Here is a 72,089-nt window from a genome sequence, read left to right as displayed (position 1 = left end):
ATAATATAGTGCCTTATGCCCTCGTTGGGCTAGTAGGCGCTAGCCATGGATGACCACGTGTTAGCCCGTGGGTGACCAGGTGCTAGCCTTGGGGGCTCGTTCCCTTCTTTGGGTTCTAGCCTCCTTTGGGTGCTAGTCCTTTTTTTGGCACTTCTTATAAGAACATGCCAAATATAAAATTATATAGTCCCTTAAGCACGAGAACTTAGTAAAGGCCAAAGTGATTCATAAGAATGCTCATATTTTTAAGGCTCTCATTATACAAAACTATCTCAAGTGGGATTTTCTTGATGAGGGCTTACAACGAGTCCCTCAGGCGAGACTTAATCATCGAGTCTCTTTGGGGAGACTTAATAATTGAGTCTCTTAGGCAAGACTTAATAGTCGAGTCTCTTAAGCTAGACTTATTAGTTGAGTTTCTTAGGCGAGATGGAATCGCTGAGTCTCTTAGGCGAGACTTAATAGTTGAGTCTATTGAGTAAGACTTATAACTTGAGTTTCTTAGGAGAGACTTTATACGAGATCACGCCCGAGGAACTCTAAGTCCTTTATACAAGAAGTTGGATAGCCTGGGAATCTTAGTCCCTTAGACGAAGTAATATGAAGCTTGACTGATGAGACAGTAAGCCCCTCAGGCGAGGTATTCACCCTCTCGGGCGGAACTTCTATCAATCCCTTAGACAAGACTAAGTCTCTTAAGCAAGAATTAATCAAGTCCATTAGGGCGAGACTTTAGTTATCCCAGAGTAGTCCAAGTCCCTCGGGCGAGGCATTGAGCCACTCGGGCAGGACTTCTATCAGGCCCTCAAACAAGACTTTAAGTTAAGTCTCTTAGCTAGACTTTAGTCGTGTCTTTTAGGTGAAACTTTTAGGCTAGATCTCACACGAGAAAACTTTAAGTCCCTTAGTCAAGATTATATGTTGAGCCTGACTGATGAGGCTCGAAAGTCTATCAGCCAAGATGTTTAGATGATCATGTTCAGTGGAGACTTCAAGTCCCCCAGACTGTTAGAACAAGATTTGTTCTGATCAATTATCTTAGTTTTGATGATAACAATAATATGAATTTTGCTTAAGATAATATGGTACTCTAATCCAATGCAATTTCCTTTTCAGGAAATATATAAAGAGTATGCATAATTCAGCGCTCAGAAGCTTTGTCTCAAAGGGTTCAGCATGCAACATCAGAACATGGTCTGGCAAGACATCAGAAGATGGTCGAAGCAGAATCAGAACATGGGTCTATGGAAGCATCAGAAGAACAAGAGAACAGAAGCACTGAAGTTCTGATGGTATCACGCTCAGAAGCACTTCAAGGTCAGAAGATCAGAAGATGCTTTGCACCAAGCTGTTTGACTCTGATGATATTCAAACGTAGTATTCACAAACATCAGATCAGAAGGAAGTACAAGTGGCAAGCTACGCTGACTGACAAAAGGAATGTTAAAAGCTACTAAAGGCTACGTCAGTAGACACAGCGTGAACAAGGCTCGAGGTAGTTGACAAAAGCGTATAACATTAAATGCGATGCTGTACGGAACACGCAAAGCATTAAATGCACTCAACGGTCATCTTCTCCAACGCCTATAAATATGAAGTTCTGATGAGAAGCAAGGTTAACATTTCTGACGATTTGCAAAACAATTAACTTGCTGAAACGCTGTTCAAATTCAAAACTCAGAATCTTCATCTTCATCAAAGCTCACTACATTGCTGTTGTAATATATTAGTGAGATTAAGCTTAAACGTTAAGAGAAATATCACAGTTTATGATTATAGCTTTTAAGAAGCAATTGTAATACTCTTAGAATTGATTACATTAAGTTGTAAGGAACTAGAGTGATCGTGTGGATCAGAATACTCTAGGAAGTCTTAGAGGTTATCTAAGCAGGTTGTAACTAGAGTGATCGTGTGGATCAGTATACTCTAGAAAGTCTTAGAGGGTATCTAAGCAGTTGTTCCTGGAGTGATCAGTGTGTGATCAGAAGACTCTGGAAGACTTAGTTGCTGACTAAGTGGAAAACCATTGTAATCCGTGCGATTAGTGGATTAAATCCTCAGTTGAGGTAAATCATCTCTGCGGGGGTGGACTGGAGTAGTTTAGTTAACAACGAACCAGGATAAAAATAACTGTGCAATTTATTTTTATCTGTCAAGTTTTTTAAAGCTACACTTATTCAAACCCCCCCCCTTTCTAAGTGTTTTTCTATCCTTCAATTGGCATCAGAGCGCCGGTTCTAAGGTGCAAGCACTTAACCGTGTTTAGAAAAGATTCAGGAAGAGAAAAACGCTTCAGTAAAAGATGGTTGATGAAAGTGAAAAGTCTACACCTGCATCTACATCTGGCTCTGCTGAGCAACACAACGGTAACAATGGTTATACTAGACCGCCGGTATTTGATGGTGAAAACGTTGAATACTGGAAAGATAAACTGGAAAGTTACTTTCTTGGTCTAGATGGTGACCTATGGGATCTTCTGATGGATGGTTACAAACATCCAGTAAATGCCAGTGGCGTAAAGCTGACAAGGCAAGAAATGAATGATGATCAGAAGAAGCTTTTCAGGAATCATCATAAATGCAGAACTGTTTTGCTGAATGCTATCTCTCATGCTGAGTATGAGAAGATATCTAACAGGGAAACGGCCTATGACATATATGAGTCCTTGAAAATGACTCATGAAGGAAATGCTCAAGTCAAGGAGACTAAAGCTCTAGCTTTAATTCAGAAGTATGAAGCCTTCAAGATGGAGGATGATGAAGACATTGAAAAGATGTTTTCAAGATTTCAAACTCTTACTGCTGGATTGAGAGTTCTTGACAAGGGATACACCAAGGCTGATCACGTAAAGAAGATCATCAGAAGCTTACCCAGAAGATGGGGTCCTATGGTGACTGCATTCAAGATTGCAAAGAATCTGAATGAAGTTTCTCTGGAAGAGCTTATCAGTGCCTTGAGAAGCCATGAAATAGAGCTGGACGCAAATGAGCCTCAAAAGAAAGGTAAGTCTATTGCATTAAAATCCAATATCAAGAAATGCACTAACGCTTTTCAGGCCAGAGAAGAAGATCCTGAAGAATCAGAATCTGAAGAAGAAGATGAACTGTCCTTGATCTCCAGAAGACTGAATCAACTCTGGAAGAGCAAGCAAAGGAAGTTCAGAGGCTTCAGAAGTTCAAAGAAATTTGAACGTGGAGAATCTTCTGATGACAGAAGATTTGACAAGAAGAAGGTCATGTGCTATGAATGCAATGAGCCTGGACACTTCAAGAATGAATGTCCAAAACTTCAGAAGGAAAATCCCAAAAAGAAGTTTCATAAGAAGAAAGGTCTTATGGCAACCTGGGATGAGTCAGAAGATGATTCAGACTCTGAAGATGAGCAGGCTAACTGTGCGCTGATGGCGACAGAAGATGACGAATCAGAATCTACATCAGAATCAGATTCTGAAGAGGTATTTTCTGAACTTACTAGAGATGAGTTAGTTTCCGGTCTAACTGAACTTCTGGAACTCAAGTCTCAGACTAGTCTCAAATACAAAAAGCTGAAAAAGCTATTTGAATTTGAAACAAAGAAGCTTGAGTTGGAGAATTCTGAATTAAAAGAAAAACTTTTAAAATTATCCAATAATGTTGGATCTCCTTCTGATTCAGAAAAATCCACTCCTAGTCTAAACCATATTCTGAAAGAATATGATTTAAGTCTCAGGAAGTTCTTATCTAGAAGTATTGGCAGAAGTCAGCTAGCTTCTATGATATATGCTGTGTCTGGAAACAAAAGAGTCGGCATTGGTTTTGAGGGTGAAACCCCATACAAACTTGAACCTGTTGATGAAATGAAATTCACATACAAGCCATTGTATGATCAGTTCAAGTATGGCCACTCCCATGATATTAGGCACACTTCACATGCTCAAAGTTTTCACATAACACACACCAAAAAGCATGTGACACAAACTAGGAAATATCATGAAACTCACATTAAAAATTATCATGTTGTTCCTCCTATTGCTTACAATGTTAAACCCAAGTTCAATCAGAACTTGAGAAAATCTAACAAGAAAGGACCCAAAAAGATGTGGGTACCTAAGGATAAGATTATTCCTATTGCAGATATCCTTGGCTGCAAAAAGGACAAAGCACAACATGTCGTGGTACCTGGACTCTGGATGCTCACGACACATGACAGGAAGAAGGTCTATGTTCCAAGACCTGGTGCTTAAGTCCGGAGGAGAAGTCAAGTTTGGAGGAGATCAGAAGGGCAAGATAATTGGCTCTGGAACTATAAAGTCTGGTAACTCTCCTTCCATTTCTAATGTACTTCTTGTAGAAGGATTAACACATAACCTCTTATCTATCAGTCAATTGAGTGACAATGGTTATGATATAATCTTTAATCAAGAGTCTTGCAAGGCTGTAAATCAGAAGGATGGCTCAATCCTATTTACAGGCAAGAGGAAGAACAACATTTATAAGACAGATCTGCAAGATCTTATGAGTCAGAAGGTGACTTGTCTTATGTCTGTTTCTGAAGAGCAGTGGGTCTGGCACAGAAGATTAGGTCATGCTAGTTTGAGAAAGATTTCTCAGATTAACAAACTGGATCTTGTCAGAGGACTTCCTAATCTGAAATTCAAATCAGATGCTCTTTGTGAAGCATGTCAGAAGGGCAAGTTCTCCAAACCTGCATTCAAGTCCAAGAATGTTGTTTCTACCTCAAGGCCATTAGAACTCTTGCACATTGATCTGTTTGGCCCAGTCAAAACAGCATCTGTCAGAGGGAAGAAATATGGATTAGTCATCGTAGATGATTATAGCCGCTGGACATGGGTAAAATTCTTGAAACACAAGGATGAGTCTCATTCAGTGTTCTTTGATTTCTGCATTCAGATTCAATCTGAAAAAGAGTGTAAAATCATAAAGGTCAGAAGTGATCATGGTGGTGAATTTGAGAACAGATCCTTTGAAGAATTCTTCAAAGAAAATGGTATTGCCCATGATTTCTCTTGTCCTAGAACTCCACAGCAAAATGGGGTTGTAGAACGAAAGAATAGGACTCTGCAAGAAATGGCCAGAACCATGATCAATGAAACCAATATGGCTAAGCATTTCTGGGCAGAAGCAATAAACACTGCATGCTATATTCAGAATAGAATCTCTATCAGACCTATTCTAAATAAGACTCCTTATGAATTGTGGAAGAATAGAAAGCCCAACATTTCATATTTCCATCCTTTTGGATGTGTATGCTTTATTCTGAATACTAAAGATCATCTTGGTAAGTTTGATTCCAAAGCTCAAAAATGTTTTCTTCTTGGATATTCTGAACGCTCAAAAGGCTACAGAGTATACAATACTGAAACATTGGTTGTAGAAGAATCAATCAATATCAGGTTTGATGATAAGCTTGGTTCTGAAAAACCAAAGCAGTTTGATAATTTTGCAGATTGGGATATTGATATATCAGAAGTTGTTGAGCCAAGAAGCAACGCATCAGAAGCAGAGCTTCTCAGAAGCAAAGAATCTGAAGATCAAGTATCAGCTTCTCTGGAGAATCTAAGCATTTCTGAAGAACCACCTGTCAGAAGATCATCCAAACTCATCTCTGATCATTCAGAAGATGTCATTCTTGGAAAGAAGGATGATCCAATCAGAACAAGAGCATTCCTTAAGAACAATGCAGTCTGTCAATTAGGTCTTGTATCTTTGATCGAGCCAACTTCTGTTGATCATGCTCTAGAAGATCCAGACTGGATAATTGCTATGCAAGAAGAACCGAATCAGTTTACAAGGAATGATGTTTGGGATCTTGTTCCTAGACCAGATGGATTCAATATAATCGGTACAAAATGGGTCTTCAGAAACAAGCTCAGTGAGAAAGGTGAAGTGGTAAGGAACAAAGCCAGACTGGTGGCTCAGGGTTATAGTCAGCAAGAAGGGATTGACTATACAGAAACCTTTGCACCAGTGGCCAGGTTAGAATCTATTCGTCTATTAATTTCATTTGCCACTCAACATAACATCACTCTCTATCAGATGGATGTTAAGAGTGCCTTCTTAAATGGTTATATAGATGAAGAAGTTTATGTCCATCAACCTCCTGGTTTTGAAGACTCTATGTCTCCTAATCATGTTTTTAAACTAAAGAAATCGTTGTATGGATTGAAACAAGCTCCCAGAGCTTGGTATGAACGCTTAAGTTCTTTCCTTCTGGATAATGGTTTCACTAGAGGAAAAGTGGACACTACTCTCTTTTGTAAAACCTTTAAAAGGGATATTTTAATTTGTCAAATATATGTAGATGATATTATTTTTGGAACATCTAATGCTACACTTGGAAAGGAGTTTGCTGAGTCTATGCAGGCTGAGTTTGAAATGAGCATGATGGGAGAACTCAAGTATTTCCTTGGAATACAAATAAATCAAACATCAGAAGGAACGTATGTTCACCAAACCAAGTATGTGAAGGAACTTCTGAAGAAGTTTAATCTTCTAGACTGCAAAGAAGCCAAAACTCCTATGCATCCAACATGCATCCTAGGTAAGGATGAGGTAAGTAAGAAGGTAGATCAGAAGTTATACAGAGGTATGATTGGATCTCTTCTATATTTGACTGCTTCTAGACCTGACATTCTGTTCAGTGTTTGTTTGTGTGCTAGATTCCAATCAGATCCTAGAGAATCTCATTTAACTGCTGTTAAGAGAATTCTAAGGTATCTGAAAGGTACTACTAATGTTGGATTAGTTTACAGAAAATCTAAAGAATACAACTTAGTAGAATTCTGCGATGCTGACTATGCTGGAGACAGAATTGAAAGAAAGAGTACTTCAGGAAGTTGCCAATTTCTTGGAAGTCATTTGATCTCTTGGTATAGCAAGAAGCAAGCAACTATTGCGCTATCAACAACAGAAGCAGAATATGTCGCTGCTGCTGGTTGCAGTACACAGATGCTCTGGATGAAGAGTCAGTTAGAAGATTATCAGATATATGAGAGTAACATTCCTATATTCTGTGATAATACTTCTGCTATATGTTTATCTAAGAATCCTATTCTTCATTCAAAGGCTAAACATATTGAGATTAAACATCATTTCATAAGGGACTATGTTCAGAAGGGTGTTATATCTTTAAACTTTGTTGATACAGACCATCAATGGGCTGATATCTTTACAAAACCCCTGGCTGAAGATAGGTTTAAGTTCATTCTGAAGAACATCAGTATGGATTTATGCCCAGAATGAGAAGATGAGAAGTTCTTATGTATGAGTATCCTCTGAAATGAATGTGGATTTTTTAATCAGAAGTTCTGATTGAAATCTTTTAGAAATTATGATTCGGTTATTACTAACGTTTCATTGTCTAAGTTGATTCAGAACCTCTTTTAAAGCAAAACAGCTGTAACATTTTATCTCGGGATGGTAAACCTGTCGTTACTGTTTATGGATAAGCGCGCGTGCAGTTGAAGGGACGCCGACCATAGGTAACTGTGCCAGTCACCTCATTTGTCTTTATTATCTCTCCTCATGTCACGTAACATTAAATGCTATTCATCATTTGTTTCTTTTTATTTTTCTTTTAAATACTCTTCAAACGCTTCTCCTTCCCTCTTATATTTTCTCTATTACACTTTGTCTTTGTTTTCCTTCTCTATCTTTTTGCATTCATATCAAACCCTAGCTGTTCATTATCTGCAAATCCATCATGAACTCTTCATCAAGCCCAGGAAACCATGAAAATGATCAAAACAAAAAGAGAAAAGCTGTTGAAACATCTCCTTCCAAACCCAAAAAGATAAAGATCACCTATGATCCTCTCAAGGTGAATCCATTCGAAGCAATGTTATCTGGAAACTATTCTAGACGTGTGTTTCAACCCCCTGGTGAAAGCCCTCCATCATCTCCATCCTCTTCCTCATCTTGTTTCCTTCAAGACTCAACTTCCTCCTCATTCAACCTTTCCTCCCCCTCAACCCATTCCAAAGAAATCTCTTCACCTGCTGAGAATGTTGTCTCTGATAAAGATTGTGGAAGATCTGCATCAGAACCAAGTCTCCCTGACCCCTCGCCTGGAAGCCCAAGAAGCAGTCAATGATGCGTTTCACTCCTTCATGGCATGCTGGCACAGATTTTGTCTTAGCTAGGGTCTTAGGCTTTGGTCTTTGTAGTTTTCTTTCCTTGTTGCATCTGTTTTCCTGCATTCCCCTCTTGTAATATCTTTTGATTATCAATGAAAAGTTTCTTTGCTTTTACATTCCAGTGATTTTATTTGTCGTTTTATTCTTTGAATATTTTTTGCTTTTTGATGATATGACAAAAAGGGGGAGAAGATAAATGATAAATGATTTGATTAATCTATCAGTTGCTGGGTAAAGCTCCCACACATTTACTGACAAGAACTGCAAGTTCTATATGGTTTTAAGTGTTTTGCAGGTATAAAGAAGTGAAGAGAATCTTCAAAGCAAACACAGAAGCAAAATCATAAGAAGCTCATGGAAACTGAAGCAAGCTGAGTGCTGTCAAGCTTCAGAAATCAGAAGCAAGAAAGAAGAAGAAATCAGAAGCACTGATAATAGAATTTGATCCATATTTGTCTATTTGCTCTGACAAAATTCTATTTGCTCTGATACATTATTTTAGCCTATATGGCTCTGATACATATAATGTGTTCTAATATACATTTTATGTTCTGACTCGTTCATGCTGACTTTTGTCGTTTAGTTTTTGTTCTGTAACATTTCAGGATGTAGAGATGCTCTGATGATGCTCTGGTACATTCAACAATGTTCTGATACAAATCTAGCATGAAGTGATGTTGGTAGAAATTCAAAGCTCTGAAGCTATCCGAGGGAAGCAGAAATCAGAAGGCTGTGAATGTTCTAAAGATCCAGAAAACTCAAGTTCTGAAGCTGTCCTAAATGGAAGCAGAAATCAGAAGCTGTGAATGTTCTGAAGATCAAAGAAATTCAAGTTCTGAAGCTGTCCTAGATGGAAGCAGAAGTCAGAAGCTGTGAATGTTCAGAAGATCAAAGAAATTCAAGTTCTGAAGCTGTCCTAGATGGAAGCAGGAATCAGAAGCTGTGAGTGTTCTAGGGATCTAAAGAAATTCTAGTTCTGAAGCTGTCCAATGGAAGCAGAAGTCAGAAGCTATGAATTCTCTAAAGAAAGAAGCTTATGTGATCGTCTCTACCGAAATAATCAGGGAAGTCTTTTAATAAAGTTCTTCGAGTATTTATTTCAGGGGGAGATTATTTATCTCAGGGGGAGATTGTTAATCTCAGGGGGAGACATATTCATATGCTTATGCTATAGCTGTGTAATTTGTCTTTTTGCTGTCTGTTCTTTCTGATCGCAAATTCATATCATTTATATATGTTTTTGTCATCATCAAAAAGGGGGAGATTGTTAGAACAAGATTTGTTCTGATCAATTATCTTAGTTTTGATGATAACAATAATATGAATTTTGCTCAAGATAATATGGTACTCTAATCCAATGCAATTTCCTTTTCAGGAAATATATAAAGAGTATGCATAATTCAGCGCTCAGAAGCTTTGTCTCAAAGGGTTCAGCATGCAACATCAGAACATGGTCTGGCAAGACATCAGAAGATGGTCGAAGCAGAATCAGAACATGGGTCTATGGAAGCATCAGAAGAACGAGAGAACAGAAGCACTGAAGTTCTGATGGTATCACGCTCAGAAGCACTTCAAGGTCAGAAGATCAGAAGATGCTTTGCACCAAGCTGTTTGACTCTGATGATATTCAAACGTAGTATTCACAAACATCAGATCAGAAGGAAGTACAAGTGGCAAGCTACGCTGACTGACAAAAGGAACGTTAAAAGCTACTAAAGGCTACGTCAGTAGACACAGCGTGAACAAGGCTCGAGGTAGTTGACAAAAGCGTATAACATTAAATGCGATGCTGTACGGAACACGCAAAGCATTAAATGCACTCAACGGTCATCTTCTCCAACGCCTATAAATATGAAGTTCTGATGAGAAGCAAGGTTAACATTTCTGACGATTTGCAAAACAATTAACTTGCTGAAACGCTGTTCAAATTCAAAACTCAGAATCTTCATCTTCATCAAAGCTCACTACATTGCTGTTGTAATATATTAGTGAGATTAAGCTTAAACGTTAAGAGAAATATCACAGTTTGTGATTATAGCTTTTAAGAAGCAATTGTAATACTCTTAGAATTGATTACATTAAGTTGTAAGGAACTAGAGTGATCGTGTGGATCAGAATACTCTAGGAAGTCTTAGAGGTTATCTAAGCAGGTTGTAACTAGAGTGATCGTGTGGATCAGTATACTCTAGAAAGTCTTAGAGGGTATCTAAGCAGTTGTTCCTGGAGTGATCAGTGTGTGATCAGAAGACTCTGGAAGACTTAGTTGCTGACTAAGTGGAAAACCATTGTAATCCGTGCGATTAGTGGATTAAATCCTCAGTTGAGGTAAATCATCTCTGCGGGGGTGGACTGGAGTAGTTTAGTTAACAACGAACCAGGATAAAAATAACTGTGCAATTTATTTTTATCTGTCAAGTTTTTTAAAGCTACACTTATTCAAACCCCCCCCTTTCTAAGTGTTTTTCTATCCTTCACAGACAAGATTATATGTTTAGCTCGATTGATGACACTTCAAGTTTCTCGTGCAAGGTATTTAGATTGATCATGTTCAATGGGAATCCAAGTCCCTTATATGAGATTATATGTTTAGACCGACTGATGAAACTTCAAGTCTCTCAGGCGAGGAGTTTAGATGAATATATTCGGTGAGACTCTAAGTCCCTCTTACGAGATTATATGTTTAGCCCGACTGATGAAACTTTAAGTATCCCATGCGAGGTATTGGGCCACTTAGGAAGGGCTTTTATCATACCCTTAAACAAGACTTTAAGTTAAAACCCTTAAGCCAGACTTTAGTTGCGTCCTTTAGGCGAGACTTTAGGTGAAGTTCTTTTTGAAGTGATTACCTCAAACATTGTCTAGGTGATTTAAATTATTTCTATCATTAGGGCTGATCATGGTATAGTTCATTAGGAAAACCAAATTGTACCAAACTGAACCATAATAGAAGATTGTAAGAACCGAACCAAACCATTTAAATTTGTTAAGAACTGAACTGAACCAAATAATTTGGTTCAGTATATCGGTTCTTAATTCTGAACCGTACCAAACTATTAGTAACCATATTTTAAGAGAACCACTTGTATGGTGAATAAAACCTATTATGTTTTTATTGAATTTTTTAATTAAAAATCATTTAAAACTTTTTAAAACTATTTTTGTAAGTAATTTTTTACCACTAATATATAACCTATAATATTTAAATTCAAATCTATTGAAATTAAAATCATAAATTTATTTAAAAAATTAAAAATCATATAAAATAAAATATTAATAGACGTAATATTATTTATATAGATTAATTTTCTAGACAAATTAATCAATTTCAATTTCGGTGCATCTACCGAAACTGAACTGCTATTGCTATTGGATACAATATCTCTGCTTCCTTGTAAATTTCATTGGAAGCTTTAACAAATGCAAGAGAAGGACCAGTAAAATTTACATGAAAAATAATTTATCTTTAGGTTCAGTTTATTTTTTTACCATACTTATCAACAACATATAAGAAATTTAATACTATTACTATTAAAAATAATTTTTAAAAAAATTAACTTTTAATATTTAAAAAGTTAATTTGGAGAAAATATCATGAACCAAAGTTCTAACATAACCAATAACCAACTAATACCATTAGGGGTGTTCATTGGTTCGGGTAAATCCGAACCAAACCAGAATCCGAACCAAACCATAGTGTTTGGGTTGGATATTTTTTCAGTTCGGGCAAGAACCGAACCAAACCAATGAAATTCAATGACAATCGGTTCGGGCATCGGATTTTCAGTTTTCTACCCGCAAGCCCAACCCAAACCAACCATAATCAATTATCATGAAAATTACTACCAAGCATTCAACTTCAATAAGAAAAAAATAAAATGTTGTGTGTGGACAAGTTATGCTATTTTAATTCGTTATTAGAAAATTGATAGTGTAATATGATAAATGAACATAAAATTATGAAACACATTCATTATCATATTAATTCAAATAACTAGTTATAGATTCATAAGTCTTAATCTTAGATATTTTTCTTGTTAGGTATTTTTGAATCTATTAGAGAAAAATTTCTAGTATAATTAAATTTGAACACTATTAATATTATATTTTTTATAATATTATGAAAAATTAATTTTTGTAAATAAGTTATTTTTTAAAAATATTTTTGCATTTATTTTATCTACCCGATCAATCCAACCCAAACCAATCTGTTGTTTCTCGGATCGGTTTGGTTTGGGCTTTATCGCAATAATTTGTAAATTCAATCCAAACCAATCCATTTAATTTTAATTGGTTTGGGTATCGGATTCTCTCAAAACCGAACCAAACCGGCCCGCGAACACCCCTAAATACCATATCATAAATATGGTTAGTTAATAGTGGTTCCGTTCAGTAAACTTTGATTCGGTTAACGGTTCAGTTTGGTTATCGAACTGTTTGACAAACATTGGTTCGGTTCATAAACCAAAGAGAATGGTTCAGTTTTTTAACAACGGTTCGGTTTGGTTCTGTGGTTCAGTACAGTTCTATGGATTTTTTTGACCAGCCCTATCTATCATGTACATTATTCATTGTGTGTGGAATTGAGTAATCAATTAAGGCGTCAAGGATCCTCTTACGATAGTTTAATGATGTATTCGCCTCTTAGAGCGGCAAGGATCATTAAGAAAAAGTCCAATGATTAGGGATGGCAAGTAGACTCGCACCCGCGGGGCCCAACCGCACTCGAACCCGAGTCAACGTGTGAAATCTCAAGTTGACTGGGTTTGGGTTTGGGTTCGGGTGCAGGTGCGGGTTTGGGTAGTGTGAAACCCGCACCCGAAACCCGAAATTACACCCGCTTATATATATATATATATTGAAAAGTTGTAGGAAAAATGTATTTTATGTTTTTTGTTGCGGGTTCGGATTTGGGTGAAAAAAACCCGAACCCAATGGGTGTGGGCGTGGGTGTTATTTTGCAACCCAAACAACATTTGGGTTTGGGTTCGGGTTCAGGTGCGGGTTTAGGTAGTGTGAAAACCGCACCCGCACCCGACTCGTTGCCATCCCTACCATTGTTTGATCGCCTTATTGGGCGACAAAGATCCCACTTTAGGATTCGACAAACTTGATCGCCTCGATGGACAACAAGGAACCCATTTAAGGATCCAATGATTGATCCCCTCATTGGGCAACAAGGATCCTCACTTAAGGATCCAACAATTGATCACCTCATTACACAACAAGAACCATACTTAAGGAATTATCGATTGATCGCCTCATTGGACGGAAAGGATCTCACTTAAAGATCCATCAATTAATCGCCTCATTAGACGACAAGAATCCTACCTAAGGATCCAACGATTGATCGCCTCATTGGGATGAAAAGATCCCACATAAAGATGCAGTGATTGATCGCCTTATTGGGCGACAAGGATCCCACTTAAGGATCCAATGAAGAGGAATTGAGAGGGAAAATAATTTTTTTTTTAAAAAGGGAAAAAGTATAGAATCGAAGGTAAGAAGAAAGAAAGTGAGAGGAGAGAAAAACCCTTGAGGTGAAAAAATAATGAGAAATTGAGAAATGAACATGATACATGAAATAGAAACGAAAAATGCAGAGAGAGAAAAAGACTGCGGAAGTTGGGCACGGAATCCAAATACTACTTCTTGCTGTCTCTCTAAAGTCGAAGTGGGTCAAACAAACCTAAGTAGAGAGAAATCTACATGTCACCCCCATACTATGCATTCTACCCCCCCCAAGGGGTACATTTTTACCATATAACCCCTGTAAAATACCGATTTTTGTAAATTTTCGGTTCCGTACCGAAATTTTCAAATAGATACCAGAAATTTTGTTGAAATTACCTAGTTACCGCGCCAGATGATACATACCGGATATTTTAAATATCCGGTGTGTTTCATCACTTAGAAACATACCAGAAATTTAAAATATCCGGTATCAGAAATTTTACCAGAAACTTGAAATTTCCGGTGTGACTTCAGTTTATAAAATTACCTGAAATTTCAAATTTTCAGTAATACTGGGACTTAATTTTTTTAAAAAACTTGAATAAAATACATGTAGAAATAACTAACCGTCTTAATATATAAATAGAATAAATGTCATACATAGATGCATTACAACAAAACTACAGTTTTTGCATCATTAGAACAATTCTTCCCAATGTCTGACTTCCTAGGCAATTTTTCCCTGTGTCTGAACCGACCCGCATATGCTGATTCTCATGCTTTTGCATTATTAGAATAATTCTTCCTCATACGATCAGTGACGGGAGGCAGTGGACTATCAGATCTCAACTTCACCTGAACCCAATGATTACGGTTGGCAAAACCAACAACAATGATTGTATGTCGACTCGTGTATGGGGGTAGAGCTATGAGAAGCGGGAAAATGTCATGTTCATTAACATGGAAAGAGAAACAAATACAACATTGTATTTAGAAGCAATAGGGTAACCCATATCGGGAATCGTCATCCATTTCTCCTTACCCTGAACACCCAATTGTTTTACGAGTAATGAATTACTAACATCAGAGACAGTTTCATAGAACAACTTGAAAAACAAATCTGTGTGTTGCTGGATTTGAGTATGCAATTGTCTTCGAACATCATAACATGCATCTTCCCTAATCCTAATGCAGATGAAATACAACGGAAACCACAATTTCCATGTGGTTCAACATCAACAATGTCATCGATGTATGGATGATAGAAAACAAGAAACTGTGATAAGTACTTGGCTTTTGCAGAATTGGTAGAAGGTTGCTTACCAATCGACATGGTTGACGATTGACTCCCACTTGGTTGTGTGCATGATCTCTTTGTAGTCTGACTCCCCAACAAAGCATCATCATATTCCCACTAACTTGGATCACGATGCACATTACTTTCCTCACCTTTTCTAATCTTCTTAACTCCTCTCTTTGGTTTGTATTTCACCGACGGTGAACACATTGAAGATGTGGCTGGATAGGCAAGATCACAAACTTTTTTCTTCAACGCCCTTTAACCCACAATATCCATAGTACTAAATTGTCGCTTCAACTCTTCGCACTCCTCTTCTAAATCCCACTTGCTCTCGTAAGGACTCACCTCATATTCTGAAATTTGCAATTTCGTCCAAAACACATGAATAGATTCCAAAGGTATATATATGTATGCCTAGAATCTGGTAACCGGCGAGCTGACATGCACATGTGTCGAAAATGTGTCTTTTAAGATAGTCGAACTCATATTTCTGGGTTTTGCTTTTAAAGAAAATGTCCTAATCTATGACTTGATGTAAAATAATGTGAAATACAATGCAACAAAAGAAATTGCAGAAAGTAATTCGAAATGATTAGATTGTAAATATAAATAATTCGACGAAGAAATGTAAAAGAATTTAAATGACTTTGTTCTTATAAAACGAAAGATAAATTTTGAAAGTATAACGGTGTTACACGTACATTTCTCAGCGAAAACTCTTTCTCTTACGCTTGATACTTGAGTGATTTGTACAAAATGAACACACTTGGATCCTACCATTAAGACCCTTATTTATACTAATTCGACCCTAATGGTCATACTCTAATAAAATGCCACGTCTTTCTTTTGCATGCACTTTGAATTCCTAGCGTTCCACGTGTCTCTTTTGATTTCAAACGAAGGCGTTTTAAAATTCAAAACCTCCCGCTCGAAGCGCTTCAACGCGAAGCAGTGTAATTGTAATATGTCAGAATATTCTAAGTCTTTTACCCCTTATACTTCGAAGAGGAGTTATTCAGATTTGCTTCGACTCAAAAACTTCCTGACTCATAATAACTTAGAGATATCCTTTTAAAGGCCATCCTTTCTTCGAATCAAATGACTTCGAAGGTGGTGTCGAAATCTTCAGCTAACACCCATGTGGTAGCAACTGGCATTCATTAATGCAAGTTCCCGGTCCGTCACCAGGACATCTGGTAGCAACTTCTCAGAATAGAACAACTCCTTAAGCCTCTTTAGTGCCCATGTGAAGTTCTCCTCTCTTTCATGTTCCAAATATGCAAAAGCAACTGAAAACGTCAATTTTATTGATATAACACCAACAATCTCAAGCAGTAGTAGTCGGTACCTACACGATTTAAAAATGCATTCAGCAACCAAATCACTCGACATATTTTTAAGATGGGAGAAATTAAAATTAAAATTCTTACCTATTTGTCTTGTACGTGCAATCAAAAATCAACACTAGAGGAAACATATTCAACAACTTGATAGAGTCAGGGTGTGTCCATAAGATATCAGCCACAATATCTGAATTCTCCTTATTTCTAGACCAACACATGTATTTCTCTTGGTGAATAAGGCTCAATAACATTTGCATTTCAGTTACTGCACCTCTTTTGCCCAGTCTGTATGTTGCTCTAGCTCGGTATATATGGGTAATACTCGTGAGATTTTCTGGGTCTTTGTCTTTCAAAGCAGACACGATGTACCTTGGTGCCATATTGTACTTCGTCATGTCATTCACAAACTTTCTTTCATCATCTTTTAGACGGCCCAATATGTCATGACCTAACATATCCTTATCTAGTATATGATTATGCATCCCACATTTAACCACCACCTTCCAACCAATACCACTCGGAACAGATCTCAGCCTAAATGGACATCTAAGCCTCATAGTAGAATTATCATTAGAAGGGGTTGCATCTTCATGTTTCTTTTTGTAATTTCCTCCTCTATCACAGCCCATAATCAATTTATCATTCCTCTCTCGCATTCCATTAGCAGAATCAGATCGGATTGTAACAACAACAATACCATGATTTTTTTCCAATAGCACGTGCCCATTCTAGAACCTTATCTCGAGATTCAATAATCTGATATTCACAAAAACGTACTATTACTATTAGATAACTGCATCAATTTATAAAAACAGACTGTATGAAGTAAAGTAAACATATTGTATCTGTCACAAAGTACTGCGTAAGATCACTGCATGAATCCGTAGAAGAAGCTGAAGCTGCCAATTCAGGACCGCAAAGATATAAAACTTCATCTGCCATAACGAAAATTTTCAAGTTTTAATTAAATTTCCGGTACACACTGAAAATTTGGAATTTTCAGTACAGGGAGAAATTTCCGGTATGGGGTAATGAGTTTTGTAAATGTACCGTAATTTTTAAAATCTCCGATAAATCGCACCGGAAATTTAAAATTTCTGGTATATGAATACCATAAATTTGTTAAAATCAAGTAATTTCCGATATCGGCCTAAAAAGGTACCAAAAAATTTGCTAAAGGTTACCGAAAATTTACTTTTTGCCTGATTTTCTTCAATAGTAATTTTTTTCAAACATGATAAAAGTTTTGAGTTAATAATCTCAAGAATATTGGGATAGCATGTGAATTTCTAAGTAGAATGTGCTTAAGAGTTTTATACACCTTTTTATTAACAAAAAAAAATGTTTGGCGGATTACATAATGGTTACTAAGTATGAAGAGATGTAAAATATTTTACCATAATAATATTATAACTAGGGTGGAAATGTGGAATGTTGGTATATTTTACCATAATAATATAACTAGGGTGGAAATGTGGAATGTTGGTTCAAGCGTAAAATTTTGACATTATGACATAAATAAACAAAATTTAAATTAATTAAAAAAATTGTTAATGGTATTTTATTCTATGGTAATTTTTCACCTTTCCTATTTCAAATAATAAATAAATAATGAAACAATATAGGAAAATCCAATGAAATTTCACATTTATATTTTTAAAATTTTATTTCTAAAATTTGATTTTTATTCATTGAATCGATATTACTTAGGGGTGGCAAAACGGGCCGGGGCCCGCCGGGCCGCCCGCGCACCCGCCAAAAAATGGCGGGTTGGGTTGGGATTTTAGGCTCGCCGCTCGCCAAAGCCTGCCCCGCAAAAACCCGCCGCCCGCCATACCCGCCCCACCAAAGCTCGCCGCTCGCCAAAGCCCGCTCCTCCTCCAAAAATCACTCTTTTTTTAGTTAATTCTAGTAATTGCAATTCTTGATGGTTTATTTTATACATTTATTTATAAATATATGTAATATTTTTTTGAGTAAATTTGTTAAAAAATTACTTTTATAAAAAATTGTTTTAAAAAATAAGTGAAAAATTTAATTAAAAGATAAAAAAAGCCTATTAATCTATTAAAAAAAATATAAACAAAAATAGGCGGGTAAGCCCGCCGCCCGCCAACCCGCCATCTTGGCGGGGCGAGCATGATTTTTATGCCCATTTTACTTGGCGGGCATGCCCGCCCTGCTCGTTTTTTGGCGGGCATAAGGCGGGGCGGGCGGCGGGCGGAGCGGGCAGTCCGTTTTGCCATTATTAGTAATACATATGACATTTAGTTTATATACATTAATCGTTTTAAGTAAAATATTTTTAATTTAATCAATTTTAATTATTATATGCTTCCTAAAATATTTCTTCTTTTAAAGTCCAAAATATTACTATTAAAATTTATATTATTTATTTTATTAATAGTATATTTAAATTAATAATATGATTTTATTTTATATTTTTCTACTAAAATTATATGAGGTATTAACTACTCTTTCCATCCCAAAATAATTATCATACATGACATTTTCACACGTATTAGAAAAAAAGAATAAATGAATAAGAGATAATGACAATTTTAATAATTTATCTTTGTTGTCTCTTCTAGTATTTTAAATATTATTAAAATAGGATGAGAGCAATGGTAAATTAAAAATATTAATAGGAGCATACAATTTAAAGATGAAAATTAAAATTACATTAAAATAATAATTAAAGAATAAAATAAATTATATATATATATATATATATATATATATATATATATATATATATATATATATATATATATATATATATATATATATATATATATATATATAAGCCCGGCCCTGTGCCTGTGCAACATGAGCCACAACACAGGGCTTCACATTGCTAGGGGCCTCAAATGCTTACACATGTTAAATAAAATATATATTAACTTTACAAATTATAACAAATAAAAACAAGTGACTTAGCAGTGGGAGAGACAATTTGCAGCTAGAAGGTCACCTATTCAATCCTCCCAATTCTTTATTTTTAAACTAGATTATTTTAATAACAAAAAGTGAAGCTATTGAGGTCCATAGACATGCATCACATCATTACCATGCATACTGTATACAATTGAAACGCAAACAGTTTATTAATATTTTAGTTATTGAATTTTATAAATATTTTATGATTATATATATATATATATATATATATATATATATATATATATATATATATATATTATGGTTTGTTAATTGTTTTATTATTTATAAAAATTAATTGTTTAATTTTATTTTATAATAATATATTTAAAAATTAATCTTTTTATTATTATTTTAAATTAAGTTAATATAATTAAATAGATAATTAATTATTAAATTTAAAATATTTTTGAATAATTTAACTTAATGTTGTAGTATTTATAAGATTTATATTTTTATTAGTTTAGCATGTTACATATCACCTCCTAATAAAAAATTTATGTATTTTTTAAAAATAACATGTAATTTTTTGTATTAAAAATATATATAGTAGATCAGAAAATTAAAGTTTGCCATGTAAATTGTAATCAATTGGTTTCATGGTTGCATGACTTAGTAACAATTCTAAATAGGAAAACACGTATTAGTAAAATAAACATAAAAACAAAAAATGCAAGTATAAGTCACAATCATTCATTATTATCACAAATTTCTATTAAAAAGAAAATTAAATTTAGAATCAATTTAAAATTCATCTTTAAAATAGTGACATGTGTGTATTCTTATCTTTCTTCTTCAAATTATTTGGTACTAAATAACTCTACTCTTTTAAATAATAGAGAAAATTTACAAAAGATACAAAAGTTATAGTTGCATTTGTTAAAATATTTTTAAATAATTTTTAAAATTTGTATGCTATTAATAATTTAAATAACTTTTTATACTTTAATTTATTATGGGCCTCATTATAAAAATAAAACAGGGCCTCTTAACGATTTGGGCCGGCCCTATATATATATATATATATATATATATATATATATATATATATATATATATATATATATATATATATATATATATATATATATATATATATATATATATATATATATATATATATATGAGAGAACAAATTTCAATTGTTTGTCGTGGAGCCATTAAATTTTCAAATGAAATTCTTATGTAAGTAATTGAAATTTCAAAATATAAACACAAATAAGTAATACTTGAAATAATTGAAAGATAAGTAAATATCTATTAATAATTTATTCTAAAAATGTATTTGAATATTTTAAAATTTTCCTTGTCAAAATAAAACTCAACAGAAAATTATGTTTCAAAATAAAATATTATTTATTTATTCATTATTTACATATTATGAAATGATAATCAAAATATAAAATAAATTTCAAATATAATAAATTTTATATTAAAATAAATATGTACATAATAACTTAATATTATTAAATATAAAACATAAAAATAATTAAAATAAAAATACAAATGAGAGAGAAAGAGAGATAATTAAAATAAAAGTATAATTAAATTTTTTGAAATATATATATTTTTTAAATTTAGTAAACTAATGTATTAAATATATTTCGTAGAAAATTTTATCATATCAAATTACTTAGTTCAGTGGTAATGATGTATGTACCATTGAGGAAGAAAATATAGCTTCAAACAGATGAATCTTTATAAATTAGTGAGAAAATTCAAACTTTTTTTTTACAGAATTTTTTTAAACTTTGCCTAAATAATACAGAAAAATAGGTATTAATCCTGTAAAATAAAATATTTTTTATATAGTAAAATGACATTATATATTATTAAATCTAAATTCTTATGAAATTATTAAATAATATCAATTTTATTTTGAATTTAATATCTTTTGAATTATAAATATAATATATACATATCTATATGAAGTGCATGGTACACTAAATGAGTAAATGAAAGGAACTAAAGTATCGTTTGGCCGAACTTTTTTCGGTGGTAAAAATTACTTTAAGTTGAAGTTGAAAATAAGAGTTTTATAAATAAAGTTAAAGTTGTTTGGTAATATTTATAATTTTTCAACTTTAAAAATAAAACTAAATCGTTTGGTATATATCTATGAAAATATTTTATTTAATATATAGATGAAATAATCTAAAAAAGTGAGAAAATAATAAAATATGATTTTTCATCCAAATTTAATACAGTGTTTAATGTAAAATATTTGTGAGTGAAAGTACTTATTTTTGTTTATTTTTTAAAAATAATAAAATATTAGATATATAGGTGATGGACATAAATGTTAAGGCTAATTTTTCCTTAATGTTTAAAGCTATTTTGAAACAAAGAGAGACGGTTAGAACTGGGCAGACTCTATGGAACCAAATATTGCAGGAAGGTAAGTTTAAGGTTAAGAAGTTATATAATGGCCTGTCAGGTGATACTCCCACTGTTCCTTGGTACAATATGATGCTCCATAACAAAGCTCGACCTAGGGCTGTAACGTTGTTATGGTTGGTCGGTCATGGCAAACTAGTATCTAAGGCTAGATTACATAGATTTGAAATGGTGGCAAACATTCAATGTATGTTATGTACCAAAATGAAATTATTAACCACTTGTTCTTTGGTTGCTTGGAATTGAAGGATGTTTGAGCTAAAGTGTTGAATTGGATAAGGATATAACATGATCCGGTGGAATAAGAAGATGAATTCAATTGGATCTTGCAGCATAATAAAGGTAAAGGTTGGAGGGAAAGCCTGGTGAAGCTTGTATTTACAAAGACCATATACAAAATTTGGAAATATCGTAATGATATTTGTTTTGGGCATAGTGTGAATAATAGGAATATAGATGAAAAAAAATCATTGAATTGATTATTTACGAGGGTTGACAAGTCATTTGCTTAGACCATATATAGTTATTTTAATGTTGTCTTAAGCAATAGATTTTATCTTTTGGTGTATTTGAGGGTTGGATCCTAGCGATCGTCTTGTATTACTTGATATTTGAATTAATATAATCCCTTGATTTAAAAAAATGGATGCATAATACTTAAAGATATGAAATATGTTAAGAAAATTAAATGAATTTTTTTTTATAAATTTAAAAATATGTGAAGATAATGTTTGCATGTGAATGAATAATATATATTTTTTGAATTAGATAAAATAAAATAATATGGGAAGAATTGTGAAAATGTACGTTGGAATAAAGAATTAAAAAATAATTTATAATAATGTGATAGTATAAATTGTATTCATTGAGATTCGAAAATATATAATTATGTACGTATAAATGTTTCGAAAAGTTATTATAAAGTTACTTTCAAATACTTTAATATAAACTCCTTAAATTGTATTTTTATTCATAAAATAAAAGTTATTTTTTTATAAAGAGTTTTTTCTAAATTTTAGTCCTACTTCTTATTTAAAGTAGAAGATCAAAAAGTTAGGCCAAATGATATTTTAGTTTATTATTTTGTGGAAGTATAATTTCTTTCATCAAATCCACTGTGTTGGTTGGACTTGTTTAAGTATAATCCAAAATCTAATAAATCTTTAAATTTGTATTTGTATTATATTTGAGTTGTATTTTAGTTTCGTAGTACAAATAATAATCTTTAAGAGTATGTTTGGTAAGACAAAAATAAAAGAGCTTTTAGCTTTTAGCTTTTCAGCTCGTATTAATAAAAAAGCTCTGTTTGGTAACTCTATTTTAGCTTTTAGCTTGTAGCTTTTTTACTAGCTTTTAGTTTTTTTTTCAAAAGTTATTTGAAGTAGCTTTTGAGCTTGTAGCTTTTAGCTTGTGAGTTTTTCTTCCATTAATACCCTTATTATTTTAACTAAAATATATTATTACTCTCATTAATTAAAATGTCATTAATGACATTTTGTATCTATCAGCTAATGAAACAACTAATTTACCAAACACTCACATTAGCTTATCAACTATCAGCTACCAGCTAAAAGCTACCAGCTACCAGCTAAAAGCTACCAGCTATCAGCTAGTTTTACCAAACAGAGCCTAAGTATCAGTTTAATTGAGAATTTCTTTTTGAGAGAGTATAATATATAATAATTAATTTTTTTTAAGGTTAATTACTCAATTTTCTTTTTTCTCTCTTTTATTTCATCTTCATATTCAACCTTATGCACTAATAAAATTAGAATATTTTAAAGTATACCATTAAGATTGAATTAAAATTAGTAAAAATTATAAATTATAATATAGATAAAACTTTATCTATCACGTACTATTAACATAATAATATAAACGAACAAATTTAAATAAAATATTTATCTTATTTATAAAATATGTGTTTAAAATTAATATTTTTAAAAATAAAATAATATGCATATATATTAAATTTTAAACAATTGTAAATAATCTTATAAATTGAAATATAATTTTATTTAAATAGTTGCAACATATTTTTTAAAGATTAAAATATAATAATATTACTAATATCTGTTAATAAAACTTATTTATTTTATATATTTTTCTAAATTTTTAAAGAGTTTAGTATTAAAGTTAATCTCAAATTATATATATATATATATATATATATATATATATATATATATATATATATATATATATATATATATATATATATATGTATGTATATTTGTTTAAAATATGTGAGTAAAAAACTAAATAAATAATGTAAAACAACGTGATTGACAAGGCACGAGAAGGTTCTCATTTGCAAAATTACCAAGCAAAACCAAAATTTGGAAAACACATGTGCATATTTTGATAAATAGTAAGTCCATAAACTATGGTACATATGTTGTAACAAAAAAACCATTGTACATTTACTCTTGCATTACGATAAACGAAAATAAATCTATCATGTATGTTTCCAAACTATAGAACCAAAACTCATTTATGATTTTTATTCTTGTATTAACCTAATTGAGGGATCATGTCTTTCACGTAAATCTTATCTTAATCTTAATATCTATAAATTTAAGGTTGTGATGGCAATCCTAGAAACATATCATCATGATAATAATTCTTGGTAAAATTTTAATTAGACTATTTACTATTTTATCCTTACAATAAAAATAAATAATATATTAATTCAAAAAACAGTTATTATAAAAGCGACCACCAAGAGTCCAACCAACCAAAAGGACTATAACATCAAAAGGGTCAAATGAGACCTAAGCTTCAAATTGCCCCATACCCTATGCACTATCATATCAATAACATTTGATCCTACCTTAGTAGTATCAATAACTTTCCCAAAACTAACAGAGTTTCTATACTGCCATACACCATAAACAGTTTCAGCTAGAGCCAACTTCAGGATGTCTGCCCTGACAGATTTCCCTTTACAATTCTGAACCAACCAACACAGCTCCTCAGTCCACGGTTTTGGATCTTGTTGGACCCCAATCCACATCAAAATCTGCTTCCAGATTCTTTTAGTTTCATTGCACTCAGATAACAGATGGTCCATCGTTTCATCCTGCAGGCAAAAACAACAAGTAGGGTACCGATTAAACCAAAACGATACAATCTGCTCCTTGTAGCCACCTTATCATGACAGGCAAGCCAAAGAGTGATGAGGGTTCTAGGTCTTGCACTGTTGCCACAAAATATTCTATACCAAGGAATCTGTACATCATCAGATCTCAACCGCTTATACACAAGCCTGGTACTGAATTTCTGCATTACATTCCATCCCTATATGCCTACAACTTCTTCTCTCTGTCTTAATATGGCTTTAAATATCCAAGAGTAATGTACTTTTTCCTCCATCTGCAGAATGTCTTGCCCTTTCAAATAGTAGTTGTTTACCCATCTCACCAAGAGGTTATCTTTTTTCCTACTGATATTCCACAACAGTTTCATCTTGGCAATAGTATTCCAAACCTGCAAGTCAATCACATTCAACCCACCAAACTTCCTAGGCTTGCAAACACTCTTCCAGGCTACTGGACTCCTCTTCTTTATGGAAGCACCTCCTGTCCAGACAAAAGACCTACTGTAACACCCTGGATTTCCGATTACCCCGCGTGGCTTCCGGCCTACCAAGCATGTCACCAGCTTAATAAATACTCCCCCTAGGTCCGCTTATCGGCTGCCCAGGAAATATTGTTTTTGCCTCCCGTGGGAATCGAACCATGTACCCTGGGGTTCAAGTACATGTTCAATCCATTCCCACTACCAAGATATTAATTAGTAGTTTTAGATTTTTATATATATATATATATATATATATATATATATATATATATATATATATATATATATATATATATATATATATATATATATATATATATATATTATAATTGAATAATCTAATTAAGTTAGTATATATATGTATGTACATAATTCTAGCAGAATGGTAATAAAATGACAGAGGTATTTTGTACCAGGGTGAGTGGCAGAGCTATAGTAGTATTATTAGTAGTGCAAAAAAATAAATACAGTGTTGAATTAGTAGATTTAGCGGTAAATTTTGTTATGCGGAATTAATTGAAAATTTTAGAGGTAGTTCGTATATGTTAGTAGGTGATCGTGATTGGCTTGTTTTGTGAATTATGATGAGTACATTGTGTTGTTATTTTCTTTGTGATTTCCCAGCGATGTGTATATTATTGTTGTTTTATGCGAAGTTGCAGGATGTTTCAGTGACGATGTATACCTCTATTTATTGGTATAGCGACGATATAGGATTATGCCTTTGTGACGATGATGATGTTGTTGTTATATGTGTTTGTTGCATTCATATACATATGCATTTTGGCGATGGCCTGAATTGGAAAATTAGCGACGAAGGCTTATGCCTTGATGCCTCTGTTTAACTGGCAATTGGCGATGGGGGCTGAAGCCCTGGGTACCACATGCATATGCATCGTTGTGTCTCATTTGAAGTGGCATGAGTTGATTTTTGCGATGTGAAGTAATTAATAATTTTGTGACTGTGGAGTGATAATTTTGTATGACTTAATTCTAATATATTATTTATCATGCGTTTGTTTATATTGGTAGATATCTCACCCTTTCTGAATGATATTTCCCTACCATGGGAAATGGACAGATACTCAAGATAACGGTGGAAGTTTGAAGTGATTCTATGAAGTCTTTAGTGGCGGTTAGTCGAGTGGGTGTCATGCTTTGATACGTAGCACTCGGGGGATAAAACGATTGTTTTAATTATTATTTCTTTTGCTGAATTTTTATATGGCTTTGGTTTAAATTGTAACTAAAAGTTATCGTGCAAAGATATTACGACTTAATTTGAATATTTCTGAAGTTGATGATTCCGCTGCGAGTTAATTATTGAATTTGAATCAAAGTGATTTTTTTATTAGTGATTTGATTTATCGTTTTAAATTCCTGTGCTATGTATCTATATGAAGGCAAGTAAGCCGTAAATGTTTTTGGAATGATGAATATGTGATACCTCAGATGAACTTGTTTGGAATTTATACTCTGATTTTGTTTATAATTATCGGGTAGATTTGGGGTGTTACATAAGTGGTATCAGAGCAGGTCGGGCTGTCCGGTCTGTGTTGTCTAATGTTGATTATTCCTTAGTACTCGGAATGTGTGTGAAACACTGTCGGTACTTGTCTGTTAGTTCTAGTCATTGTCTACAGGTGTTGGTTTGAAATAAGTGGGGGAGAGGCTTGTCTCCCAGACGTGTTGTTAGTATCAAATTTTAACTAAAAGTTACCGTGCAAAGATACTACGACTTAATTTGAATATTTCTGAAGTTGATGATTCCACTGCGAGTTAATTATTGAATTTGAATCAAAGTAATTTTTTTATTAGTGATTTTATTTATCGTTTTAAATTCCTGTGCTATGTATCTGTATGAAGGCAAGTAAGCCGTAAATGTTTTTGGAATGATGAATATGTGATACCTCAAATGAACTTGTTTGGAATTTATACTCTGATTTTGTTTATAATTATCGGGTAGATTTGGGGTGTTACATAAGTGGTATCAGAGCAGGTCGGTCTGTCTGGCCAGTGTTGTCTAATGTTGATTATTCCTTAGTACTCGGAATGTGTGTGAAACACTGTCGGTACTTGTTTGTTAGTTCCTTAGTACTTGTTTGAAATAAGTGGGGGAAAGGCTTGTCTCCCAGACGTGTTGTTAGTATCTAGGAGTCGGTTCAAGGTGATGTTGATTGTGAGAGTGCAAACGCTATTGAAGCGATGTTGTTACGAACTGGTGAGAGTATGGACTCATGAATTCGTATCAGTCTAGTTTGAGATGCGCGTGGATTATGGATGCTGAATTGATTGAGAATGAGGAATTGTTCCAATGAAAATGATAGTTGATGGATTAATTCGGTAGATGGTATGTCTTGAGTATAGTTGGATTAAAGTCGGGAGATTTTCGTAGTTGGATAAAAAGAAAGAATGTTGGTAGATCTTGGAAGCAAGAGAGAGATGGAACTTATGTTCATCAATCTCAAATTCTGACTTTTGCAATTATGGGACAACTGTCAGAAAAAGGGGCATAACGTTTTACTCGTGATTCTGATTGAAGCGATTCTGGACTTTTTGGAAAGCTTACGAAATTACCTATAGTTTGCATATAAGTTTTGTCTTCAGGAAGTTTGTGAAGAGGGAGAAAAGTATGTTTTAATATTTGGGTCTGATGCTGACTTTTTGGAAAATTCTGCATACGGAAATTCTGAACCAGTCCCATTACAAGGATGATAACTTTTTACTCGTAACTCGGATTTGGGCGATTCTTGAAGTTCTGGAATCTACACAAAATTCCCTTAAATTTGGAATATAATTTTGTGTTTGAGAGGTCTGTATTAAATGGGATAATTGTATTTGAAGTTGGGTGATTCTTACTGAAAATTTGGAAAAAGTTGTAGAAGTTGTTGAAGTTGTTGGGAAGCTTTGAATTGCGAGTTAGGATCGGAATGCGAGTCGGTGAGTACAATTTGGAAAAGAACACTATTGTAGTTAGTAACGATGGTTTATACTCCATCATGGTTGTCAGATATCTATTGGCAAATTGAGGACTTGATCACCCTTAATCTCTTGTTAATAGTATACAGAATCATGTTGGACGTTATAGATTTATCTTGCTATCTTAATGGTGCTCAAAGTGATGGATACTAAAGAAAATCTGAAACTTGGTTGAAGCTTGTGAACCATATAAGTTGATAGAAACTCTAATAAGGACGGTAAATTAGGATGGATGATCAGAGTTGCACAGCTGAAGCGTGATGTGCCAGAGTATTGTGTTTTCTTACGAAAGTTGCGTTAAGGATGGTTGTGTCGGATAGATTTTCGAGGAAGCAAATATCCTAAGTGGGGGAGAATTGTAACTAAAAGTTACTGTGCAAAGATACTACGACTTAATTTGAATATTTCTGAAGTTGATGATTCCGCTGCGAGTTAATTATTGAATTTGAATCAAAGTGATTTTTTTATTAGTGATTTGATTTATCGTTTTAAATTCCTGTGCTATGTATCTGTATGAAGGCAAGTAAGCCGTAAATGTTTTTGGAAGGATGAATATGTGATACCTCAAATGAACTTGTTTGGAATTTATACTCTGATTTTGTTTATAATTATCGGGTAGATTTGGGGTGTTACATGTTTCATCTAGATCACCATACAAGAACGCGGTCTTCACATCCATCTGTTCAAGTTCAAGGTCAAACTGTGCCACCATGGCAAGCAACATTCGAATGTACCTATGCTTCACAACAGGAGAAAACACATCATTGAACTCGACACCTTCTTTCTGAGTGAAACCCCTTGCAACTAACCTTGCCTTGTATCTTTTCGACGTCACTCCTTCAATTCCTTCCTTAACTTTGAAAATCCATTTACAGCTGACTAACCTTGCCCCAGCAGGTTTCTTGATCAGTTCCCAAGTGTGATTATCATGAAGAGATTTCATCTCATTATCCATGGCCTTCAACCGTTCAGTCTTATTTCGACTCCTCATAACTTCCTTATAGTCTCTAGGTTCTTCGTCTAGAACCTCACTTGGAGAGATTAAGGCATAAGCTATAAGGTCTGCATACCCAAGTCTCTGAGGTGGCTTGATGACTCTTCTCGACCTATCTCTTGATAATAGGTAGTCATTGACAGTTTCCTCAACTTCCTCAGTATCTTTTGCTTCATCTTCGACTTCATCAGGGATATGCAATTCAACATCAACTTGCTCCACCTCAACAGGAATCTCTACCTGTTCCAGCTCTTCTGCACTTTGACCATCATCATCATCTGTTTTCTTGAAATCCATCATAGCTTCATTGAGAACTACATCTCGATTGGTGATACACCTCCTGTGACCTGGCTCTAGGCACCATAGCCTATAAGCTTTGACTCCTTCAGGACATCTCATGAATATGCATTTCAGAGCTCTAGGTTCGACCTTGTCTTGCCTAATATGAGCATAGGCTATGCAGCCAAATACTCTCAGTTTGTCGAGATATGGTGGATGTCCCAACCAAACTTTTTCAGGTGTCTTCATATCTAGCGCTGTCGAAGGACATCTGTTTATCAAATATGTTGCTGTCGAAACAGCCTCAGCCCAGAACACCTTTTTTAATCCAGCACTAGTCAACATGTATCTGACTCTCTCCAAAATAGTTTGATTAAACCTTTCAGCCAAACCATTTTGCTGTGGAGTACCTGCAGTAGTTCTATGCCTTGAAATACCCCTAATATGAGCATAGGCTATGCAACCAAATACTCTCAGTTTGTCGAGATCTGGTGGATGTCCCGACCAAACTTTTTCAGGTGTCTTCATATCTAGCACTGTCGAAGGACATCTGTATATCAAATATGTTGCTGTCGAAACAGCCTCAGCCTAGAACACCTTTTTTAATCCAGCACTAGTCAACATGCATCTGACTCTCTCCAAAATAGTTCGATTAAACCTTTCAGCCAAACCATTTTGCTGTAGAGTACCTGCAGTAGTTCCATGCCTTGAAATACCAGAGGCAGCACAAAAACTGTCGAATGCCTCATTGCAAAATTCAAGGCCATTATCGGTTCTCAACCTCTCGACCTTCTTGCTAGTCTGATTTTTGACCAGAGTCTTCCAACTTTTGAAATTCTCAAAAGTTTCATCCTTAGTCTTCTGGATGAATACCCATAACTTTCTGGAATAATCATCAACTATAGATAGAAAATACCTTGCTCCTGAATGTGATGGACACCTTGCAGGCCCCCAAAGATCAGCATGGATGTAATCAAGGGACCCATGTGTTCTTTGTTTGCCTTTGTTGAACTTCACTCTGCAAGATTTTCCAAGTACACAGGGTTCACAAAACTTAAGCTTTTCGACTTTGTCTCCACCAACCATATTTTGTTTCCCTAATTCGACCAGACCCCTTTCACTGACATGGCCCAATCTCATGTGTCCGATTTCTGTCTTTGACAATGGTTTCGTGGATGCAACATTTGTCGAACCACTTACAACTTCAGCCTCAAGGGTATATAAGCCTTGTTTCTTCACGCCTCTCAAGACTTCCTTCGACCCCTTCATGACTCTTAGGATACTTTTCTCTCCTTGGAAAACATATCATTTCTTGTCGAATTCACCAAGAGAAAGCAGATTTCTCTTCAAATCAGAAACATACCTGACTTCAGTCAACAACCTTATTGACTCATCGTGGAGCTTGAACCTCACAAATCCAACACTTGCAAACTTGCAAGCTTTGTTATTTCCTAGCAATACTGATCCACCATCTTGATCACAAAATTCCTCAAACAAGTCTTTGTTTGGAGTCATGTGCCAAGTGCAACCTGAATCCATAATCCACTCTCTTCTCGAGTCACTGCTTGAAACCACAAGAACATCAGATGATTCAAAATCATCTTGAACAATGGTTGCATTGCCATTATCCTTACCTCCATTATCTTTCAGGCGTTCAGGGCACACCTTTCTTGTGTGACCCTCCTTCTTACAATGATAGCATCGAATGTCAGATGCTCCGCCACTGTAAGACTTCGACTGGCTTTTACCCTTCTTCTTGTCGAACTTACCTTCTTTTCGTAATAATTTTCCCTTAATGGTCAAACCTTCACCAACAGTCGAAGGTTTATGCTCGTTTCTTTCGTTCAAGTCCTTAGAATATAGGGTTGATTGAACTTATTCAAAGGTTATGGACTCCCTTCCATACAGGAGAGTTTCTTTGAAGTGATCATGTGATCGAGGCAAAGCGCACAATAGTAACAGCGCTTGATCTTCATCATCGATCTTCACATCAATATTTTCAAGATCAAGAGTGAATCACAATGAACAATGAACAATCAATCAAACTCTATGCATCAGAAGATACATGAGTGACATAAACAAAAACCATACTCTAAAAAGAATCCCAAAACCCTAAGACTCTTGTAACAATATTAATCCTTATTTTCTTCTTCGTGTATTGCCTTAGGTTTAGTCTTCTTCTTTTATAAACCAACACAATCATTGGGCTTGGATATTCAATCTGGGTATAACCTCTTGCAAATCAAATCAAATCATATCATATCAAATCTAATCAGATCTTCAAATGAAATGCCAAAGGTTTAAACATCAATCAAGCAAATCAAATATGTTGATATCTCTTAAGCTTTGAAACAAATCTTCAGAGAATCCAATCTTCAATGCGTTACTTGATCCACAAGTAACAAAACAAATCTTCTAGAACATTGATAACTGATATTATAGAATTAGAAACATCACAGGATACAATGTTGTAGCAACATGTTTACGACATATTGTCCAACATCTTGCTGAACATCTTGTCTTACCAAAATGCAGCCAACAAACAAAGTCCTAACAAGGTGAACAACACTCGAGTTTCACAACTCTTTGATTGTCTGAGTATTGTATGAAATTCTCCAGTATGGATTTTAGATCTATAAGAGAGGTGTACTATGTGACCCTAAATTCATGGGAGGCCTTCACGCCATTGAAGTAGAGAAATGTGACATGCCAATATATGCTCACTTTGGCGTGATGTGATTTTATCAAAAATATGATATGAGAAACCCATATTTATACAAGTTTTAGATCAATATGGACGTTAGAAACTCAATCCTGTTGTAGAGGATATTTTGGAATTTATGCACTTCCAAATGCACCCTATCCCATTGTGTGAAATTTGTGAAATTAGAGTGCATCTGGAAATGCATTTCCGAATAAACCCATGTTCATATTTTTTTTAAAACATTTAGGGTGTGTCCGGAGATGTATTTTTGGATTCACCTGACCCATTTCACACATAACCTATTTTAGAAACAAAACTTGTCATAGATACATTATTGAATATTAGAGTTTGACCTAACTCATCCTTACAAAACAGGTTGATAAGTTGAGGAGTGTCACTCTATATAAACTATTTCAATACTCTATCTCCAACCAATGTGGGACTTTAGGATCTTCCTAATACACCCCTCACGCCCAACATTCTTTTGGGCTTGGTGTGTGGATATTAACGGTTGGTGGCCCATGGGCCGACCGATAGGCTCTGATACCATATTAGAGTTTGAGCTAATTCATCCTTACAAAACCGGTTGGTAAGGTGAGGAGTGTCACTTTATATAAACTTTTTCAATGCTCTATCTCCATCCAATGTGGGACTTTATAATCTTCCTAATATTGAATAAAAAATTAAATGAATCAAAGCATATTTCACCTTCTAAATCTATATCTATTAAATCTATATCTATTGGTGGTTCATCCTCTGACTTTTGTTTATTTGTTTATTTTTCAATGTCGCTCAACTTGGTGAATTATTGCATCCTATCGAAAAAATGATCTGGTCAAGTTTCAACTTCCCTTGTTGAATGAGTTTTCCATTCCAGTGATGTCAGTGGTATAGGCATCACGGTTTCAAATAAACTTTAATAAAATGCAGCAATTTTGAAATTCTCCAATACACATAATACAATCAATTATATTTTGAGGTGGGGCAGTCCACAATATAATTTTTCCCCAAGATACCGTATCGTGTTAGGTAAATATACACCATATCATACACACTTGCAATAAGATGACCCATTTGATAGAAGCACATCCATTTTTCCTCCGGTGCCAGACTGCGAACACGAGAAATAAGAGATTAACACTACTACAAATAACACATATTACCTCAGGCGCGAAATGTCTTTTACCTCAGTTAAATAGGTGAGGTAACATAGAGTGACATGAAAACTTGCCACTTTACCCCTCGGTTTTGTGAAATCGGGGTTATAAAGCAAATGGTCATTGGTTCGATCCCTACCAACAACATATTTTTATTTTCAAAATTATGTAGCGCGCGTCACATACCTCTCGGTTTGATTTAATAACCAAGGTAATAAGGTATGTTTTTACGTCGGTTTTACGTAATAATCGAGGGGCTTAATCTTATTTATTGCCATATATAATTTGTTTTAAATCTCATTTTCACTAACCTGTATCAGAATCATATAATTTTAAATCTTGCAAACACAAAATACCAAATTTAATTATTTTAAAACTTATTTTCACCGGCCTGTATCACTTTTTACACAAAAATTACAAAATATGTGACAAAATCATAATCATATCATTTTAAATCTTTTATAAATAGAATACCAAATTTACATTGTTTTTAAAACCAAATGTATAAATTTACATTGTTCTCGCCCAGACAGAATACACAATTTAAATATTTGCACATAAAAATGACAAAACTTTTGTATATATACAAATCAAGCTTATATCAAGAAAAACTATTGTTGTGGAAATTCATAATAAGATAAGAAGACACCAGCCAAACGTAATTGGATGTCATCTATATCTTCTTATGAGAATGGTGTTCTCTTGTTAAAATTGTATAATTAAAATAAAATTGAAATTATGATAAACTAACAACAACAACATCAACTTAAGTTTCAAATGAAAATGGAAAGGTTAAAACAAAAATGGGAAAGATGAAAGTTTCAAATGAAAATGAGAAGGAAGATAATGGATGATTTTAGAGAATAGTGAGGGAACCTTAAAAACAGGAAAACTTGGTACAAATTGTTTACGTTTACCGACAAAGAGGATGGAAAGTGAAAGAACATGTTTTATTGACATTTATTGAACTTCAGGCTCTGACCAATAAAAAAACATGGCAATTCACAACTCTGCCTCGAGGTATGAAATGTATAGGCTGTAAATGGGTTTACAAAACCAAATTCCATTCTGATGGCGCATTAGAAAGATACAAGGCAAGGTTAGCTGCTCAAGGTTTTAATCAGGTACAAGGTATTGATTCCTTTGACACTTACTCTCCAGCCATTAAACTAACCACTGTAAGACTCATTCTTGCCCTTGCATCTTCTTTAAACATGCATCTTTACCAACTTGATGTTCATAATGCTTTTTTACATGGGGATTTGAGTGAGGAAGTGTACATGTCTCTTCCTAAAGGCATTATACCATCATATCCTAATCAAGTCTGCAAGCTTTTAAAATCCATATATTGATTAAAACAATCAAGCAGATTATGGTTTGAAAAACTGTCCAAAGTTCTTTTGGCTAATAAATTCCAACAATGTTCCTCAGATCATTATCTATTTATTAATCAATCTAATAGTCATCTTACATTCGTTCTTATATATGTTGATGACCTTCTTATTGCAGGAACCAACATCAATATCATTAACAACACCAAAGAACTTTTTCACAGTCATTTTCATATCAAAGACCTTGGGACTTTGAAATACTTCCTAGGATTGGAGGTAGCTCGCAATAAATCAGACATCCGCCTCAACCAGCGCAAGTACACTCTAGACCTTCTTTCTCAAACTGGTCTCCTTGGCCCGCTTCAACACCAATGACCCGTGACACTAGACTTACCACGACTGATGGCACTCCTTTGACAGATCCTACAAAATACTGCAGACTCATTGGCCAACTGATCTATCTCTTAAACACACACCTTGATATCTCCTACTTTGTAAGCAGCTTAGCCAACATATGTGCAAGCTTACTGATTTGCATTACAACGCCGCTATCCGTGTGTTACGATACCTTAAATCTTCTCCTGCAAAAGGCCTTTTCTTTTCCAGCAATTCATGCCTTCAATTGAAAGCTTTTTCTGATTTTGATTGGGCGACTTGCCTGGAAACACGCAAGTCAATCACAAGATTCTGCATATACTTGGGCAAACTCTCTCATCTCTTGGAAATCTAAGAAACAACCGACCGTATCACGTAATTCCATTGAAGCTGGGTATCGTTCCATGGCTTCTACTGTATGCAAATTACAATGGTTGACATATCTCCTGCGAGAACTCCTCATACCATTCAAACAACCAGCCTTACTTTACAGTGACAACGCCTCCGCCATTCATATTGCCAACAACTCCTCCTTCCATGAACGAACAAAACACATCGAACTCGACTGCCACATTGTCCGCGAAAAACTTCAACAACACCTCTTTCAACTTTTACCCGTCTCCGCAAATCAACAACTTGCAGACATGTTTACAAAACTATTAGATGTTTCTCTTTTCAAATTTAACATTTGTAAGCTTGGGCTACATTCTATATACCCTCAACCTTATGGGGGAAATTTTAATTTATACCCCTATAATTAGCATTATACCCCTACAAATTTTAAAAAATACCAATTTTACCCTTTAATATTTCTAACCATTTTATCATTTCAATTTTACTAATAAAAAAAAAGTAGAAAATTAAACCCCTACGCATGCAAACCGGAACACTTTTTGAAAGTATTCCAGTAAAAAAATTTCATACTGGAACACTTTTTGAAAGTCTTCTGTTATGAAAAAAATAGTTAATTCGTCAGAATTTTCACTTTTCTTGCAAAATTATTTTTCATTCCGGAACTCTTTGGCAAAGTCTTCCGGTATGTAAAATAAAAGTTAAAACTGACTATCAGAACTCTTTTGCAAAGTCTTCCGGTAAACAAAATAAAAAATTGACTACCGGAACTCTTTTGCAAAGTCTTCCGGTATGCAAAATAAAAGTTATAAATGACTACCGGAACTCTTTTACAAAGTCTTCCGGAACACAAAATAAAACTTGAAAAATGTAAAAAAAATGACTACCGGAAGTCTTTTGCAAAGTCTTCCGGTATGTAAAATAAAAGTTAAAAAATAAAATAATAAATTAGTTAAAAATACATGAGGATAAAATTGACATTTTTCATAAAATATAGGGGTACCAGAATAAATATAGGGGTACGAGAATACATATAGGGGTACAAAGTAAAATTTTCTCTTATGGGGGGTATTAGACACTTAACCCACTGGGCTTTATAGTTTCTTTATTTGGGCTTAGGTTTATGTTAGTTTGGCCCATATTAGATTTCATTTATAATGTACTCCTTTGCCTCTTTGGCTTCAATGAGAAAATCCGGGAACTTTTCATTCAAACTTTTCTTTTCCACTTTCATCTTCTCCAAGATGCAAGTTTTACTTGCAATAACATTTGTTAAGTCACTTTGACCAATTATGTGAAATAGACTGCCACATCAATATAAGTTTTTTTAAGCAAGATTATATTGAACAGAGAACTAAGGATTCTCTCAACCTGAATACACATATAACGGGGTAGACCTGCCAACAAAAAAGGAAAATCACAAACCAATTAGAATTACAAAAGGAATAACAAAAGATCTTTGTTAAATTCGTAAAAACTACTAATGGGGTGAGTAATTTCTCCTATAAATGACCATTTCCAAACCAAAGCTTTGAAGCTCCAAACCGTATTATTCACATTCCAACCTTCATTCCAAAAACAACTACCATTCCTAGCTAACCAAAAAATCCAAACGATAGCTAACCACACCACTCCTAATTTTCCCTCTTTCACTTTTTTTTTTACAAAAGGAATAACGATCCATGAAATAAGATAAGCACTCATCTTCCAACCCCCCCAAAGACTTCCCAATCCACATAAACACCTCTCTCCAAACCACTTCCACCATGTTGCGCTTGAAAAAAGAGTGATCTCTACTTTTCGGATCAATATCACAAAAAACACATTTAATTATTATCCGTCGACAAAACAACTCGTCTATACAAAAGTAAATCCTTTGTAGGGAGTCTATTCACAAAGAGTCTCCATCCAAAAGCTCTAATTTTGAAAGACACTTCCAACTTCCAAATTAAAGCTAAAGCTACATCGTTCTTATTAAATGGACCGAACGGAATGAACTTTCCGGCATAATGACCGTAAAAAGAAGCAACGGAAAAACCACCATCCACCGAAATATTCCAATTAATATCATCCTTCACATCCAAAGATATATCACAACCGTTTAAAAAATGCCAGAAAGAATCATATGCCAACCTAAAAGACGTTTCAGTAAGATGATTTAAAGAGATACCGCACGTCCCCCATTTCCAACCACCGTTCTCCCACCCTCCCATATCCGCCACCGACACTTTTTTCAAACAAGACGCCAAATACAATTCCGGAAATTCCTCTTTTAATCAAAACTCCTCCCTCCATCTCGCCTCCCAAAAGGGGGTCGTGTACCCATTTACCCACTATGAAACGGCAATGAGACACCATAGGATCATCGCCCAACCTTATCCCAACCGACAACAAATCGTTCCACCAAAAGGAAGAAGAAGAAGACGTGAAAGGAAACATACCTCCGCAAAAGCTCTTCATGGATAAATTACCATAACGGGCTTTCAACAACTTAAACCAAAGCGAATCTTGCCCTTTAAAATCCTCCATCTCCATTTATTAAGTAGAGCCAAATTAAAATCCGAGATATTTTTGATGCCAAGCCCACCTTTTTCAATCGGAAGACAAACATTCTTCCAACTCATGGAAAATATGATATTTGAATAGGTTTTGAGAATTTAGATTTTTAAATGTTTTTTTTATAAGCTAAATTGTATTTAAAAAGAAGCTCAAGGTACTTCAACCCAAATATACAACCAGAAGCAAAAGTCCACAAAGAAACAAACCAACAAAACTATCCTACTGCTGCTTACAAACGAATCCGCAGCCCCCTAAAGCAACCCCAACTGCCACTATCAACAACCAAAACCCAACAAAATAAAACCAGAAACCAAAGCTACCTCAGCCTATCAAAACAGAATGAGAAAAAAACTTCTAAGAACAAAAAACAGCGAACCAGCAGCAATAAACGACTACCAAAATTTATGCCTCCAAATTATTTTGTTTGTTCTCAGGCTGCCTACAGGATATACCAACGGCAGCATATTGCTCGTTCTCTTCAACAAATCATTTCTCTTGCTCATGTCAAGAAAAATAAATATTCTCTCGCTGCTTTTAGCAAACTGTGTTTATCTTAGTATCAAATTTTCATATACCAAGATGACAGAAAATTTTCTAGTTTTACTCACAACACTGTAAAATAAAATATGAAAACAAGGTACTCCACTTAGTATATAAATAAACTCACAAAACTCATTTCATATTACAAATTGAAACTAACAAGAACATGGCAGCTACTAGCACTTGTTTGACCTTGACAATATTGGTGGTTTTTGGAACATTATTCTATAACACAAACAATGTTTCAGCTCAATGTGGATTTACGGCTCTAATTCATAAGTGTTCTAAGTTTGTTGAGACACCTGGACCAACAATTCCACCATCACCAGAATGTTGTGCAGCCATAAAAAGCTTTGATCTTCCATGTGCTTGTAAGCTTTTCACTAAAGAATCTGAAAAGTTTGTTAGTATTCAAAAGACGATATTTGTTGCAAGGTCTTGTGGATTGAAAGTTCCTCCAGGAATGCAATGTGGATGTAAGAATTTTCTATTCATATTTCGATAGTGCATGCATGCATGCATGTATTTTTTTTTTTATTGCTAGTAATTGATAAGAAATATTTTGAAAGAATTCTCTAATCTCTATTAGATAGATGAAAAAGAAAACTGAATTTGTGATGATGATGATGATGATTTTGTTTCAGCTGTGAAAGTGCCTCCAAAAGCAATGAAGTGATCAACACCTTGGACTGCCTCAGTCAAAATGTCTTCCTGTTGTATTGGCAATAAAGAACCTTATATTTTCTGTAAAGATAAATAAATAATTCTCCATATGATCACATTGCTGTGTGTTCATGGAAGAACACTGTTTAATGGAATGTACTAAACATATCTATATATAATCTAGTATTTTTCTTTTGTTCTTATATGTACAGGTTTTATAGCATGTGTTAATTATTCCCAACTTTTCTTAAAAACAATAATAATGCTAATTAAAAACATAATTCTCTTTTATTGAATAAAATTTCTGACTCTTATCAAATTTATATTTTTATATTTTTTATATTTTAAAAGCAAGAAAAATTGTATTAACATGAACACAAGGTACTCAACCCTAATCTAAGCTCTAAAGTCGAGAAATTAAAGAAAAAGGACAAACAACAAGAGAAAAGGAGCTCACCAACAAAAACTAAGAAATACAAGTCAAAGAAGTGTCAATCCTTCCAATCATAGAGGAGACGCACAAACAACAAACAAGTTATAAGAGAAAGATTTAGCCAAACACACAATTTCCATCACGCTCTTTCGGCCTTCATTAAAAAGAATGTCGTTTCTAGTTAACCAAATGAACCAGATAACTGAGAGGCAAAACAACAGAAGAAGGTTCCTCTTAAGCCTCCCTTTCATGAGATTCAAAAAAGCCTTCAAATGATCTACCACCAAGACAAAGGCAAGTAACGTGAGAAAACCATGCCAATCCAAAACAGCTAGCTTGCCAAACACAAGAAAGAGATGAAGATGAGCTTCTTCAGGATCCAAGCAGAGGGGGTACACTAGATTATGAGTGCCTCTAAGAACTCCTCTCTTAGCTAGCACATCCCTAATTGGGAGCCTATTCACAAAAAGCCTCCAAGCAAAAACATGTATTTTGCTAGGCGCGTTTGTCTTCCATAAAACCTTCGGCACTTGCAACAACTGACAATCCAGGAAAGATAATGTATGAGAGATTTCTTCCATCCAGGAGAATGCATCCTTGACCGAATGTCCTGAAGTGTTGTTTTTAGCGTGCGTTGTAGCATTGTATTAATTTGTGCAATGTATTGAGCGTGTTGCTTGCATTTTCCATGGTTGGCTCATAATCGACAAGACCAGTGAGATGGAATCGTGTCTTTGTACTGCGCTCCGTGTCATAGAGCACAGTTCCCCGATCAAGGGTAGGATCCATGTCCCCCTCCCCCCAAGGTTTGGCTTGGATCGAGGTGGACGTCTCCAGGCTCCACCGCCTAACGCCCTTGGACTGGCTAGATCCGAAGGAGGGTGCACCAGCTATCTCGAAATGTGTTTAGTCTACATCAGATATGCGGTCATGTGAGGAATGTGTTTAAGTTGTATCAGATACACAAAAATGCATTTAGTCTGTATCAAATACGCAGTCATGTGAGGAATACGTTTAAGCCATATCAAATACGCAAAAATGCATTTAGTCTGTATCGGATAAACACAAGGGCGTGTATTCCTTGTCTACACAAGAATGTAACCTTTATCTCCTCACCTTTAAGGTTCAAAAGAGAGGTGGACATGAAAGAATGCAGTAGGAGCAAAATAAAAAGTATTTTCTGTCATGATGAAATAAATTTGTTACAATGAGACAATAGAATAACTAGATAAATAAACCTTCAACTATAACACTGTTTAGCTTGCCTCCAAGGTTATGGTTGGATCTCTCGAGGTAGAGAGTATGGTCAGACAGACGTGAAGTTTCTTGAGAGGCTCCACTCCTGATCCTTACAAAAGTAGTTTGGTCTGCTCGATTCATCTGGTAATCTTTCTAAGGATCGAAGATGTCGGGTGTATAACCAGAGATAATTTTCGACTAAAGGTGCCTTTGGATGAGACTTGGTTTTCTTGCTTCCATGATCCAGGGTTTGTTTCTCTGCTTGTAGTCGGTGACTCCCATCCACTTTTGCTAGCCCTACCATGGGGATTTGGTAGTCGACTACTCTAGGTAGGGTGATGGTGCTTGGAGAATGTTGCTTACGAACCACCTCGTTCAGACTATGGCCTCAGTTGAAACTATTGCACTTATCGGGCGACCGGAGGGTATAGTTCGTTCAACGTTCATGTTCCTCGACTGTATTTGTGCTTGGACGTCTCTATTTCTTTATACAATTCCCTGAGTTGGCTTTTCTAGTAAGAACTGAACCAAGCGATAAGCAAAAGATGTAGCAGAGTTGGCATGCTCGATCATGATCTACTGGATCCATTCTGAGGAGGACCCGTCCATAGGTCATAGATCATTTGGTGCCTATAGGAGGTGCACAAGTACTAGATCCGTTGCGGTCATTAACTAGGAACTCGTCGTATCTTTGACGCCGTCCCAACAAGTATCACATTCGCGGTCGGAGATAAAGACGATGTTCGATTGGAAGATGAATCATGAATCTCCGGCATGATCCTTGAGGAAGTTGCCTTTAGTCCTTGGAAATCCTTTAGTGTACATCTAGATCTGAATCTAGGATTTCCTCTTCTTTTGTTTTGCGGTGTTCTCGGGGTAATTTGATATCAGAAATTGGATGAATTGTGGTTGAAACGACAACTGATTGGATCAAATGCAACAAATATGTGTGTTTGATATTGAAATGCTCTTGATTCAGTGATATAAGGAGGTTACAAGCTGGTAAATCAGAGATTGAATCTAAGATCGTGAAAATCATAGGAATCAGAAGTCGATTCTCACAGACAGTGCCACTTTTCTATTCAGGAACCAGAAATAGATGCAATTGAAGAACTGATGATCTTGAACTGGTGGTGATGATCTTCGTCACACGGCAGTGCGGGGTGGACCTGCATGGTTAGCACTCTAACGTCTAAGTCAGATTAAGATTCAAGTTAAGTATATTGAAAAGTGGATATTAGATAATGTACATTGTTTTTTGAGTGAACTGATTTTTATACCTTGAACTCTATGGAGTGGATTTGAGATGCATGTAAGCGCTTTTAGCCTCTCATGATATATAAACACATCATTTCAAATATTTAAATTCATTCTCACTTACACATTACTCTTAATTTTTCTCACTGGCTTGAACGTAAGAATGCTAATTTTGCAGATCCACATGCTATGTTGCATCGGATGTACTGTTTCGTTGTTATTTACCACCAACTCAAGCATTTATATATTTTGATATATAAACTAGTAAGATACCCGTGCTCCCGCACTAGTAAATTTATTTGATATTTTATAAAATATATTTAGATATTTGTTAATTTTAAATGAGTGACTTAATTATAAATGAATAATAATCATAAAAATCAGTTTTATTAAATAATAATATAAAAAAGATTTGTCAGATGAAATAAAAAAAAAAGAGATTTTAACATTTGAAAAATAAAAATTGTCTCTCAAATAAATATAATTTTTTATTAAAATAAAATAGACATTGTGCTGATAATGACCCGTGAGATAAAAAAATTATTTGATGCAATGTAAAATGTATTTAGATACAAAAGCAAAATTTGAAATGGCTTCTTTAATCGTAAAATGAACAATAATTATATAGATTTAATTGTATTAAATAATCATACAAATAGAGAGGAATAAAACATGAGATGGAGAAATAAAAAAATTATTATTTAAAAATAAAGATTTTGTCTTTTAAATTAAGACAATGGTTGATTATAATAAAATAGATATTGTATTGATAATGATCCGTGAGATAAATAAATTTTTAATTTTATTAAAATAATAAAAAATAGATTATTAGTACTCCCTCCGTTTTTTATTATAAGTCGTTTTGAAAAAAAATTGTATTTTAATATAAGTCGCTTTACAATTTCAATGAATAATTAATGCTACTTTTCCTATTATATCCCTCACTACAAGAAATTTGCCATATACCAACAGACACCTTTACTGACAGCTAAAATAATCGTTGGTATAAATAATATTTATGGACTGAAATTAAAAATCAATAGTTGGTATAGGGTGCCAGAAAAGCGCTCAATTTAGCCGCTCACTTTTTCACGCTCTTTTAGGTGCTTAATATTTTTCAATTAAAAAAAAGAAAATAAAAATAATAGGAAACACAAGGGTTTCTTCTCTCTTTGCTTGACCGATTCACTCTCCTCTTTTGCTCAATCTTTCCTTTCTTCAAAATCAGACATCAGAAGGTTTCACCGGCGGCTCCTTCGCCGTATCATCAGATGGCTCCTTCATTGTGTGCATGCAGCGATTCCATTAAAATCGTCGGTTCCGCCAACGCATCCATCAGGTCCACCCTCGAAGGTGACTCTGAAAAATTCACCGCTTTGGATCTTGGTCCCAATGATAAACTTCTCTTCTCTTCTAGCCACAACAGGAAAATCAGAGTTTGGGACTTATCCACTCTCAAATGTGTGTGCTCGTGGAAGGTATAGTCATATTAGGTTTAATTTTAATTCAATGTTCGGTTATGCTCATGTTAATTAATTCAAAGCAAAAGGATTATCTAGCAAATCGGACTTCATCGAGTTCACGACAGTGGAAGTTATACTTGTTCTTAAATATCAATGTGTACTTTTAAGGAACTGAGTTTAAAAGCGAGTGGATTCTTCCATTCTTGAAGTAAGTTGATTTCACTATTTTAAAGTTATTTTGTAAATAATGTGTATTTGCAATTATATTGTTTTGCTGAGCTATATGATTATGTTGTTCTATATAATTAATTATGTTAATTTCTTCCTATATTGATTATGTTTTTTCTTTCAATTTCAAAATTTTAATGTTTAATATATCTAATTATGCTCTATTTATTTAGGTGAAAAGCCTGGAAGCTAAAGCTAAAGTTATCCTAAGCGTCAACATCCCACTAAGTGCAATAGAACATGAGCTCAGTGGTGTGCCTTATTTTTCTGTTATTCTCCTTATGCTTATGTTCATTCATGACTAGATATACACATACACACATAGTGGCCCATTTTTTTTTATAGCTAAACTACATATATAAATAGACTAGCAATTTGGTACAAGATGACCTCATTTGCATGCAATAAATAAAATAAGATAAGCTAACAATTAAGTGTTTACGATTGTAGAAACTAAGTAAAATTAATAGATATAACCATCTTAAATTTGAAGACTTTTATGGTATGGGCACAAAAAGTCTTTCAAAATTGAGTTTTTAATTTGGTTATTTTATAGTTCCTCTGATCAAACGGATTCTCTATATCCTTACATAGTGTTTGACTTTGATTGTCATTACTCAAACAAAAGAGATAAAATTTAATAATTATTCATGCATGGTTGTTATTAATCGTACAATTAATTGGCTGAAAATTATTTCCAATAAGTTGAATGCTTAACTGTTGCAGCTAAAAAGCCTATTCCTCCATCTTCTATCCTGAAGCTGTAGACAGTAAGTTATGCTCACATTTTTCCTACCAATTTCATGAACTTAAAGATTCGTTGTTGTTGAACTCTCTATTTCGACGTATATACTAAGAGTAAAGTTCTTAAATAGTGTAATTTATTTCTCATATTTAGAAATATTATGAAAACATTTATTAAGCTGAGTTTGTAACTTAATTTATTTTATTTTCCATAGGTTATAGATGCTTCTAGTGCTCCAAACCAGACAGATTCTCGAAGTCCATGCACGGATGAAGATGGAAGATTCATATATGTTTTTGTGCTTTTTTATTGTTGTAGCATCTATTTTCGGGGTTGTTATTGTATAATCGACATTACTTTGTTATTTTGATATGTTTGTAAGATTTGTTATTTTGACATATAATTAAAATTTTGTTTGATGTTGCTTTAAAATTTGTGTTGCATTGAGAAAATATTGCCAAAATTTGATAATTAAATAAATATTAATATTAATTATAGGAAAAAATTATTTGTGAAAAAAAAGAGACATATACCAACGGCTGATTTCGTTCTATACCAACGGAAATACGTGATGGGTAAAATGATTGAATAGTTTAATTAGTCGTTGCTATAGCTCCAAAAAATTTCCAACGCCTATAAATTGTCGTTGGTATAAGATATTGGGACGAAAATTTGCCGTTGGTATAGAAAATTATAGTTGACGGAAGCAAATGTCCGTTGGAATAGGTTTTTTTACTCTTACCAACGGTTTTTGGACATTTACCAATGGTTTTTTGCCGTTAGTAAATGGCAAATTTCTTGTAGTGCCTAAATATTTATTATTCTCTCTCCTTTCAATTATATAAATTTATCTTCCACATGTCATTAATGAAGGATAATTTTATAAAAACTTTCATAATTTCTTATTTTCATACAACAATTATTATTTTTCTTAATCTGTGTGAAAAGTCTAAAACGACTTATAATAAATAACGGAGAGAGTATTTTTTAGTGATAATAAATAAATGGAGGGAAAAATTAAAATAAAAATGAGAAGGTGTGGGGAAATGAAATATAAAGGAGATTTGAAATTTTAAAGAGAGAGAATGTGTGTATGTAATAGTGTGCTTTGAATTTGAAATGGTGCAATTTTAGCTTGTCATGTGTTATTATTTTGACTATTTTTCAAATACTTATTTGCCCTTTTGCAAATGTAAAAAATTTGAATGCAAATGACAAATTTGAAATTGCATACAATTGATTTGTTTTTGTTAAATAGTTGAAGAGGAAAAAAAAGTTTTCCACACAGAGTCAATCTGGACAATTCCCGGTCTCGTAGGGTCATTCGAGTAAAGAATAAAACAGAGAAATTGAGGGAAGATCTATGAACATATAGGAAGAGAAAAAATTTACTCATGTTTATGCCTCCTAATATTGTCACCAAAGAAAATTTAGGCCATGAGCCTATTATTTTGTTTGTTCTCAGCCGTCTACAGAATATACCAACGGCAGCATATTGTGTTCGTCTCTTCAACGCAACATTTCTCTTGCTTATGTCAAGAAAAATAAATATTCCCTGGCTGCTCATAGCCAGGGGCGGAGCCAAGGCCCAGCTAGCCCGGGCAGGCGCCCGGGCTCAACCTCTATTTTCTTTGTACTCCCCTCAATTTAATAATCGATTTTTAGACAAAATCAGGGGCAAAATTAGGGGCAAAATTAGTAAAAATAGGGTGTGAAAATTAAAACAGATGAATAATCAAGGGTGTAAATTTTTTGCCCAGGCTGCATAAAATTCCTGGCTCCGCCACTGCTCATAGCAAACTGTGTTTATCCTAATAATAATAATGAAATAATATAAAACTTTCAGATATATATATATATATATATATATATATATATATATATATATATATATATATATATATACTTGCAAGAAATAGATAAGTTTCATTTGAATTATATCCCAAAAAGTAACTGGAATATTACATATTTTTCCTGCCGAATATGTAGTATCCGGTGGAATATATACAATATAAGATGACAAAAAAATTTCTAGTTTTACTCGCGACATTATAAAGACAAAAAATTTTCAAAATTTCAAATTAAGAAACAAAATATGAAAACTAGGTACTCCATTTTGTATATAAATAAACCCTCAAAACTCATTTCAATGCATTGGTGCAACACAACACAAGAACATGGCAGCTACTAGCACTTGTTTGACCTTGACAATATTGGTGGTTTTTGGAACATTATTGTACAACACAGACAATGTTTCAGCTCAATGTGGAGGAAGTCTTCCAGCTCTAATTTCTGAGTGTTCCAAGTTTGTTCAGAAATCTGGACCAACAATTCCACCATCACCAGGATGTTGCGCAGTGATAAGAACCTTCGATGTTCCATGTGCATGTAAAATGGTCACTAAAGAAGCCGAAAAGTTTGTGAGTATTCAAAAGACAATATTTGTTGCAAGGTCTTGTGGAGTGAAACTTCCTGCTGGACTGCAATGTGGATGTAAGAACTTTCTATTCATATTTGGATACCAATTATATTTTTTTAGGGTTAAATAAGTTTTTGGTCCCTATAAATATTGCAGTTTTCATTTTTAGTCCTTCCCTGTCTTTAGACAATGATTTTTATAAAAAAATCGTTGCCAAAACCAGCTAAAACCGTTGCCAAAACTCAGGAGGGATTAAAAAGAAAACTGCAATATTTATAGGGATAAAAAACTTATTTAACCCTATTTTTTATAGATATGCATGTATGTTTATATTTTTATTGCTAGTAACCATGGCCGTCTCAATTTTTTGATGTCCTGCGCGGTAACCTGCATTGCACGTAGTAATTGATAAAATATATATTAATTGAAACAGTTTTTTTTTTAAATGATTAAGGTAACTGAATTGAAATTTGTGATGACATTGTTTCAGCTGTTAAAGTGCCTCCAAAAGCAATGAAGTGATCAACACACCTCAAAATGTCTTCCTGTTGTATTGGCAATAAAGCACCTTCTATTTTCTGTAATGACAAATAAATAATCCTCCATATCACATTGCTGTGTGTTCATGGAAGAAAACTGTTTAATGGAATTGGAATGTACTAAACATATCTATATATAATAATCTAATATTTTTCTTTTGTTCTTATGCACAAGTTTTATCCCATGGTTCAGTGTCAACTTTCATTAAATTTACATTTTTATTTTTATTTTTATTGATTTATAGTGACTAACGCATTCTCGGATAAAATTTACTGATAATTTGAATTTGAATTCGAAATTTTATAAAATGTTTTCAAAGTCAAACCATTAAATTATAACAATGAGAATGAGGACAAAGGTTATGTTTTATTTTTGTGCTACATTAAGTTTTTTTTGCCTTAGAATCAGTTTGAGACTTTGAAGGGGGAGGATGGACAACTTTAGAAGGAGACTAGTCTCGACAAAATAGATAAATGTTTTTTTTTTTGCAAAATAGAGTCCCTCTATCTCAAAATAAGTGTTTTATAATTCTAAAAAGTTGTCTCAAAATAATAGTTTTTTTGTTTTTTCAATGCAACATTAATTAATTTTTATTAACATTACCCCTTATCTACACTCTTTTCAAGATATGACAATGTATATCAACCAATAATAATTAAGGGTAATTTTGTAAAAATATTATATTTATTGACTCAATCATTATTTTTCTTAATCTGTGTGTAAGAACCTTAAACAGCTTTTATTTTGAGACGGAGAGAGTATATGATAAATGATAAATTTCAATGGAGAGAGCGAAAAGAGAAGAGAGATCAAATCGTTTGGTACCATTGATGAAGTGGCAATTCCTTCTAGAAGGGATATGAGAGGAAGGAAGTTTGCTTTTGTCAGATTTTTTAATGTGGACAATGTTGAGTTCTTAGCCATTAAACCTGATATCATTTTCATTGAACACTTGAAGCTCTTTGTGAATCTGCCTAAATTTTAAAGAAACTTTGGAGGAGATAATAGACAGGAGTGAAGGAATACGACGGAGGATGGAAGAGGTAGGGTGGCTGGGAAATATGTAGACGGAGTTTCAAAGAAGGGATGTCTAGGAGGTCAAGCTCTCTCGTATGCTCAGGTTGCATGGAGTTCCAAGACGTCTCATTTACTAAATGCTCATGTGCTTGAGTATGTTGTGGAGGACAAATAAGTGTTTTCAAGGCTCACCAACGCCTACATGGGAGTTGTGAGAAACATAGGGCAACTTACAATATCCAAGACATGTTTGATTCGGAAGGTTAATTTTCTATTAAAGTCACTACGCTTGGTTCAAATGTTTGCTTGTTGGAGGATAGAGAGGACGGAGAGTTGGAAGCTTTGATTCAAAATGATCATGAATGGCTGCAACAATTTTTCAAGGAGGTGAAGAAATGGGATTCAGGATGAGTAGATGATGAGAGAGTCACTTGGCTTAAAGTTTATGGCATTCTTTGACATACTTGGAACTCTAACTATTTGAAATTTATTTCAAAGTTGGTGGGGACTTTATTGTGTTCAAATGATTTTACCAAGGATTAGGAGAGGACCAGATGATTAAAACTTACACAGAATACGATCTTGAAATGAAACAAAATTGAAATCAAATTTCAAGTATTTGACTTTAACCTTTGACCTTAATTTTGACTTTTTTTATTTTGAAATGGAATTATGCAAATTGATTTAAAATATGATGAGGACCCAAATGCATTGGTTGACTTTTAAAAAAATGAAAAAAATGTATCAGATGAATGGAAAGGGTAAGGGGCAAAAATGAGGTATGACAGCACCCTACTACGTGGGCTTCCATCTTCTGATGTGCTTCCACGTGTTTCTGGTCTTGTAAACTGATTCTAACTGTTGTCTCACCATTTGAAAACCGTTTTTACATCTCTCAATTGTCTCTGTCAAGAAACATACAGTCGACTCCTATAGTTGTTGTCAAAGTATAATTAGTTTGGCTGACTTCTAGACTTAAAAAACACACTAAGTCTCCAACATCTGATGGGTGTGTCAACCTCGAGACACTTGTCAAAGTGTTAATTTGTGCAAACTTTTTTCGAGATTTTAGACATATTTTGAAGAGAGAGTGATCATAATTTTGTGGATTTATTCTTGAGACTTTTCTTAACCAGATTAAGTGTCATGTCAAAAAGCACATGCTAAAAAGAATATAGTTGATTGACGGATATTTGTCATGTGGAACATGGAAGAAGTGGAGTAAAAGTCAATTCCCTCAAATGAGATTTTAAAAAAGTTGGGAGATGATAAAGACCCATGGTTAGAATGAGGAGAGCAAGGGAATAAGTTTTGTGGAAATTTTATAACATTTTTTATATTTATTTATTCATAATAATTCATTCTCTAACCAATTCTATCTAAGCAGTTCGAAAAATTGTATTATTTTTCTCAATAATGAAAATTTTCATTATCAGGTCAACCACCACAAAAATTATCGTTTGTGAATTAGTTATTCACCCCCTATTTTCCAATCGATAGTATACCAACCAAAATTGCAAAACTAAAGAAGACAGGACATTGAATCAATGCTTTTGAAGCCAAGTTGATGAATTTCTTCATTTTTTTTGCATTTGAATTGTCGTTTTGTATCCGGATTTGAATGTTAATGAGAGAAAGGCAATGATGTTTTAATAAATGATTAGTGTATCGACAAGAAATCACGTCCTTGGAGATCTAAATCACTCGATCTTCTATCTAAAAGGTCATGTTTTGACTTCTTATTTTATATCTATTTTACAAACTAGAGTACACACCCTCATTTAAAATCATTCGCTTTTAATTGTATGATAGAATTAATTTAGGTCTGGTATTTCACGACTTATTGTCCACAAAAGTCAACTTGCTAAAAGTGAACTTATCAACAACAACAAAAATTGAAACATGGCGTGCGGCAATCTTCACTATGATCAAATTAACAAAAGCATTAACAAATACTTCATCCAGTCTCATTTATAAGAGAAAAGTTGTTTTTTAGATTCATTGAATAATAAAATTATTTGGACTGTATCATGGACCAGATACATTGATCTTTCAATAAATCTAAAAAGTCAACTTTCTCTTATGGTTTAACCATCCAATTTCTTGATTACACAAATGAGACAAGGGCAACGATATTTCAAGGCACGATCAATAACATATGGCCACACAATTACATTATTGATGATCTAAGTATTCCAATTCTTCCTCAAAAAGAAAATGCTTTGACTTTGTATTTTGAATTTATCTTGAAAATTGGGTCATTTAAATTCAGAAATTTGTACTCACATAATAATATGAATGAGAGTGTTTTAATGGAAAAGAAACTATATCTAATGCTAATGCTTCATGACTTATTCAAGTTCACAAAAGGCAACTAGCTAAAAGAGAATCAATAATTACTTTAAAAATATTTCGAACATCACCTGCGACAATCGTCAATATGAGCAAAACATCAAAAACATTAACAAATACTAGTTATGAATGAATCGTCGAATTTCTTGACCTTACAAATGAAACATTCTTGACCTTACCAATGAAACAAAGGAAACAATATTTCAATAAATGAATTATATGTATTGATTTCGTATTTTAGATATATTTTGCATGCTGGACTACGAATCCTCGTTTAAAATATGATGTTTGTAATCACATAACAACGGAATAAAGTGAACCAACAATTATAAACTTCCCAAACATGACAGCAACAATCATCATTATGTTCAAAACATCAAAAGCATTAACAAATATTCCTTAGGAATGAACCATCGAGTTTCTTAACCACACAAATGGACAAAGGCAACATTATTTCAAGAAATGAATAGCATGTGGTCACACAATCCCGCTGTTGCAGACCTAAATCACATAATATTTGATAAATAATTGTGTTTTGACTTCATATTTTAGATCTATTTTACATGTTCGAGTACGAGCCCTCAAATTAATATCAAATGTTTGTAATCGCTCGACAACATGAATGTGAGATTTCTTTTTAATGCAGAGAATTCAGATCCGATATTTCATGACTTATCGAGGTTCCAAAAAGTCAATTTGCTAAAGGGAACCAACATAGAAAATCAACAACTAAAGAGTAAACAGTTGAATGAATCAAAAGAATTTATAGAGAGTACATGTTCATAAAAAATTAAGATGATCAGCAATGAATGATGAACCTCTGCACAGAACTCTAACTATACTTTCCCTTTTCTTATGTTCTTCTCATCATGTAATAGGACTATATCTAAAAAATTGATTATGATGCATAACCATTATTCATTACTATAAGGACAAAACATTTTCATACAAAGAAAATAAAAGAAAAAAATATCAATACATCATCCCTATTTCTTTCTCATTCTCATTCTGGTTTTCGATTTTGCATTACTTCCTTGTTCTCCAAGCCGATATCGAAAACAAGGACCTATCTTGCCAACATACTGCCACACAACCATTTTCCTCCCTCATTCTATACCCTTCGCAACCGTTACTCTGCAAGAATCTCCTTGCTTGTAACCTACCGAAATAACTCAAAGGCACATTGCCAAAACCAGCTAAATCAAATCTCATGAACCACTTATCAAGCTTTTCGTGCCTTTCCTTTCTTTCTAACCCTTCACATGCAATAATGTTTTTGATTTCTTCCCCAAAAAGCATTTTCTCTACTCTTTTTCTTTCCAATGAGTTTCGTGACACTGTTGATTCCAAACAATCGAACAACGCTGCGTAAGAATATAGAGCTTCTAGTAGCCTCTCCATAAGTGTTGCGCCGTTATGATTAGAGTCTTGTTCTGTTACCACCATTACTTTCGGTGATAAACTCCACAATGCATTGAGAAAATTCTCCATACTCATTGGATTTGAAGTGTTCGAAGAAGCTGGTGATGATGACGAGGTTGAGTTAGGACTTTTGGTGTATCCGTTAACCATATCTTTCGCAAGCAAATCGCCTAAGGTGGTTTGGTTCATCGGCTGGAATCTTTGCAAGTGAATTCCATTTGGAGATTTCAACAAAAGAGGAGATTTTCTCTTCATGGTTTCATCGTTTGAGGCTAACAAGGTATGTAATTGGAGAATCGAACTAATCGCTAATGCCTCCCCGGTTTTTACACGAAGTTTATCTAAATCGAGGTTTTCTAATTTGCTAACAACAGGATTGAATTGGAATGGTATATCCAATTTTTCAGCTTCTTCTATCAGTCTATGAGCTATCTGATCCAAAACCTCTTTTTTCGGATTAACCCCGGTGATTCTCAAATGCGGAGGACCTTCAGGACGCGAACTCAAAACTTGAAGAAGCGCAATCCACTGAGCAGGCTCGGCTGCATTGAGATCAATTATATGAATCATTTTCTCCCCTTCCATCGCCTCAACGATAGCCTGATTCGTAAGAATAAACGCTACCTTCAAGAAAGGGAAAAGCTCGAAAAAGAGCTTCTGCACAAGAATCTCTTCCGAAACCATAACCATTCTAGTAGAGTTTAGCGCTTTATGAAGACCAGACCATGTTTTCAGTATCCGGTCAGCGAGCGCTTCGGTAAAATACGCTGCGATCCTCTGCATAGTGTCGCCGTCGGGAGAAGCAAGCATCGAAATTTGCTCAAGTGAAGCATTAGCATTCTCAAGATTGCAAGAAGCTACATGATTAGCACAAGTGAGCAACAAATGAATCAAATACAAACCCCTTTCTTCAGATTTCAGTTCCTTAATCCAAGGGTGTGTAGACCCTAAGCTAGATGAATGTGACATTGTGGAGAAGAACTTTAAGGGTGAAGAAGAAGTTGCAGAAAATGAACCTTCTTGCAACCTAAACATACCATGTAACACAACACAACACAAAACAAAACAGAACAAAAACTTAGGAACAGGAATTTGAAAACAACATAAATGTGATTAATGTTAATAATGCAGAAAAATGTACCAAAGATAGAAAGATTCTGCAGGTGACTTATGCAAACAAAATAAGCATAATGTAGAACAAAAAATCCAAACTCTTAATCAAAAAACGAAACGTTGATATCTGAGAAAGTGATTAGGATGAGAATTTATATGAATTTAGGAAAAAGTTAAGGAGAAAAAGATGGAAGAGGCAGTTACATGAAGAAAAGGGGAACCTACCAAAATCATGTGTAAGAAGGAAAGGTTGATGGGTATTGAAATTGAAGGTGGATTGAGATGAAACCCTATGAAAATTCCAAAACTTGCCTCTTGGATTAGGAGAATGAGAAGAAGAAGATTAATTGATGAGTTTGGTCTGTTATGTTAAAAAAGAGTGTTGTTTTGTCTTTACTGTTTTGTTGTCCTTGTCTTCAAACCTTAGTGGAATATGGAATTTTTTTGAATGTGTAGAAATCTATCAATTTTGACAATAAATGTTATCCACTTCAATTTAGGTCATAAATTACATAAATACATTTTATAAGATAAGATTAAAATATCTATATATTTGTCTCATTAAATCAGATCAGATGATTAATCGTAAATATGTTCGATGGTGATTGGTGCTGAACTTATTTAAAAGATTATAATTCAATCTCTGCATCTCTGAATAAGAAGAGACTGAAACTATTTAATATCAGAACTGACCCCAACCATTACTTAGATATTATTACTATTATTAAAATGTAGGAAGTAATTTTTGTTAGATCTATAAAATATTTGTGTTTGAGCTAAGGTGGGTAGGGAATCAGGGCTGACCTAAGAAATAAAATATTCCAAAAAGGGTATATGAATCCAAACATAAGCAAACAAAGACAAATAACAATGGCGTCAGAAATGGTGTTTGAGTGGGGTGGTTGTGTGTGTGAGTGAAAGAGAAGGATAAGAAAAATCCAAAGTTAAGGTTTTGTTTTATATTGAAAAGCAATGACCATACAATTGGTATTATCCTCTTCTATTAGTACAAACAGAAATAGAGGTTAAGGATGGATACAAAACCAGTTTCAACATTTATCACTACTTTTGGAATCTTTTATGGCCCTCACGCAAACCCTAATTTCGTCCTCTTCTTCATGGGAATTCCCATTTTTCATAAATGGCCAAAAATATTAACATCATCATACTTCATGGCCAGTTCATAATTACTGTTAGATGTAGCTTTTTTTTTAAATGATATTATTTGTTTTTTACATTTATGAATTATGACTGCCTTTAAAGGTAAGATCATTAAAGCTTTAATTTTGACTTGCCGACAACAAAATATTTATATTGAATTTTATTTTTTAGAAAAACTATTTATGTTTATTAATGTCGATACTATATTTTATTTTTTATTAATTTATAAATTTGTTAATATTTTTTAGTAATTTATTTTTACCAACCTACATTAACTTGTTGCTTGTTTAAATTTATTGTTATGAATTAAGATTGAAATATAGGGTCAGTTTGTTTTGGTCTTTTTTAAAAATAATTTTTATAGTGTTACATAATTTTGACTAAATTTTGGTCTTCAATAATATATGTTTATGTTATAGGGTGTTGTTTCATTTTAGAAAAAACGAATATAAAAAAACTTATAATATTTTAAAAAACGGTTTTGAAAAATCTATTTTATAAAATACAAAGAAAAAATTCATTTTTTTAAAGCCGAAACAAACAGGCTAATAATATTACATATTGAACATTTTCTAAAATTTCATATTAATATTTTAATTAATATAAATTATACTAAATTATTATGACTTTAATCTATTTAAATTAGATCATATACTAGTTTAATTACACTGGTATAAAATAAACTTTTAAATAAACTATTACCTAGATTCTTAAATCCTAATAGAAGTTTATTGCTTTTTTATAATACTCAATTTCTATAATTGTATTTTCAAAATAGTACAAATAGTATGATAGATGATACTTCAAGTGACATACATTATGAACCACACATTAAACACAAGAATCCAAAAAAGCATTAACATTTCTAGGAGCCCTACCAACAAACCACTCCCTAAACACAACTTTATTGTATGTGCAAACTAAAACATCATAATCATACTTAATTATCTTTGAAAAATAGTTCTATTGCTCATAATCTATAAACATCATATGAAAGCCATCCAAATCATATGTGTATATATATTATAATCTTCTTCAATCTCCTTCCTTTAATCAAGCCTCCACTATTCAAAAAAGTGTTGAACAAATCACAATCTGGTAAAAAAAAATCAGAAGATTCACCAAAAATAAAAGCAACAATATTGTCTTTATGTGTGGTTTATGCAATTCATAAAGTGAGAGTAGAACCAAAATGATATATGAACCCACACAATAAAGTAGTTCCGGTATGCTATATTTACACTAGAAAGTCTCTACACCGTATATACACCTTAACTTTTTTAAAACATTTCAACTATATCACAAAAATTGAGACAAGAAAAAATTATTAAAAAAAGTAAAAGTGCATCTAAACGTATGTATACACATACACGGTGTTGATGTAATTTTTGGTGTAAATCCAACATTTCCTTTTCTGGAATTAGTTTTATATATTTAATGTGTAATTTTATGCGTTAATATTATAAAATACCGTTTTATATGTGGATGTGTCAAGCCTTCATACTTTAGAAAAATAAAAATCAACAACATTTATAGAGGTGTATGTTAACTTGGGTCATCATTAGCACAAGCTTCACAATCAAAAAACACTAAACAAAAATAAAAGTATAAATCAATATAATAATTGATTCAATATGTACATATGTGTAACTTAACAAATTTAGAGTAAATATTTCAAACTAAAATCTTAATCAACTAACTAATTAAATTACAAGTAAAAGAGTAAATATTTCAAACTAAAATCTTAATCAACTAACTAATTAAATTACAACTAAAGAAATTTATAATTTAACACCTCTCAAATTAAAGTGAGTATCAATATGACCAAGTTTGGATAAAAGAATAGAAAATGAGCTCGGGTTTTGAAGATATTGGCAATTTGATTTGTTAAGTCAATTGATTGCAGATGAATTATTTGTTCCTGAATCTTATTATGAACCAAATGACAGTTTAATTTAATTAGGGATGGCAACTGGTCGGGTCGGGTGCGGGTTTCACACTATCCAAACCCGCACCCGAAATCACCACCAAATCCAAAGACTATTCGGGTGGTAAAATAACACTCACACCCACGTCCGTTGAGTAATCATTTACTTCGCAAGGACTTTGTACTCTACCCCAAATGAAGAGTTGGAGAGAACTTCTTGTTTCTTGCTTTTCCAATTGATGATGAAAGTATCAAGTTAAAAACAAAACCCTAATGTAGATCTTCTTGTGAGAGAACAAGTGCCCTAGTCAGAATCTATGAAACCGGTTAGAGTAAGGAATTGGCTTTGAAGAGGATCCCAGTTGCAAGATAATTCTTGAGATATCGAATAATTCGAAGTGTTGATTGGAAGTGGGTTGTGGTAGGCTTGGATAAGAACGGTTCAACCTTCAAATAGAGTAACTAATATCAGGTCATGAATATGTCAAATAAATTAACTTACCTATTAGTCTTCTGAATTGTGTTGGATCAGTTAGAAATTTATTTGGATTAGTGTTTAAGTGGTTGGAATTCATTGGAGTAGAAGATGGTTTGGCTGCCAATAAACTTGTATCCTACAAGATATCCAAACAATATTTTCTTTGACAAAAAGATATGCCTTTGGAGAATCTTGCAATTTCTAAACCAAAGAAATATTTAAAGTTTCCCAAATCCTTGATGTTAAAGTTGTTGTCCAAAACAGACTTAATGTAGTTGGTGTCAGATTAATTCGTGCTTGAAAGAATATGGTCATCTACATATAATAATATAGTAGTGAAAGATAAATTATGTTTCTTAGTAAATAAAGAGTATTCGGGTTTAGATTAAGTGAAGCCTAAGTCAAGGATGGTGGAGGTAAGTTTATGATTCCACTGTCTATTGGCCTACTTTAAGCCATATGTGAATTTCTTAAGCTTGCGAACTAGGTTTTAATGGGAAGAAATTAGATCAGGGGGACTTTTCATGTAAACTTAGTCATCCAAGTCCATATAGAGGAAGGTTGAGTTTATATCTAGTTGATGTAAAAACCAGCCTTGGGAAGATGCAATGGATAAAAGTAATCTAATGGTGTTCATTTTAACAGCGGGACTAAAGGTTTCATAGCAGTCAAGACACTCTATTTGGGTAAAGCTTTTGGCAACCAAATGTGTCTTGTACCTTTCTATGGTACCATTGGATAAGAAATTTATCTTTAAAACCCACCTTCAACCTACAGATTTCTTATTATGGAGAAGAAAAGTTAACTCCACTAATCATAGAAATGATTACAATTGCACGGGCCAACTGCCGGTGAATAACAACAAAACATTGATCAGCCTTGTTAGTGATCTCTTAAGAATTATGACATAACTAGTCCCCTAAGAGATATAACGATCAATGACTTCTTTAAGATTTCTGACCCAACTGGTCCCCTAAAGAAGATTTTCTCAAAGCACGTTGATAACCTGTTAGTGATCCCTTAAGAGATATAATAATCAACGACTCCTTTAAGAATTCATACCCAACTAATCCCTTAAAAAAGATTTCCCACGATGACCACCAGTCACCATCTTCCTGAGTATTCAGATTAAGACTAGTCACTCAAGGAACAATCAATAAAAATTGATTAACTTTGTGTTTACAAGAGTGCTTCTTAAAAGCAGATTACACAAAAGTTTAAAGTACATGCAACAGAAAAGTGTTGAGCAAGATATGAGCAACACCTCTTTGCTTTTACAAGATTCTACAAACATGTTTATGATGAATGTTGAATTGCATTTTGTAGTAATCTTCTCTTATTTCTTTTTTCCTCTTCAGCTTCATAATGTTGCAATAACTTTTGCTTTGCTTTAATTGAGCTTCGGCTTCTTCGCATTTGATTAGTAGCATTGCAGCTTTAACATTTGCGAGCGTCTTCTAGGCTTTTGTAATAGGAATCAGTTTTTGACATTGAGTAATAAGCCTTGGTTGTGTTCCAGCGAGTAAGCAACATTTCTCTTGAAGTCTTGATCTTCATTTATAGTCTTCAGAGAAAGAGATATTGAGAGAATAGAAGAGTCTTTTCTTTAAAGCCAACGGTTACTTTCCAACGGATATAAATGTATATGTTGGATGTAGGAACACGTTAATTCCTTAGCCTTATAGCTTGAAGCTTTGATGTGATGGCATGGAAGACAACTTTTGAATAGTATGAACGTCGTGATATTTGTGATTTGTTAAGCAGATCGTTATACTGAATCTTCATGAGAAAGTTTCTTGATCTTATCTTCAAATGATGTACTTCTGATTCTGAAGTAGTAAGCTTGGAAGAGATCACTTTCTTTTCTTTGTTCTTCTGATGATGTATCTGATGAGTAGTCTAGGAACTACTTTGTTAGGATAGCAAAAGAACATCAGAACTTAATATGAGAAGAACTTTGTCTTTCAAAAATAATGACAGCAGCAGACTTTCTGAAGTACAACGCAGAACTTCCTAGATCAAATATGTATCTGATGAGATAATTGATTTGATAGTGGGACAACACGAGCAATACAAGCTATAATGTTTGAGTCCTTTCATAATAGAACAATGTCTTTAGATATTAGTGTAACAACATATCTGAGAAACACGTCTAGATATCTGAATAAGAGTCATCGACTACACTGTATTTCATATTTGAACCTTATCAACTGATCTTTGACTATGTCTTAAGAGTAATGAGCAACAACTCTTCTGATGAACATATCTTTGACATCTGATCTTGACATGATAGCTTGTATCTGATGTAGACGTTGATTTTGATCTGGAGCAGCAACAACTTGATAGACTTTGTTTCTTCTAGAGATGCTTGAGACTTCTGAAGCAGCAGCTTGTTGAGAAGTGTTCTGGATATCTTCTTTCTGATTCATTCAGCATTCGATGTACTTACAGAAATGAAAGAGAGAGTCTTTCTGACAATAGCATTTCTGATGATTCTTTTGGACAACAGTCCTAAATCATACAGAGCTTTCTGATCTGCACATCAAGAAAATATTAGAAACAAAATTGTTTACAAATAAAATATATGTGTTGTTATCATCAAAATTTAGAGATGAGGTGTAGAAACAAATCTTGTTCTAACACTTTCTTGAATGGAGAATTAAAAGAAGAGGTGTATGTGCAGCTACCTTAAGGCTTTATGACTAAAGGCCGAGAGGAAAAAGTTTTCAAATTAAAGAAAGCCCTCTATGGGTTGAAACAATCCCCTAGAGCATGGTATAGTGAAATTGACAGCAACTTCATTCATCAAGGATTTTAAAGAAGTCAAAGTGAATCTACCTTGTATGTAAAGCATCAAGGTAAAGGTGATATCTTTTTTGTTATCCTTTATGTTGATGATTTGGTGTATACGAGTAACAACAAGAAAATGGTTGAAATTTTTAACATAAAAATGATGAAAAAATATAAGATGAGTGATCTTGGCTTGTTGCGTCATTTTCTTGGTATTGAGGTTTACCAAGATGAATATGCAGTTTTTATTTGTCAAAAGAGATATGTTGAAAATATTTTGAAAGAGTTTGGCATGTATGGCTGCAAACCTGTTGATATTCCTTTAGTGGTGAATGAAAAATAAAAGAAGGAAAATGATGGAAGATTAGTATATGCAAGCATGTATAGAAGTTTGGTTGGAAGATTGTTTTATCTTACAGCTTCAAGGCCCAATTTAATGTTTGCTGGTAGTTTACTCTCAAGGTTCATGAGTAAACCAAGTCATTTACATCTTGGGGCAACAAAAAGAGTTCTAAGGTATGTCATGGGAACCATGGAGCATGGAATCATATTTGAGAAGAATTCTAAACTTGAATCTAAAGGTTATTCAATGGATATAGACCATGGAGTGTGGATGATATGAAGAGCACTTCAGGTTATGTATTCAATCTTGGTTGAGGTGAGATCTCTTAGTGCTAAAAGAAGCAAGATACAATGGCGCAATCTTCAACTGAAGTTGAGTATTTAATAGTTGGTTTGGCTACACAGCAATCACTTTGATTGAAAAGAATATTAGAATACATTGGAGAGAAGCAATAGGAAAGTCTACGGCTTCATTATGACAACAAATCAGCTATTGCCATGGAAAAGAATCCTATTTTTCATAGTCGGAATAGACACGTTAACATAAAGCATCACTTCATTTGAAGTGTGATTCAAGAAGGAGATGTGCAGTTAGTTTTCTGCAGTTCACAAGTGCAGCTTGCAGACATTTTTACTAAAGTAATACCAAGAGGAAGATTTCAGCAACTTAGAGAAACAATGGAAGTTTAAGAGTAGCACATTAAAGGGTAGTATGTTAATTAATGTGATGATTTCATGTTAGTTGAATATGTTAAGATGGTGGAAATTATCTAGTGCAAGTGAAGAGTTACATGAGTAAATTGTCATTGTTGTTAGTGGAAGCACTTAGTGCTTAGTGAGTGTTTAATTATGAATTATCACCTAGTAGTGGTGACTATTTGATTGTTGTAACCATCACTACTCATGCTATATATATTCTGCGTATGAGATACATTTTGATAAGTAAAATACAAGAATATTCATCCACAAAAATGTTTTCTTACTCGAAATTGTACAACAATATAATTTATCACATACCACCTCTATAATATCACCAAAAAATGGACATATTACTATAGATGTCACATTCTTGGAGTCTGAAATATATTTCTCCACACCAACATGAAAATCTCCTCTTTAGAGGGAGATACAAAGTCAAGAGTAGAATTAGCAAAGCTTACTCACTTTGGATTATGTTTTTGATAATTAGCAAACCATGGTATCACCCTAATTGGAACTAATGATAATTAGAAAAATATAGTGGAATTCCATGATGCTTCCGTTGTTAGTAATGATAATTTAATTGAAGGTATTAAAATAATAATACCCCCTCCAGTACCAAATGATCAATTTCTTGCGAATATTCTTAAGGTAAATTCTCCCGGTACTCATATAAATATGATCAATACTCCTATTAGTTACAAATTTCCTTATAGGGAAAATTGAGTACAACCTCCAGATTGCTACTCTCTAGATTATTAGGCGAAAGGATCAAAACATCCAATTGCAAACCACGTTTCTTCTTAAAGATTATCAGACTCACTCAAAGCATTTGTGTATCAATTGTCCTCTGATCATATCCCTATTAATATTCATGAAGCTTTAGAGTACCTTAAATAGGTTTAGGCGGTAAAATATGAGATGGAAGCACTTTAGAGTAACAAGACATGGAACCTTTTCCCTATACCAACAAATAAGAAAATTTTGGGATGTAAATGGGTTTTTTCGATCAAACATAAAGCAGATGGGTCTATTGAAAGATTGAAGGCGAGACTTGTTAGGAAGGGGTACATATAAACTTATGGCATCAACTATCAAGAGGCTTTATTCTCGGTGACTGTATATACTAAATATTGTTAGGTTACTACTTTCTCTAGCTACTTACTTAGATTGACCACTACACAAACTTGATGTGAAAAATGTCTTCCTCCATGGCAATCTTGAAGAGGAAGTCTATTGGGATATTTCACCTGGATAGGTTGTGCCCTCACCAAACAATGTCGTGTGTAAATTACAAAAGGATTTGTATGGTTTGAAGCAATCACCTCGTGCATGGTTTGGACGGTTCAGTATAGCAATCAAGAAATTTGGCTTCAAGAAGAGCAACTCATATCATACTCTATTTCTAAAACATAGGAATAGAAAGGTAACAGTTTTTATAATTTATGTTGATTATATAATAATTACGAAGAGACGACAAGGAAGAAATACCAAGACTTCAAAAGCATTTGTCAACAGAATTTGAGATGGAAAATCTTGAAGGATTGAAGTATTTTCTTGGCATTTAGGTGGCTAGATCATAGCAAGGCATATTTCTATCCTAAAGAAAGTATATACTGGATTAACTTTGAGAAGTTGTCATGCTTGGTTGTAAGCCCGCTGGCACCCCTATGGTTCAAAACTATCATTTAGGAGAATAACTTGACTAGAAACCAACTAATAAAGAAAGTTATCAAAGGTTAGTTTAGTAAATTGATATATTTATCACTAACACGACTAGATATTGTGTATGTAATGTGTGTGGTGAGTCAATTTATGCATTGACCAAGTGAAGATCGCATGGATGTAGTAATGTGAATCATCTGATATTTAAAGACAACCCCCATAAAGGACTTATATTCTCATAAAATAATCCTTTGAATATTGATGGTTATACCGATATCGATTAGACATAGAGTTCAACTGATAGGAGATCTTCAACGGGTTATTTTATCTTTGTTGGAGGGAATCTAGTGAATCGAAGAAGTAAGAAGCAGAAAGTAGTGGCATTATCCAGTGCTGAAGCTACATTTAGAGGTATGGCCAAATAGTTTTATGAGCCTCTCTGGTCAAAGAAGTTACTTACACTTATTGGTTTCTACCTATTTCTATGATGAACTTGTTATGTGACAATAAGGAAGCCAAATTTATTGTTCATAATTCAGTTCAACATGATCGCACGAAACATTTTGAAATGGAACGACATTTCATCAAACAAAAACTTTAGACCAATGTATTTCAATTTTCATTTGTCAAATCCAAATACGAGTTAGCATATGTACTTACAAAGGTTTTAGCTGGGCAGAAATTACTCAAAAAGTTAAGCATTGAAGATATATTTGCACCAACTTTTAGATGGAGTATTTTCGTGAGTTGGTATGAGAAATGTTAGGGATATGTTTTTCTTATTTAATATGATTACAAGTTGTAACACCCTTCTAAACCCCGCGGTAATTATATAAAAATTCAGAGTACAACATAAAAACAAGGGTGCCACAATTCAATTTAAACCAATTTATTCATAAGTCATTTGTCATGCTACACTTAGGAACAAATCATCACATTATCATAATCATGTTTCTACACAGTGGAATATTCATCATACAGATAAGCATAACATCATCTATGCGATATCCCACAAAGTTAAAACAATAACAACAGAATATAGTATCCTCAGAGACTCTAGACTAGCGTTCCCCAGTGTTACAATATCAGAGCATGACACCGACGCTATATTTAAACAAACTGGCCTATGAGTTATCATCACCAAAGCCAAAAGCCGTTACTTGCCAATCTGAAAATGACAACATGTTAGGGTGAGTCTCATCATAATTAACGAATGTTATAGAGTTATAAACTATAACACATCATAGTCGCATTATTCACCCAATTGTATCATATACAGATATTCAGACAAGTTTCATCATCACAACAACCAACACATCATCAATATTCATAACACTGGAAAACATCCAATCATGTTATAAAAATCATGCATATGAATGAACTGACACTATGCATGTGGTACCAAACATCATCAATGGGAATAACCCACCGACCGATCTAACATAATCAAGATACGGCCCTGCCAGCACAAATTCCACACAATGGGAATTATGCCATTCACTGATCCACAACAATTATCTGGATACAGCCCTCAACAAATGATTATGAATGAATGCAAACATATATATAACATACTTATACCATCGTCGAATTTATGAGTAACATCATCTCATACTCAAACCATCATCCTCATCTTCATCATCATCATCATCGAAGCATGTTTATATATACTAGCATCATTCAAATACAATCATATCATCAATCAACACAAAGGTTATTTCAGAAGTTTCATCATGCTCGAAACGGCACTCAAAACAGGCCAACGGTTCAAAAGTTGTGAATTTTATAAAATAATTATTTTTCAAAAACGAACAGCGGTAACTGGTTACCTCAATCCCAGTAACCGGTTACTGCCTCCCAGACAACAACAATAACACATTTTCAAACAGTGGTAACCGGTTACCTCACTTCAAGTAACCGGTTACTTCACAACGAATAGCAATCCTTCGTTGACGTAACTCAGGTAATCGGTTACCACTCCCCAGGTAACTGGTTACCTCATACTTGCAGCCCCCAAAACACAGATTTACAGCATCCGAACTTCTCTATTTCCACCAAATTCGTACTAAAACGATTTCAAGTGACAAGATTTCACATACAACACACAACACATATTATAATACACATATTGCATATAATATGCATCAATTAACATCATATCAATACCAAAATCCTAGAATTCATCAAAATGAGCAATTATCGTCAAAACATCCCAAATCCCCAAATCTATTGTACGACTCAATTGATACGAATTATACACCTATTTCTGTATTATCATTCTATAACCCGATAATAGAAGTTAATCAGATAAGTCCCCTTTTACCTTAGCCAAATTTCTTGAAAACCCTCTTCCTCTTTCCATGCTCTTTCACGTTCTCTGCTTTCTCCTCTTTTGCTTCTCTTCTCCTCTTCTATTTTTCCCAAATTCCTTCTTTTTCCTTATTTCCTTGGTTTTATAAAAAGTATAACCTTGGAAAAAGGCCTACACTTAGCACCCCCTATTTACTAACACCATACTTGGCCCAATAGCTCTATTTCTCAATTCAATCCAATTAAATCTAATAAAATGCCCAATAATCCAAATAATTAACTTAAATTCTAATTAAATTAATAAATGGAAAATATGCGGCGTTACAACTCTCCCCTTCTAAAAGACTTTTCGTCCTCGAAAGCATACCTCAAGTGAAGAGTTTCGAATAGGAGTCCTTCATCTGACTCTCTAGTCTCCGGTAATACTTTCATCAGTCGGTCCTCAAAATTTCATATGACATAACCAATAAAAAGCACGTCTCATGCATTCAAATCTCAACTCTTACATTGCATTTTACCATCCCTAGGTGTACCACTCGTTATACCTCCAAAAAGGTTAACAACAATGGAACAATTGAGGTACAATACACCCAATGACTGAATAAGACATGAATAGTCAACCAAACACGTAATCACAGTTGTACACTATTCTTCATCTTACCACCTCGAAATCAAATTCATTTTCAAACCGAAAGAGAACCCAACATCCACGTCAGCAAGATGTGTAGTATTTCTTTAACCTCTCCATCATAGAAGTTATACATACGCACTAGGATTCCATCCTAGAAAGCGATATCACAACCTCATTTAGGACAAGGATCTTTCCACAATCCTATTCGCCCTTCTCAGTCTCCTACTACCTAATATCACTGTTATTAGGACATTAACTTATCTTCACCTGTCAACTAGGTTGTCACTCAACACTAATATAAATTTCCGCTGCACACGTTTGTGCAATATAACTCCTTACCCATAGCATGATCACACCTGATCGACACCGCAGTAATGCATTCCATCTACCGAACGTACCAACCTTAAACATACTTTTCCATTTGAGTGATAAAATATACTTACACTTTTCACCAACTGCTTCCTTCAAGAAAACTCAATACTCGTATTCCTCATACCATTGAATTTCAACTATCTAACTCCTCTCAAGTCACACCAGCAATCATCCAACACGTTACATTCCGTTTTCGCTGTGTTGCTCTGATTACTCATTACAATCATCATTACCAATTAGATTTCTGAGTTCTTACTCGATTCCGGCTCTCTTTACTCATTTGTTCAAGAATCATTCTTTATCATACATGGTACTAATCAACCACTTAGCAATACTTACTCGCACTCATAAACAAATCCCTGATTTTACTTCCTCTATTTAAACATTCTAACCATCAGTACGAGTACACACAAGTATTTATAATCACACTCATCAGCCTCAATATACCATTGCTTACAAAATAGCTCAAACTGAGTCTCGCTCTTCTCTAGGAATTAAATCAACTTCGTCCTTTATAGAGTATAATTCCTCATTATATCTGGAATCTACATTAACACCTTAACAACGACACAAAATTATTATAGCATCATATAGTATCAACTCATCGTCTTAACGTTTCAAAATACATACTCGTTAACTACGTACAACCACAATAACATACTCATCATCTCAGCAATTATTCAAAAGAGTTCTGATTCTTCGGCACTACATCCTTACATCCAATAGATTCTAAATCCAATATATAGATCAATACATATTCTATACGTATACTCCTGACATTTTAATTCCTCAATGCCCACGAGTAGTACTCATAACACTACTCCACACCACACTTTTGTTGTGCGACTCTTATTACCCGTCTTAAGTAATTGTCCATTATGTTGCACTCTTTCATATTCACTTCTTCATAAGTTTGCACAACACGGTGAGAGATTATTCTCGCGGTTTAATATCCATAACTTTTTATACCATTAAGGCAACAAAACAAGCTTATCTTATCGATATGATTTCTTCTACTACCAACAAGAGATTAAGGGTGATCAAGTCCTCAATTTGTCAATAGATAGTCGACAACCATATTTAAGCATAAATCGTCGTTACTACATAATAGTGTCTTTTTCGAGTTTGAACTCAAACTCATTAACATCATAGCCCAATAATTCACTTTGAGTCTTTACAACTCGCACACTTCCCTCTCATTGGATCTTGTCGGCGAGACACCAACGTTCAAACATTTTACACAATCCGCTTCATAGTCACTTAGAATAACACACTTGTTAAGTATTTTCAAACTTCATAATCACTAATATACTCGTACACTACTATTCATCTCGTTCCAAATCAAAATCCTCATCTTAGTAAAAAACCGCGACAACATTCATAACTCGTGGTTTTACTCTAAATCCCATGACATCTTTCGCGTCCAAGTATTATTCCACTCGGAATCTCAACAAAGTCTTCCTCACATCAATAGGTGTCAGAAATCCTTTATAATTCTTCTTTTATACATGTTGTTGCTTTGGCATCACAAATACGACTTCAATTGTTCTAAAGTTTACTTCACCTTTACTACTAATTCACTTCTCACTAAAATCCATCGGTACTCAAATCATCTTTATGACCGAACATCTCATCAACTTATTCATCAACAACATGTTCTACTCAACTTCGTTTCGACCAATCGCGGTAGTAACCATTCCTATTCAACAAGCTTCACGCTTCCTTAACCGAATTTGGAATATCTCCTAATAGGATCACCTATACTGTATTTAAAACTCTCCCATAGGGTAGAGCATAATTTCGCCTCTTCGTAGCCGCAAACGGCACATTAATCCGACACTCAGAACTCAAGATATGAATTTCCAACGTTATCCGAAATACAACATCGACATCATGCAGCGACACTCTATACGATATCTCCAAAACTCCTCAAATGGTACACTTAATTCCTAAAATTGATCCTGAATAAACCTTTAATTACTCCTTCAATCCGCTCAACTCTGACACTAACGTCCCGTGTGGTACCAATAAATAAGTCTAGTTCTAAGAACAAGTGTAGCTGCAAACTTCACTTCTTTCCAATATCATCCTGACACAATTAAATATGTTACAGCTTCTGTAACCATTATTATAATATATTTTATCATGTTAGATTTCTAACGCTTCAAACGGAACTCAAATCGGATGTTCAGAGCTCCAGTTATGAATTTTTGAAGTTTCAAAACGGTTCAGCAACTTTCCTGCATTTTGCTTACGGAAATTCCACTCCGAAACTCGTCCTCTTGAAATCAAACACATTCTAAACAGCCCCTTATCATATCTCTTCGCTTCCAAACATTCTTATAACTTGAGCAACACATTCCATTGCCGAAGTTCGATTTCTGAAACATCATGACAACAATCCTCTTTGCAAACTTGCAACTGAACCTCTTCCGAGAAGCATGGCTTCTCCCCCATCTCGCTCAAACCAACTCCTGCAACAAAACAAGCAAGTATCGACAATTATTTGCTCACATGTCGCATACCAAGGGATAATACGCCGACAGTATTCAATTGTCGCGCAACTCAACTGACTCGACAATTGGCCGAACGGACCGACCTGCTCTGATATCACTATTGTAACACCGTTCTAAACCCCGCGGTAATTATATAAAAATTCAGAGTAAAACATAAAAACAAGGGTGCCACAATTCAATTTAAACCAATTTATTCATAAGTCATTTGTCATGCTACACTTAGGAACAAATCATCATATTATCATAATCATGTTTCTACACAACAGAATATTCATCATACAGATAAGCATAACATCATCTATGCGATATCCCACAAAGTTAATACAATAACAACAGACTAGAGTATCCTCATAGATGTTGCACCCCAAAATTTGCCCTCTTTCTCCGTACTATAAGTTATGAGCGATGTTTATTTCGTCGCTTAAAAAGCATGAAAAATAATAAAGAGCGCCAAGCGAGGATGAATTTTGTCAGGTTAACGTATCTTATGAGTTGAATGGCAAGAGGCGTAAAGATAGTGTTATGATCGAGGTTAATGATGGTGTTTGTGCCTTCGTTGCAAATGGAATATGGATTGAAGAATTGAATTGGTACTGGTTCATGTTATTGATTCAAACGGTTCAAATTATTCAAAGGACTAGTTTTGTTCAAAGCACGCAAAGTTTGAAAGATTTGTTCTTTTGAAAGTAACTAACAAGACTTGTTCATTCGAATCATTGGAAGACATAATTCGAGTTCGGATATTATTCGAAGACTTAAATACAAATATCATTCACATTCATTCAAGTATCCATTCAAATTCAAGAAAAATACATACATCCAAATCCGTTCAAATTTAAGGAAAATGCATACAGTTTGTTACAAAAATTGAGTTACAAAGGATAAGTTGCAAAAGATAAGTAAGTGGTCATCCTAAAATCCATTTTACTATGCTAATCTTCAAATTCTTCGACCTTCAAATTTGCCCCATGTGCGAGAATACCATGACATGTCTTAAGCGGTGAACCACAAAACCGCAGCCTGCATACTTTATCCAAACCTGTTGCAAATGATTCAAAGGGAACCACATCAGTAGATCATCAAGAAACCAGTTCGGTTTAGCAGAAAATGGCAAAAAAAGAAGAATTCATAAAAACCAAATTTCACTGGCAGCAAAAGGGGAGAGGTAACAGAATGTAAAAAAAACTGGAAGCTCTCTTGAATCTCTCTCTCGATTCTCCCTCCATCAATATCATCTTCAACCTTTCCCCAATCTTGACTCTCTCCATTCACCTTGAACAACAGAAAAATCTCCAGAAAATCTTTATCGCATCTTCAATCTTCAAGAATTCTTCAACCGAACCCTCTCAAGAAAATCACCAGAAAAAAACTCAGAATCAATATCATCTTCAATCAACATCAACAAGCTCAATTCAATACATCACAATAACAATCTCTAACAGAATCAAAAAAGAGGAACGAACCTGTGACTGAAAAGATAACCGATTCTTCATCCTCCCTGCGCCTTCATCATACAGAGTTCACGCCTCTTCATCATTCACGATCACATCACGTTCATCATCTCCAATCAATCTCCAATAATACTCTTCAATTGAGAACTTCAACGCGTTTCGTCGATATCGTCTTTGCAAGTTCCAACGGACCTTGTTCTTCACCGCAACATTGCAATATCATCCCCGATCCATCATTCTTCGCACTTCATAAAATAACCACCGCTTCAACAGAACCTCATCCACCACCGTAACCTTCTTCATCACCTCCCCAATCCAAATTTGAGTCAACCGCCATAGCCACTTCAGATTGCTACTTCTGCAGATCCTTTGATCTTCACATCACTTCGCAGATCAATTACCGATCATCAATTATCAATTACCGATCATCAATTATCAAGAACCTTCTTCAACACAACTTCAATCTCCAATCATCAATTACCGAATTCGCGTCATCATCTTGCATCATTCACGAGCAACGAGATTCAACAATCACCAAAACAATACTCAATCCACCGTTTCACGCATCTTTAACCTTTGAATCAAAAGCCGAAGCAGGAAAAGATGAAACCGGAGACGAAAGAGGTTGAGATGGAGAGAATCGAGAGTTTGAGAGCGGAGATCCGAAGGAGATGAGAGAGAAACGAGAGATTGAGATGAGAGACGATTGAGAGAGGAGGCTGAGATGAGAGTGTTATGTTCATTTGTGAGGATTAGCGGCGGCGAGAATCGATCGGAGAGAGTGAGCCGCACCGTCGTGTTCGCTGAGAAGGATAGAGAAGAAGAACGTTCAAGTAACAACCCTAATCCCTCTTTCAATTTTTCTGATTAACTGGAATTAATGATTAATTAGCATAAGGTTTGATTTGGTTAATAAATCTGTTAATCAAATGCTAATCAAAATCTGATGTGGATCAGAACAATATCCTTTAGGCCACGGTTTGCTGTTCATACTCCCTCTAAGCCCATCCTCACACCATTTTTGACACCCCAAAGATCTTAACAAAAATTTGAATGGACTGAATAATCATCTTAGGGCCATCACCGAATTGCTGTGTACACCTCAAATAAGCCCGTTGCACCTTCATTTTTAGTGCTAAAAAACTGTAACAAAAAAAACTGATCATTGGGCCTCTTACAAAATTGTTGTTCACACTCCATTGAGCCCACGCACTCTTCATTTTTTTGGTGCTCTAAATTGAACAAAAACTCTGGTTGGGCCCTGCGCCCCATTTTATTGACTGCACCATGGTTTTTCACATTAAACCCCCCTGGATCCACTTCTTTTCATGTTAGGTTTAGAATTTCTTATAGTTTTGTTGCCATATTTTTCTTAGTGAAAAAGGTTGTAAAAACATGTAATAAAAATCATTTGTGTGTTAGTTTTTAGGTAATAAAAATGCTATAGAATTAATAGTCTTGTTGATAGATTTTAGCATGATAAAAAAGAATAAAAACATGTATTCTTTTCTAGTTATTAGATTTTTGTTTTCTATATTTATTCTAAGTGATAAAAAATATCTTTTCCTTGTTAGAATTTAGATGTTTTGTACATAGTTTTATTCAAATTTCTTTGTTGAAAATGCCATAAAAAACAATTTAATCTTGTTAGATTTTATTTTAGAATTTACTTAGAATTTAACTTCTATTATTTTCTATGGCGGGTGCATGTCTCCTTGTTATTACTGATTTGATTGTTGAGATGTGCGAGGTACTTCGAAAGAGACTTCGATTGAGATTCAACTTGCTCCGTGTTCCACTTTATTGTGGAACACGAATTCACTTTGAGTGCGATTTGACTTGCTTCGTGTTCCACTTTATTTGTGGGACACGAACCTATTTCCGATGCCAGTTACCCGATCTCTCATTCATTGAGATGTATATTCCTGCATTGTCTGGCTTGTGTTCTCTTGCAGGTTGCCTGTGTGGTTATGCTCGACGGGTACCACATGTCGCTCGTGATTTATTTTCACGACGACGCTTTCTGACTCGCTTTGCTTGATGATGGCTTACGCGAAGTATTTCGGACTTCTCTGCTTACGCTTGCTAGCTCATTGCGGATTTTCTATCCGTTCGGTATTGTCTCCCATTTCATTTTATTTCTCTTGCACTTTATCGCTTTCTCGCATCATCCTATAACATGAGAAGTAGGACCTAGACATGCATCTGGCCAAGCCCTCGAAAGAGGCTCTGTTTTTGTTGGTGTGTTTACATTTGTGCTTTGCGGCAGGGAGTCACGGTGTAATAAGTCCTATATGGCACTCCGTTAAGTCCTCATGGAAGGCACGCGGAAAGGGTTAGCAATCAACCCCCGCCTAGTCTCATCGAGTCCGTTCATTATGCGCACGCTACGCGTGACTCGCTTCTGAACCTGCACAAGATCTTGTTATCGAGTATGTCA

The 72,089-nt window shown here is 34.1% G+C and overlaps 5 protein-coding genes across 9 annotated transcripts; 3 read left to right on the top strand and 2 right to left on the bottom strand.

Annotated features, from left to right (window-relative positions):
- Window positions 1–16,010: 16,010 nt before the first annotated feature.
- Window positions 16,011–16,884, bottom strand: LOC131605294 (protein FAR1-RELATED SEQUENCE 5-like). Its single transcript, XM_058877667.1, has 2 exons — window positions 16,316–16,884; window positions 16,011–16,233 (listed from the first exon to the last, which is right to left on the bottom strand). Exons 1-2 carry the CDS (start codon window positions 16,882–16,884, stop codon window positions 16,011–16,013), a joined length of 792 nt encoding a protein of 263 aa, XP_058733650.1.
- Window positions 16,885–38,582: 21,698 nt separating this feature from the next.
- Window positions 38,583–39,092, top strand: LOC131607157 (uncharacterized). The gene is made up of 2 exons (XM_058879182.1): window positions 38,583–38,892; window positions 39,061–39,092. Exons 1-2 carry the CDS (start codon window positions 38,583–38,585, stop codon window positions 39,090–39,092), a joined length of 342 nt encoding a protein of 113 aa, XP_058735165.1.
- Window positions 39,093–43,151: 4,059 nt separating this feature from the next.
- LOC131607156 (protein TORMOZ EMBRYO DEFECTIVE-like) lies at window positions 43,152–44,853 on the top strand. 4 transcript variants are annotated; one of them, XR_009285216.1, is made up of 4 exons: window positions 43,152–43,679; window positions 43,873–43,951; window positions 44,426–44,469; window positions 44,659–44,853. XR_009285216.1 is itself a non-coding variant. In XM_058879181.1 (3 exons), exons 1-3 carry the CDS (start codon window positions 43,280–43,282, stop codon window positions 44,464–44,466), a joined length of 327 nt encoding a protein of 108 aa, XP_058735164.1. In that variant the 5' UTR covers window positions 43,152–43,279; the 3' UTR covers window positions 44,467–44,853. The 4 variants fall into 4 exon arrangements, 1 of the variants encoding a protein (XP_058735164.1); XR_009285215.1 differs by having other exon boundaries at window positions 43,873–44,469; XM_058879181.1 differs by having other exon boundaries at window positions 43,152–43,486; window positions 44,426–44,853.
- Window positions 44,854–46,621: 1,768 nt separating this feature from the next.
- On the top strand, window positions 46,622–47,385 carry LOC131607155 (uncharacterized). The gene is made up of 2 exons (XM_058879180.1): window positions 46,622–46,937; window positions 47,354–47,385. The coding sequence occupies exons 1-2, from the start codon at window positions 46,622–46,624 to the stop codon at window positions 47,383–47,385; spliced, it is 348 nt and encodes a 115-aa protein (XP_058735163.1).
- Window positions 47,386–51,521: 4,136 nt separating this feature from the next.
- LOC131607154 (scarecrow-like protein 3) lies at window positions 51,522–53,725 on the bottom strand. Of its 2 annotated transcripts, none has more exons than XM_058879178.1 (2): window positions 53,533–53,725; window positions 51,522–53,221 (listed from the first exon to the last, which is right to left on the bottom strand). In XM_058879178.1, exon 2 carries the CDS (start codon window positions 53,161–53,163, stop codon window positions 51,799–51,801), a length of 1,365 nt encoding a protein of 454 aa, XP_058735161.1. In that variant the 5' UTR covers window positions 53,164–53,221; window positions 53,533–53,725; the 3' UTR covers window positions 51,522–51,798. The 2 variants fall into 2 exon arrangements, with proteins under 2 accessions (XP_058735161.1, XP_058735162.1); XM_058879179.1 differs by lacking the exon at window positions 53,533–53,725 and adding an exon at window positions 53,336–53,484.
- Between the last annotated feature and the right edge of the window lie 18,364 nt (window positions 53,726–72,089).

This window comes from Vicia villosa, linkage group LG5, assembly GCF_029867415.1.
Source record: "Vicia villosa cultivar HV-30 ecotype Madison, WI linkage group LG5, Vvil1.0, whole genome shotgun sequence".
NCBI classification, from domain to species: domain Eukaryota; kingdom Viridiplantae; phylum Streptophyta; class Magnoliopsida; order Fabales; family Fabaceae; genus Vicia; species Vicia villosa.
This window is presented reverse-complemented; position numbering and strand designations above follow the sequence as displayed.

Coding starts and splice junctions, on each gene's coding strand:
- LOC131605294 (XM_058877667.1), bottom strand. CDS start 16,884: ATGCGAGAGAGGAATGATAAATTGATTATGGGCTGTGATAGAGGAGGA. Junction 16,234..16,315: donor TGCACGTACAAGACAAATAG/GTAAGAATTTTA, acceptor TAAATCGTGTAG/GTACCGACTACTACTGCTTG.
- LOC131607157 (XM_058879182.1), top strand. CDS start 38,583: ATGGCAGCTACTAGCACTTGTTTGACCTTGACAATATTGGTGGTTTTT. Junction 38,893..39,060: donor TCCAGGAATGCAATGTGGAT/GTAAGAATTTTC, acceptor ATTTTGTTTCAG/CTGTGAAAGTGCCTCCAAAA.
- LOC131607156 (XM_058879181.1), top strand. CDS start 43,280: ATGGCTCCTTCATTGTGTGCATGCAGCGATTCCATTAAAATCGTCGGT. Junction 43,487..43,872: donor AATGTGTGTGCTCGTGGAAG/GTATAGTCATAT, acceptor CTATTTATTTAG/GTGAAAAGCCTGGAAGCTAA. Junction 43,952..44,425: donor AATAGAACATGAGCTCAGTG/GTGTGCCTTATT, acceptor TAACTGTTGCAG/CTAAAAAGCCTATTCCTCCA.
- LOC131607155 (XM_058879180.1), top strand. CDS start 46,622: ATGGCAGCTACTAGCACTTGTTTGACCTTGACAATATTGGTGGTTTTT. Junction 46,938..47,353: donor TGCTGGACTGCAATGTGGAT/GTAAGAACTTTC, acceptor ACATTGTTTCAG/CTGTTAAAGTGCCTCCAAAA.
- LOC131607154 (XM_058879178.1), bottom strand. CDS start 53,163: ATGTCACATTCATCTAGCTTAGGGTCTACACACCCTTGGATTAAGGAA.